The sequence below is a fragment of the Chenopodium quinoa genome, unplaced genomic scaffold (assembly GCF_001683475.1).
Source record: "Chenopodium quinoa cultivar QQ74 unplaced genomic scaffold, ASM168347v1, whole genome shotgun sequence".
NCBI lineage: Eukaryota > Viridiplantae > Streptophyta > Magnoliopsida > Caryophyllales > Amaranthaceae > Chenopodium > Chenopodium quinoa.
This window is the reverse complement of record NW_018744367.1, coordinates 6347847-6419935: the sequence shown is the minus strand read 5'-3', so window position 1 is coordinate 6419935 and position 72089 is coordinate 6347847. Positions and strand designations below refer to the sequence as shown.

At 38.0% G+C, this 72089-nt stretch overlaps 3 protein-coding genes and 1 pseudogene across 3 annotated transcripts; 3 read left to right on the top strand and 1 right to left on the bottom strand.

The window, feature by feature from the left end:
• The first annotated feature begins 19551 nt into the window (after positions 1–19551).
• LOC110696784 lies at positions 19552–20846 on the top strand (annotated as a pseudogene).
• A 1339-nt stretch (positions 20847–22185) lies between these two features.
• LOC110696718 lies at positions 22186–23478 on the top strand. Its single transcript, XM_021874071.1, has one exon. The coding sequence runs from the start codon at positions 22186–22188 to the stop codon at positions 23476–23478; it is 1293 nt and encodes a 430-aa protein (XP_021729763.1).
• A 2942-nt stretch (positions 23479–26420) lies between these two features.
• LOC110696717 lies at positions 26421–27591 on the top strand. The gene is made up of 2 exons (XM_021874070.1): positions 26421–26709; positions 26813–27591. The coding sequence occupies exons 1-2, from the start codon at positions 26421–26423 to the stop codon at positions 27589–27591; spliced, it is 1068 nt and encodes a 355-aa protein (XP_021729762.1).
• Positions 27592–35193: 7602 nt separating this feature from the next.
• LOC110696609 (GPN-loop GTPase 2-like) lies at positions 35194–50115 on the bottom strand. Its single transcript, XM_021873948.1, has 10 exons — positions 49722–50115; positions 48577–48621; positions 48388–48467; positions 43527–43601; positions 43307–43410; positions 43062–43218; positions 42889–42976; positions 37630–37702; positions 37410–37540; positions 35194–35546 (listed from the first exon to the last, which is right to left on the bottom strand). The coding sequence occupies exons 1-10, from the start codon at positions 49811–49813 to the stop codon at positions 35483–35485; spliced, it is 909 nt and encodes a 302-aa protein (XP_021729640.1). The 5' UTR covers positions 49814–50115; the 3' UTR covers positions 35194–35482.
• Positions 50116–72089: the final 21974 nt, after the last annotated feature.

Below are 72089 nucleotides of genomic sequence, written 5' to 3'. Positions count from 1 at the left end.
GAGGGACTTTAGTGTGGGGACTCCCTTGTCCTTCTCCCCCACTATAATATATAAATAACGATAAATTGGGGTAACATCGAGCTAACACAATAATCACGTTTAAAACTTATTAATAATCATAGTTATAATTTTCAACATATAGCAATAACTAGGAAATAATAATAATAATAATAATAATAATAATAATAATAATAATAATAAAAAGCGACTAATAGCATGTACACACTTACATGACAAAATATGCGAATCCGATAATATCATTTTGGGCTAACACGTGCGCTGCGCCTGCGTTTGCTCAACTAGTTTATCTAAAATTCACTAAGTGTCATACCGCATTTAAAATTTAGAAATGATAATGAGGTTGACCAAATAATGCGGATAGCGTCGCCTGACTTCCTAGTTTAAATAATTGGAATTCCATCAATTTGTTGATTCTTGACCAAGTTAATCATGCATCATCGCATACTTTATTGCCCAATTTTTATACCTTTAGATGTTGAAATTTGAAACAGCGTAACCTGCATTCATTACCTCTCTCTTCTAAGGGCAAGAACCTGAAGATGTTGAATTATACAACCAACTTTGTATTTTGTTAAAAAACTTGTCTTAATATGTGACATCAACTTCATTAGATATATTTATCAACACATGATTTTGGTCATTAATAATTTTAAGTGTCTATTAATTATAGGAAAATGCTATATATAGCCCTTATGGCTACATATAAGCATTAAATTTATATTAAAAAATAGTATAAACTTAAGAAATCATAATAATATAAACGCTAATTACACTGACTTGCGCGTGTTTTGTCATGATTTCCTAATTTTATACAATTTTCAAGAGTGTATTTAATGTTTATAGCATTAACCTTAATTATAATTATAAAAATTCATTAAATGATAAAGTTACATTTATTGTAACTTTTGAATACACCATCCATTGGAAACTGATTTTGACATACCCTAAATTGATATTGACACACCTCCATGTGAGAAGAGCATAAAAAACCGTGCTATCAAATAGGGTGTGCCAAAATTAATATATGGTGTGCCAAAATCATTTCCCTTTTTAAGTGACACATTTTTCTTGTACATTCGTATTTTAGTGACACACTTCTTTTTTTTTTTTTTCTTTTTTTGGAACCCTACACAGTTTTTTTTATGCAATATTGTAATAGAAAATTCTTTAGGTGCGTATTATTACAAGTTTTCAAAAAAAAAAAAAACAGATTTAGTTAAACTATATATTTGTAAACTAAATAACTAGACGAATTTAATAAGATCTCACATGAGACATAACCATGTTTTAATGTACTCCATATTAATTTATCTTTAAATTATTCCTTTTACAATTAAGTAAGGCCTTCACTTCATATAAAAATTATTGTGTAATTATATATAATTTCCTCCATTTCCCACTCCATTTGGTTACTAAAGTTAATTAATTAACCAATATGTCATGTTATAGATGTACATTTATACAACAATGAGGACGTTTTCCCAAACTAAGCTAATTTTGGGAAATATTCACCAAAATGGTTGTGTGGCAAAAGTATTTACCAAACTAAGCTTCCAGGCTAAAACGCTGTCTCGGTCAGCGTTTTATGCCTGGTTTTTTTTTAAAAAAAAATTGAACTTAAAAACGTTGTCCTAGACAGTGTTTTTAAGTGTTGACTTTTTTTTAAGTTTCTTTGTTATTTCAGAAATTGTAAATATTTTAAAAATATAAAAGACATAAAGCGCTTGTTGTACCTAAAACGCTGTCACAGACAACGTCTTATGTTCAACATAAAACGCTATCTGGGACAGCGTTTCTCTGCTGGTCTGCAATACACCAGCAGATTCAGCCTTTTGCCACTTTCTTCTACCCCCACCCACCACCCCCTGCCATGATTTAGCCACCACAGTCCACCACCACCCACACCACCAACCCCCACCGTCGACCACCATCTTCCACCACTTTTGACCTCCAACAACACTTCAACCACCTCCACCACCAACCCCAACCATTCAACAACCGTCGATAACCACCCACCACAACCAACAACACTAAAACCACCATGAACAACCATATTAGCCACCACAGGCCATCCTTTCTTCCCCATTTTTGACTATGGATTCCACATGTCTGTTGTTTAATATACATTAGCCCAAAATGATCTATTTTGACTGACATAAATCCGATTTGGATAAATAAGCAAACAAAACTTCAAAACACAAACAGATTCATTCAACCAGCATGTCTTATATTTAATAATGCAATCGTTATATACAGCATTCCAGGAAATGTTTGTGTAGAACAAAAAAATGATACAATACTATCACTACTCATCAATTTGGTCTAACCCTTCCCTAGCCTCACTATCGTCCCTTCGTCTTGGACGACGCCGACTGTAATGGTGAATGGGTTCCGGGGCGGTGGGGGAGTGAGCTGGCTGGACGATGCGTCCTCTTGGGTTCTGATGGGGGCAGAATTGTGGAAGATGTACTCCTCTACCTCTGTGTGCGACGTAGGATCACCTCCACCGCTACTCTGGCCGGGGTCGAACCGCGAATGGACGGAGTGACCATCATCATTGTCCCGTTGTTGGATGAGATAACCGTGACCATGTCTGTGTAAGGAAGTCACGGACATATCTCGCATCCGCTCGACCTGGGCTCTGGTGGGTCCGTCTGTAAGGGCGAGGGACAATGCATCATACATCGCCACCATATCCGTTGCCTGCAGTAATCATCGATCAGTCAGTTACATGATATTAAAAAAATTAAAAAATGAGGATGATAAGTAGAGTAAAAGAAACTCAAATATCCGCTAATGACGTCATGTGCTGGGTGGTAATGTGTGGAAGGTGGTGTGTAGCTGGGGTTGATGAAACGGCGTGTGATAAGCTTGTACCACACCATGTACGGATCGTCATGATCCATAATGCCCTGTATGGGATAACCCTGAACGACATGACCCAACCGCTGCTCCCATAGCTGAAGATACTGCCAATGCTCCAGTGCCCAGTTTGTCTCCGTCTTTCCCTGACGGTCAATGCCGTGAAGGCGCACGACAGTGTCACAATGCTGGGGAATAGGCTGGTGTAGTCCGAACTGTCGCATGATGCGGTCAGGTAGGTGACTCTCCACAACCTCGAAACAGATCAGGAGGGAGGGAGGGAACACTTATATAATAATTAGAGCAATTAGCTTAGGAAGAAGCTTACTATTAAAATGATAAACCACTTTAGCTAATTACATTTTCTTAAGCTAATTTATCTACATTGTAAATTTAAATAAAATAATTTCTAGACATCAAACAAATTACTTTAAATGAAAGAGGGAATAGATAAGGCTTTTACATTATTTTCAACCTTTTTAAAAATGGGAGTTTATTGTGTTTATGACTAGATATGCTTTTACTTTTCAACTTGATTAATTTGTGATATGTAAATTAAAAAATGATTTAATATTTACATTCATACAAAAGTAGTGTGTCACATACATATACTGCGGATACCCCATTAGAGGGACTTTAGTGTGGGGACTCCCTTGTCCTTCTCCCCCACTATAATATATAAATAACGATAAATTGGGGTAACATCGAGCTAACACAATAATCACGTTTAAAACTTATTAATAATCATAGTTATAATTTTCAACATATAGCAATAACTAGGAAATAATAATAATAATAATAATAATAATAATAATAATAATAATAATAATAAAAAGCGACTAATAGCATGTACACACTTACATGACAAAATATGCGAATCCGATAATATCATTTTGGGCTAACACGTGCGCTGCGCCTGCGTTTGCTCAACTAGTTTATCTAAAATTCACTAAGTGTCATACCGCATTTAAAATTTAGAAATGATAATGAGGTTGACCAAATAATGCGGATAGCGTCGCCTGACTTCCTAGTTTAAATAATTGGAATTTCATCAATTTGTTGATTCTTGACCAAGTTAATCATGCATCATCGCATACTTTATTGCCCAATTTTTATACCTTTAGATGTTGAAATTTGAAACAGCGTAACCTGCATTCATTACCTCTCTCTTCTAAGGGCAAGAACCTGAAGATGTTGAATTATACAACCAACTTTGTATTTTGTTAAAAAACTTGTCTTAATATGTGACATCAACTTCATTAGATATATTTATCAACACATGATTTTGGTCATTAATAATTTTAAGTGTCTATTAATTATAGGAAAATGCTATATATAGCCCTTATGGCTACATATAAGCATTAAATTTATATTAAAAAATAGTATAAACTTAAGAAATCATAATAATATAAACGCTAATTACACTGACTTGCGCGTGTTTTGTCATGATTTCCTAATTTTATACAATTTTCAAGAGTGTATTTAATGTTTATAGCATTAACCTTAATTATAATTATAAAAATTCATTAAATGATAAAGTTACATTTATTGTAACTTTTGAATACACCATCCATTGGAAACTGATTTTGACATACCCTAAATTGATATTGACACACCTCCATGTGAGAAGAGCATAAAAAACCGTGCTATCAAATAGGGTGTGCCAAAATTAATATATGGTGTGCCAAAATCATTTCCCTTTTTAAGTGACACATTTTTCTTGTACATTCGTATTTTAGTGACACACTTCTTTTTTTTTTTTTTCTTTTTTTGGAACCCTACACAGTTTTTTTTATGCAATATTGTAATAGAAAATTCTTTAGGTGCGTATTATTACAAGTTTTCAAAAAAAAAAAAAAACAGATTTAGTTAAACTATATATTTGTAAACTAAATAACTAGACGAATTTAATAAGATCTCACATGAGACATAACCATGTTTTAATGTACTCCATATTAATTTATCTTTAAATTATTCCTTTTACAATTAAGTAAGGCCTTCACTTCATATAAAAATTATTGTGTAATTATATATAATTTCCTCCATTTCCCACTCCATTTGGTTACTAAAGTTAATTAATTAACCAATATGTCATGTTATAGATGTACATTTATACAACAATGAGGACGTTTTCCCAAACTAAGCTAATTTTGGGAAATATTCACCAAAATGGTTGTGTGGCAAAAGTATTTACCAAACTAAGCTTCCAGGCTAAAACGCTGTCTCGGTCAGCGTTTTATGCCTGGTTTTTTTTAAAAAAAAATTGAACTTAAAAACGTTGTCCTAGACAGTGTTTTTAAGTGTTGACTTTTTTTTAAGTTTCTTTGTTATTTCAGAAATTGTAAATATTTTAAAAATATAAAAGACATAAAGCGCTTGTTGTACCTAAAACGCTGTCACAGACAACGTCTTATGTTCAACATAAAACGCTATCTGGGACAGCGTTTCTCTGCTGGTCTGCAATACACCAGCAGATTCAGCCTTTTGCCACTTTCTTCTACCCCCACCCACCACCCCCTGCCATGATTTAGCCACCACAGTCCACCACCACCCACACCACCAACCCCCACCGTCGACCACCATCTTCCACCACTTTTGACCTCCAACAACACTTCAACCACCTCCACCACCAACCCCAACCATTCAACAACCGTCGATAACCACCCACCACAACCAACAACACTAAAACCACCATGAACAACCATATTAGCCACCACAGGCCATCCTTTCTTCCCCATTTTTGACTATGGATTCCACATGTCTGTTGTTTAATATACATTAGCCCAAAATGATCTATTTTGACTGACATAAATCCGATTTGGATAAATAAGCAAACAAAACTTCAAAACACAAACAGATTCATTCAACCAGCATGTCTTATATTTAATAATGCAATCGTTATATACAGCATTCCAGGAAATGTTTGTGTAGAACAAAAAAATGATACAATACTATCACTACTCATCAATTTGGTCTAACCCTTCCCTAGCCTCACTATCGTCCCTTCGTCTTGGACGACGCCGACTGTAATGGTGAATGGGTTCCGGGGCGGTGGGGGAGTGAGCTGGCTGGACGATGCGTCCTCTTGGGTTCTGATGGGGGCAGAATTGTGGAAGATGTACTCCTCTACCTCTGTGTGCGACGTAGGATCACCTCCACCGCTACTCTGGCCGGGGTCGAACCGCGAATGGACGGAGTGACCATCATCATTGTCCCGTTGTTGGATGAGATAACCGTGACCATGTCTGTGTAAGGAAGTCACGGACATATCTCGCATCCGCTCGACCTGGGCTCTGGTGGGTCCGTCTGTAAGGGCGAGGGACAATGCATCATACATCGCCACCATATCCGTTGCCTGCAGTAATCATCGATCAGTCAGTTACATGATATTAAAAAAATTAAAAAATGAGGATGATAAGTAGAGTAAAAGAAACTCAAATATCCGCTAATGACGTCATGTGCTGGGTGGTAATGTGTGGAAGGTGGTGTGTAGCTGGGGTTGATGAAACGGCGTGTGATAAGCTTGTACCACACCATGTACGGATCGTCATGATCCATAATGCCCTGTATGGGATAACCCTGAACGACATGACCCAACCGCTGCTCCCATAGCTGAAGATACTGCCAATGCTCCAGTGCCCAGTTTGTCTCCGTCTTTCCCTGACGGTCAATGCCGTGAAGGCGCACGACAGTGTCACAATGCTGGGGAATAGGCTGGTGTAGTCCGAACTGTCGCATGATGCGGTCAGGTAGGTGACTCTCCACAACCTCGAAACAGATCAGGGGGACCCTGACACGCCACTCTCCCTGATGCTCCAGTAGATGTGCAGGCATGACATCTACCAACTCCGGTACATACAGATCCCATGTGATCTGCAATAACACATCCTAAATAAGTTAGTCCACAATCAGTATACACAGTACATAAATGATTACAAATGTCCTCAGAGTTTGTACCTGGTTCTTAGTGAGTCGATCAAGGGCGTCTCGGTAGTATGGGAGACCCGTCGCCGCATGTGCCTGTGTGAGTCTGGGGACCATCCACCTGTGGCAACAAATTTGGTATGTATGTTTGCAAAATGAAACCGTATATGGGAAAAAACTGACAATTGTTACCAACCTGCAACCGTAAGCCTCATCAGCTGCAGGGCGAGGCGGAGCGACGTACGGCTCATACTGGTCATCTTGGTCCTACTGCCCCGGACGATGTACATCAGGCCTACCTGGTTTTCCTAGGTGGATGTGCTCCCAAGCCCATAGCTTCAATAGCAAAACACAAACCTATGTTAAATATGACATTAGTCATTGCATAATTCGCCTGTGATAATATACGTTGTATACCTGAAGCACACTTTAACCCCATGACCAGTATCACACCTCATTTTACGGTTCAGTTCAACAGTCATTGGGTTTGAGCCAATACAACTGTGAACCTCATTCATCAGATCACTCACAGTCATGTTCGGTTCAAGTGTTATAAGTTCCATATTCCCTCCACTGTACTAAACATTTGATCCATTACACAAAATTTCACCTTCCCACCGACATAACAACGCTACATTTTGTCCAATCATATTCTACATAACCAAAACACATATTAACATAATTGAAATTTATAGCGAGGTCAAAAAAGTTGCCCACAAACTAGGCATTAACTCTTAGTTTAGGATACAACACAAAACGATTACTAACATACTACTATTTTAAACAATAAACTAATATGAAATGGTAGATAAATTATTAATAATGAAATAACCGTCTTCTTACCAATAATCTATAATTATCAACAATTATATTTCATATAATACCATCACTAATTTTAACTATTCACAAATAAGTACCACATTACAATCAACAATTTGATGAACAATTTCATCAACAATGTACCACATTACTATCAACAATTTCAACAATTTCATAAATAATTTCATCAACAATTTCAACTATTTCAACAGTTTCATGAACAATTTCATCAACAAAGTACTACATTGCCATACAAAATTATCAAAATTTTTCCACATTTTCATGAATAATTAAAAAGAATCTTATACAATCTTAACAACTAATAGCAATTGTCAACATTACAATAGTTTGAACTTAGGGTTTACCAGGATTTTGAGTGGGTGAGTGAGGGAAATAGGGACAGCAGCAACACCGTCTTGCAGCAGCAACAACGGCGTCCGGTAGCAGAAAATGTGGGTGAGTGAGGGAAATAGGGACAGCTGCGGCGCTTTGAGGCCGGTGGTTCACCGTGGTTGGGCAGCGACGTTTCTACGAAGGAGTGAGAGTGAGTGAGAGTGAGAATGAGAGTGAGAACAGAACCTGCGAACACAAAAATAAAAAAACGAAGGAGACACTGACTAAGACAGCGTTTCATTTAAAGGAATAAAAACAACCAAAAACACTGTCTTAGTCAGCGTTTATGAAAGGAATGTTGTCCTTCCAACAAGTGTATTCTTCCGATAGAGGATTCAGAATTATTACGGAGCTAATTCTTCAGTAAGGTCAAGTGATTGGAATGCCTAGGTGGAGGCCGCTTCCGATCAGTAATATCAATGTACAATTGATGTTACAACTTAATCTTAACTGAACCCTTCGGGTTGAACCCAATCGAATCACCGATCCGAGACGAAAAAATAATCCGAAAGGATTTAATGAGTCAGCAGAGTTTTACGAATACAGACGTCGAATATCGAGCCTAGGGCGTCGAGACCGAGCGTCGCAAAATCACAAAGCGACAAGTATGCACATAGCCCTAGCACCGCACTGGCCTAGCCATGTGGATGCTAGGCTAGTTCAAGCTATCATGCACCTAGCATGGCTAGGCGCAAGCCTAAGCACAGTAGGTGTGCTAGGCGCACCATCACAGCCCATACAACATCCTTAGGCGCACCATGCGTGCCCTAGGATGGCTGGGCACCATCGCAGCCCTGGCAGCATCTCTAGGCGCACCATGCGTGCCCTAGGATGGCCGGGTGCCGTCGTGGCCTAGCACAATGTTGGGCGCATGGCAAGACCACACGCACCAAGCACAGCTAGTGCTAGGCACTGGCGCATGCGTGGTGCTTGGCCAAGGCTTGTGCATTTGTAGTGCATGGTGCATGGTCGTGGCTGGTGCGTGTGGCTGTGCGAGTGTATGCGAGAGAGAGATGCGAGGCATAGCACCTGCGCCAGCATGCACCAACGCATGGCACTGGCACGCACCAGCGCAAGCACGCATCACCAGCACTGCCCAGCAGCAGCACGCACTGGCTGGCTGGTTGGGTGCAGGGCAGCAAGGCGGTGTTAGCTGGCAGCCCTAGCTGGCACGCTAGCTGGCAGCTAGCTAGCCCTCCTTGACACGGTTTTGTGCATAGAGTTTGGGGACCAAATCAAGGCCTTGGGGAACAAGGCAATGGTCCCCCCTAAGCCTTGGTCATCACTTGGCTTTCTCTATTATTGTGCCATGTGTCGATATGTGATTGAATTGATTAATCATTTAATTTTGGAATTAAATAATTATCAGTTTACCAACTCTCACACATTGATGGGAGATTGGAAATCAAGGGATCATTTCCCTATAAATACCAAGCTTGGGTATTTGGGAATGAACAACCTTGAGTGGAATTAAAAAGGCAACTCTAAGTAAGAGTAAACCTTTGATTCGTAAAACTCATAGTTATTTTGTCCGGGTCTTGACTAACCTTCAAGACTTAGGACGCTCCGGTCGGGTCGAGGGTACTATCCGTCGGAGATCTCGTGTTTTCGGGATTTTGAAGTAAGAGCTCTTTGGGAGCGAAGCACGCGTCAAAGGTATAATTCTTGTTCTTAATCTTGTTTGATTAAGTTTAATATGCTTGTTAATTGTTTTAATTAAGGGGCGGGTCTTGGCGGGTTTCCTTCCGCGTAGTGTCGGGTCACTACGAAACTCTACAGCGGTTTCGGAGCCACGCTCCTTTTAATTTTTGCAATTATTTTTTAATTAAGGTGTTTTAAAAGAATTTAATTTTCTGGTTCATGTTCTTCTAATGGGATTAGATGCTCGTTTTAATTAATTTTAAAACTCGATTTTATTTTCGATTTGGTTGTTGAACCCAGATTTTGGCTCAAAAATAGTGATTTTTGGGTGGAATCGACATTCTGTAACAGATTCAATTCTTTTAGGGATGTCCAGAAGCCAAATTCAAACCAGAAACCCAATTTTTCTGGGGTTTTTCGTTTTTCAACGAAAATTTTAATTCTTTTTTTGCCTTGATTAATGCAAGAAGTACAAGGTTAGATTAAATGCACATTTGAATCACTAATCTACTGGTTTTAAAATATCCTTGAGCATAATAATGGAGTTTTTATTAGTGCTTAAGTTGATATACCAATTTTTTCACAAAGACTTGTTTTTCACAAATTTTGCAAATAAATTGCAATAAAGTGTGAAAACTTGTTGTGATCTTATAATTTTAAGTTCCCAAATAATGTTAAAGTTCTAATCTTTAAAGGTTTAAATGATTGGAAACCTAACCCTAAATTCCATGTTGAACAAAGTTTGGATTTTTTCATTTTGGTTGATTAAAATCCATCAAGTTCAATTACTTGTGAGTAAAATTTGATTAATCTTCATATTGGAAGATGTAATCTTGGTATTTTACACAAGTATGCAAGTTGGAAAATTTTATCATTGGATGGTTAATTTATTTTTTCAACTCCCATTTGTCAAATCCATTATTAATTTGCATATTGGCAAGATTAATTTTGGACATAGCTCATTTTATTTTAAGCATAAAGTTAGACCTAATTTTGTTCAAAATTGAAATTTTGGATAATTTAGGCTTGTGCACCAATAAAATAAATTTAATTTAAGTAGGACTTAATTTTATTTTCTTTTATTTTATTTTTCCTCAAATTGATTCTAAAATGTAATTTAGAATTAATTTATGCCACACATAAATCGGAATCAAAATCCCGAGAAATGCACGCAAATCGATGCAAAACCGCAAGCGTCACCAAGGCTAGCCGGGCTGCCTGTGGTGCGCATATGGCTGTGCATCGCTGGTGCGTGGCTGTGTGGCGAGGAGGTGTCTGCTGTGTAGTGCGTGGGCCTTAGGCTGCTGGTGCGCTTGTGCTGCTGCTGGGCAGCGCGGCAGCAAGCCTCAGCCAGCCAGCCCACTGCTGCCTATGCCAGCAAGCTGCTAGCATGCGTAGCATGTTTCTGGTGCTAGCTAGCAAGGCAGGCTATGCTAGGCACACTTGCTAGCTGCCAGCACCAGGCACCATGGCGCAGGGCCATGGGCTGCCTAGCAGCCATGGTGCGCACCCTCAAAGGTTTTTGTGGGACGTTTTGCTTAAGTTTGAGTTATGTTTTTGCGATATTTTTTGCCGTTTTAATAATTTTAAATAATAATTTTAACGAGGCTAAAAACCTCGATTTTCGATTTTGCAAAATTTTGACAAATTATGGGTTATGCTGACTTAATTAATCGGATTAACTAAGTACGGATGCGGAATTTAGTGGGAGCTTAATTAAGTGCGTTAGCATTTTGCGTTAAGAAATAATGGATTAAACAACTTTGACTAGTTTTAATTAGGCGCGTTAATTGGATTAACCACCTAAGTTAGTTGCTAGTTTTGCGTGTTTAATCATGTATTTCGTAAAATTGCATGGGCCATTCACAAATAGTGAATGGGTGAATGGAAGATTGTTTTCAAAACAGGTCTTTGAAAATGGCAACTAGTGGGGCCCGACTAGGATAGAAAATACGGACTGCGTTCCGTTATGTATTTTTGTAAATCTAAATACGGTCTGTGAACCGTTAAGTATTTTTGTACTATTATATTAATCTTAGTCGTTCTAGCTAGCTTCTTTTATTTCATTTTGGCCAAGATGTCTTAAGACGACGTTTCGGCGAAGACGAGCCAAGATGAAGACCCATGGAAATTGAAGATTTCAAGGGGTCATGCTAGTTGCCAAATGCATCTATTTTATGCCTTATATATTGTTGTTATATATGATTGCTAGATGCATGTCTAGGATTTCTATTATGTTGCGACGATTAGTTAAGTTCACTTAAATCAACCAACATAGAAACCCTAGGTCCCTTAATAATATTGAGCTAAAACTTGCCGTTCCAAGAGCAACACTTACCGAACTAATGCGACGACAAAGCGAGGCATCACTACTTCCCTAGGAACGTAAGGTATACTAGGTATACAAGTTGTCTTGGTTAAGCTCAACGATATCAGTAAGGAGTCCTTAGATGTCGTGGCAAAAGAGATAAAATGTCAAGAATGCATTAGATGCGACATTTATCAAACCGAGAGTAGCTTGGAGCTATTAGAGATTAAGACAAGCCAAAGCATGCTTAACCATTTCTTGATCTTTGGGATCCCGGAATCATTTTATTCTCGCCCATAAGGGACAATTTTTAAATGCGTGGATAAAATGCTCAATAAGATTGAATATAAGCATGAACGTTTTAAATTTCAACTTATTGATGTATGAATGGTTTTTCACTTCAAATTCTTTCAATTGTAGAATCATGTCTGCAAGTAACTCAAACAACAACCAAATGTGCCCGGAACTCCCCGAAAAGTTGGCCTTTCCCTTAAACTTGGTCAACTTTAAGGAATGGGAGGAGGAACTCAGGAGAACTCTCTGGAATTGTTCCTTGGAGTATACTCTTGATACTCCCATTTCAAGCTTCTTTGCCAAAGGGATCATGACCGACGAGGCTCATGAAGAATGGTCTTCCAATTGTAAAAGGGCCTCACGACTCATGGAAAATTCCATCCCGGAAGATTGGAAGGAAACTCTTTCCTCCTACCTTCCGGACATGTTCCTCAAACCACTTGAGGATGTTGTCAATGTAAGAGTCACCAAGAGTGACAATGGCAACTTTGATGGACTCGTGTTTGACTTGACTAGGTCACTCTCAAACATGAGGATAAAGCCACCAAACATGGGATGTCTTGCTAAGGAAAGGCGACGGCTTTGGACCAAGGTCTACAATGCCAAATTGAGACCCGACATGCCCCTCCGACCTCATGTGCTTGGTATGACTAGGCTCTTCAAACACATGCAACTTCTCGGAATCTCGATAGATGATGAGATGGCGGGGCATATTATGTTTGCTTCACTCCACTCGGGCTATGATGCACTTAGAGTGCATATCGCTGCAGGAAAGGAGACAGACTCCCTAAAGGAGGTGGTGCAACTTCTTAGCCAAGCCACCGCCTATGGAATGACCAAAAGGCCCTTGAGAGCTAAGAAGAAGGAGTTCAAGAAGGTCAAGGCAAAGATGAGATGTTTCCATTGTGGCATGCAAGGCCACTACAAGAGAGAATGCATGCTCTTCAAGGAAGAGAGGATCACTCCGACTACCTCAGGTATCTTCCTTAACACTTGTGAATTAAGCTTATCATAGGTATTAGATACCAAGTATGACTCACTTAATGTTGCCTTTTCAGGGACCAAGTGAGAAGCTTATCAAGTGTTGGTGCATGGACAAGAAGACGACGAAGATGGGTTTTCGGTCGTGCTTGCATGCACTATTTTGTCTATGACATGTAATTAAAATAATTCCAGTTTTTCATCATGCCTTTGAACATACTATGATCCACGGTGTTGGACACCTAGGAATTTTGGATGTAAGACTTTGACAATAGTTGTTTCAAGCTTGTCTTACAAATTTATGTTCAATTAAATTGCATGTTTTTACATATGATTAGACAAAAGTTGATACCACTAGCTAAGACTGTCGAGTCGAATCAAACCTACTTGTGGCATTGTCATCTTGGCCACATTAACATCAAGCGCATCAAGAAACTTCTTCAAGAATTTCAGAAAGAAGTTGAATAAATCTGAATCCTTTGAGAAATTCAAAGAATTTCAGAAAGAAGTTGAAAATCAACTTGGCAAGAAAATCAAAGCACTTCGATTGGATCGAGGTGGCGAATATTTGAACCATGAATTCGACGATCACTTGAAAGAAAATGGCATTCTTTCAGAGTTGACACCTCCCGGAACTCCTCAATGGAACGGAGGAATCAAACCTTGTTAGACATGGTTCGATCAATGATGGGCCTTAGTGAACTCCCTATCTCTTTCTAGGGACATGCGCTACAAACTGCAGCACTAACACTGAATAAAGCTCCGTCAAAAGCTGTTGAAAAGACTCAATATGAATTATGGACTAAGAAACCTCCTAGGTTGTCTTTTCTCAAGATTTGGGGATGCGAAGCATATGTCAAGCGATTAATTTCGGACAAACTTCACCCTAAATCGGATAAGTGTTTCTTTGTGGGATATCCAAAAGAAACCAAAGGGTATTACTTCTACAATAAATCCGAGAACAAAGTATTTGTTGCTCGTGATGGTGTCTTTTTGAAAAAAGATCACCTTTCCAAAATGACAAGTGGGAGGAAAATCGAACTCGACGAAGTTCGAGAGGACGAGCAACAATGTCAACCTGACAAAACTGACAATCTAGATACTTTGGAAGCATCTAAGAAGATTGGTCAGAATCAAACAGACAATGAAAATGCTCAACCGATTACCCTTCGTAGGTCGCAACGGCAAAGATCTCAACCAGACAAATACCTCGGTATAGTCTTAACCGATGATCAGGACATCCTAATCATGGATGGTGATGAGCCGGCGACATAAAAGCAAGCTATGACGATTCCCGAATCTGCAAAATGGTAAGAGGCCATGAAATCTGAGATGGACTCCATGTCTGAAAATCAAGTCTGGGACTTGGTGAATTTGCCCAAGGGTTATACACCCATTTGTTGCAAATGGATCTTCAAAGTGAAGACAGACAAGGATGGAAATGTATCAATATACAAAGCTAGACTGGTGGCAAGAGGTTATAGACAAGTCCACGGGATTGACTATGATGAAACTTTTTCACCAGTTGCAATGCTAAAATCCGTCCGGATCATCCTAGCGATTGATGCATATTACGATTATGAAATATGGCAAATGGATGTCAAAACCGCCTTCCTTAATGGGATTTTGGAAGAAACTGTGTATATGACACAGCCAGAAGGGTTTTTCGATCCAGGAAACGCTGGAAAGGTTTGCAAGCTGAAGAAGTCCATTTATGGACTAAAGCAAGCCAGCAGAAGTTGGAATCTGCGATTTGATGAAGCCATTGGCAAGTTTGGTTTTATCAAGAATCCAGATGAATCTTGTGTATACAAGAAGGTCAGTGGGAGTGATATTGCGTTCCTAGTCCTGTATGTCGATGACATACTTCTCATTGGAAACAACACAAAATTGCTGGAGTCCGTTAAGGGCTGGTTGGGAAAGTGCTTTTCAATGAAGGACTTAGGAGAGGCACAGTACATATTAGGCATCAAGATCTACAGGGATAGATCTAAGAGGATGATTGGATTAAGCTAGAGTACTTACATTGATAAGGTACTAGCTCGATTCCACATGGAGAATGCCAAAAGAGGGCATTTACCCATGTCCCATGGCGTAACTCTCAGCAAGAAACAGTGTCCACAGACACCTGTCAAGCGAGAAAGAATGAATTAGATCCTATATGCTTCGCTAATCGGATCGATCATGTATGCCATGATATGTACAAGGCCAGATGTATCGTATGCCCTGAATGCAATGAGTCGATACCAATCGAACCCAGGAGAGGCGCATTGGACTGCGGCCAAGAACATCCTTAAGTACCTGAAAAGGAACAAGGATAAATTCCTGGTGTATGGAGGCCACAAAGAACTGGTTGTTGGAGGTTACACCGACGCTAGCTTCCAAACTGACAGAGACGACTTCAAGTCACAGTCGGGGTACATATTCTGTCAGTCTGGAAGAGTGCCAAGCAGGGCACCACTGAAGACTTTACAACTGAAGCCGAGTACTTGGCCGCTTCAAAAGCTGCCAAGGAAGCTGTTTGGATTCGCAAGTTCATTAGCGAACTTGGTGTTGTACCCTTAATCAAGGGGCCGATAGACCTCTATTGTGATAACAATGGAGCTATCGCTCAGGCCAGGGAGCCAAGAGAGCACCAGAAGGTCAAACACGTACAAAGGCGATTTCACATGATAAGGGAATGGAAATCCGAAGGTGAAATCAGAATTTGTAAGATTGGCACAGATGATAATGTAGCCGATCCTTTGACTAAACCGCTGCCTCAAGTGAAATACAAGCACATTGAGGCGATGGGAATTAAGCATGTTGGAGACTGGCTTTGAAATTCCCCGTACATGTGTTTTAATTAAATAGGATATTTAATGTAAGACGCTGTATTAAAACCATTCATTAATGGAGTAATTAATTTTGTGCAAAGTTATCATTCACTCCATTACTATTTAATTGTGGTTTAGAATTAAATAATGAGTCCATTCGATTTACGGAAATATTCAAAACAGGGTATCAAGACCATGTCTTGGATAAAGAAACACTTGTTAAGTGAACATTGAATATTTAAATCGAAAATTATCCCTAATCGAGGTCATCTAACGGATGGACGATTGATGACCGCCATAGATTGGTGTGTAGTATGATTTACAGTACCGTTTCTTGTGCTGCGAGGACGTGACGGTCATAAATCATTTGCACAGGTACAGTTTGGAACTGTACTGGATAAGACCTATGAGAGTACTTTAAGAAATTTTAAATTTTGTCATAAGTACATTTCTCATTATGACTATCGGAACTTGTTTCCTCCGACCATGAGTATTGTGAAGTTTTCTTGTTTGAGTACTAGACTCTTTGATGTTTCCTAACGTCTGCCGTAACTGGGGATCATAACGGGAACACTCAGGAGACTATGTCCTCTTAGTAAGAGAAACTTACAATACAAGACTGGGATTGTCCCCCTACTAACAATAGGGAAAATGTTTTGTTGTTTACAAGGCCGCTCGAAGAGCGAGACTGTGAAAATGCATGGCCGTGCTCAGATCGATTTTAGAAATCATCTGCTTATTGACAGTCGAACTCGGAGATCGAGAAACACTTCTGAACGTATTAAGGATGACAAAGAATCTTACCTTATAGTTCACGAATAAACATTAAGTGACATAGGAAATGGGCTATACACTATAAGCACACTTGTCCGGAAGGACAAGTGGGAAATTGAAAGGAATGGTGTCCTTCCAACAAGTGTATTCTTCCAATAGAGGGTTCAGAATTATTACGGAGCTAATTCTTCAGTAAGGTCAAGTGATCGGAATGCCTAGGTGGAGGCCGCTTTCGATCAGTAATATCAATGTACAATTTATGTTACAGCTTAATCTTAACTGAACCCTTCGGGTCGAACCCAATCGAATCACCGATCCGAGACGACGAATTAATCCGAAAGGATTTAATGAGTCAGCAGAGTTTTACGAATACAGACGTCGGATATCGAGCCTAGGGCGTCGAGACCGAGCGTCGTAAAATCACAAAGCGACAAGTATGAACATAGCCCTAGCACCGCACTGGCCTAGGCTTGTGGATGCTAGGCTAGTTCAAGCTAGCATGCACCTAGCATGGCTAGGGGCAAGCCTAAGCACACTAGTTGTGCTAGGCGCACCATCACAGCCCATCGCAGCCCATACAACATCCTTAGGCGCACCATGCGTGCCCTAGGATGGCTGGGCACCATAGCAGCCCAGACAACATCTCTAGGCGCACCATGCGTGCCCTAGGATGGTCGGGTGCCGTCGCATCCCTAGCATAATGCTGGGCGCATGGCAGGACCACACGCACCAAGCACAGCTAGTGCTAGGCACTGGCGCATGCGTGGTGCTTGGCCGAGGCTTGTGCATTTATAGTGCATGGTGCATGGCCAAGGCTGGTGCGTGTGGCTGTGCGAGTGTATGCGAGGGAGAGCTACCAAGCAAGCAACGTCAAGCCAAGCATGCGTGGCTTGCTAGCAGCACGCATGCTAGGCATTGCATGCGAGAGGGGTTGCATGCGTGGCTTGCATGGTGTGCGAGATTGATGCGTATGGCTGGCCATGCTAGCAATGGTGCGAGAGAGAGATGCGAGGCATAGCACCAGCGCCAGCACGTACCAGCGCATGGCACTGGCACGCACCAGCGCCAGCACAGCCCAGCAGCAACACGCACTGGCTGGCTGGCTGGGTGCAGGGCAGCAAGGCGGTGCTAGCTGGCAGCCCTAGCTGGCACGCTAGCTGGCAGCCAGCTAGCCCTCCTTGACCCGGTTTTGTGCATAGAGTGTGGGGACCAAATCAAGGCCTTGGGGATCAAGGCAATGGTCCCCCCTAAGCCTTGGTCCTCACTTGGCTTTCTCTATTATTGTGCCATGTGTCGATTTGTGATTGAATTGATTAATCATTTAATTTTGGAATTAAATAATTATCATTTTTACCAACTCTCCCACATTGATGGGAGATTGGAAATCCAGGGATCATTGCCCTATAAATACCAAGCTTGGGTATTTGGGAATGAACAACCTTGAGTGGAATTAAAAAGGCAACTCTAAGTAAGAGTAAACCTTTGATTCGTAAAACTCATAGTTATTTTGTCCGGGTCTTGACTAACCTTTAAGACTTAGGACGCTCGGGTCGGGTCGAGGGTACGATCCGTCAGAGATCTCGTGTTTTCGGGATTTTGAAGTAAGAGCTCTTTGGGAGCGAAGCACGCGTCAAAGGTATAATTCTTGTTCTTAATCTTGTTTGATTAAGTTTAATATGCTTGTTAATTGTTTTAATTAAGGGGCGGGTCTTGGTGGGTTTTCTTCCGCGTAGTGTCAGGTCACTACGAAACCCTACAGTTTATGTGTGTTTTTGTTTTTTTTTTTGTTTTTTTTTTTTTTGTAACTTTTATAAAAACTCACAATTTCAAAACATCCAACTTTTATGTTGAACATAAGACGCTGTCTGAGACAGTGTTTTAGGTACAACAAACTTTGTACATAAAACGCTGTCCTAGACAGCGTTTTATGTCTTTTATATATTTAAAATCCTTACAATTTCTGAAATAACAAAGAAACTTAAAAAAAAAGTCAACACTTAAAAACGCTGTCCCAAAGTTGATTTTTTAAAAAAAAAAAATCCAGGCATAAAACGCTGACCGAGACAACGTTTTAGCCTGAAAACTTAGTTTGGTAAATACTTTTACCACGCAACCATTTTGGTGAATATTTCCCAAAATTAGCTTAGTTTGAGAAAACGTCCCAACAATGAAATATATGCTCTTATTACATTAACCTTTTCTCATATTTGATCTTTTTAAAGAGCTCACAATGAACAGCTTGTTACATTTGTTGTACACACTATAACCACCTTGACATGATTTGATATACAATAAAATAATACCCTAAAAAATGATATGTAATTATATTTCATAAAAGTCTCTCCTTCTAAGAAGTGCAGTAAGAATTAAACATCACAAACAATGTATAATGTATTATCTGTGTCACATGCATGATGATATAAGTTTCTAGACTTGTTCCTCAAGAAAGTCAATGAACATACAATCTCAATCAATACAATATATGTAGAGTAGAAGTTTCTATTTGGAGTTCATCCATTTCAAAGTTCATGTTATTTGACTATTATTTCCTTCCAATCCTCATCCAACCGCACTCAATTAATTTAATAGCCTCATTTTTTTGTTTAAATACCAAAAAGCCTATTTTCTTTTTGCCCTTCTCATAAAACCAACCAAAATTCTCTGTTTTATTATTATTATTATTATTATTATTATTATTATTATTATTATTATTATTACTTCATCAAATTTACAACTCCTGTACTATTTCCTCAAAAAAATGGTGAGTGGCTTCATTTGCGGTACTCATAGTTTCCCGCGTGAAGAAGATGAATATGAACGACAAACTCGAAGCGCGGATTCTTCACCAAGGCGATCAAGATCCAAGAGCAGCAGCAACAAGAACCCGTATTCGAGCCGAGGGCTGGACAAGTTTTCAGCTCTTCTAGCAGAAATTGAAGAAAAAAGACAGCAAATCTACTCACAGGTTGAACCTGATGAGATTTCCCTAGTTCGTTTCTCCTACTCGGGCGATCACGATTTTAAGCCCATTGTAGTCAAGGCTAAGCATAAGGCTTCTCCTGATCTAGTAGTCGAACAACCAAAATCTGATTCTGATTTAAAGACATCAACTCTAAGGAAGCTGCAATCCTCAAAATCAATGAATGCTAGAGAAGAAAATAAGGCTGAAAATGAGATTAACAAGAAGAAAAAGAAAATGGGATGTGGCAAAAAAAATAAGGATTGAACAATGGAAAGAGCCCAAGTTGATATTACTAATGGTTGTTATATTAATCTTGGTGTTCTTGGTATTATTTGGTAGATCTTTTGCAATTATGTGCACCTCAATTGGATGGTATGTTATTCCTACCATGTCAAAAACTTCTGTTTCTCCAACCAACTCGAAAGTTTCGAAGAAAGACTACACGATTCGAAGGCTAAGTCATAAAAAACTTATGACAAATGAAGGCACAAAGTCCTTTAACAAGACATCTAATGGAAGAACTTAACATCGAAATCGGCATTTGAAGGGTTCTTACATTTGACTAATTCTAGTCTAATTCTAATCATGGCTGCTTTTAGTTGTACATTTTGTTAGTGATGTTCATATTGTTTGATTATCTTGATTTTCTTTCTTAATTTAATATATGTTGAGTTTAGAAAGCTGAACTCTTTTTGGGATATGAATCTCTGTATTTTTCTGTAAATTACTTGCAGAATATAAGGATAGAGGATGAACTGAGGGTTGAGGGCATGCTTGGATTGGGGGAGATGTATTACTAGGGTAGTAAAAGTCAAACTAAGCAAAATGAAAGTGAATATATGGAAGGAGGAGATAGCGATGGTATGATTGTAAGGAAAATTATGTATTGATGGTGTAATATGAGGTGAAGAAAGAGGAACTAATACCCTCATTTTAGGGGTAATAGTTATACTAGGAGGAGGGTGGATAACTATTGCCCTCATTATGAGGATAATAATTCCTCCATCTCGCTCTTTTCCTTGTGGTATAACTACTTTTTTTCATTTGTAAACACATTGTCTCCTACAACAAACCTTTAGCTACTTATGTTTTTTCAAGTTTGACTTTTATTACCCCTTAATATATTACCCCCAATCCAAGCATGCCCTGAAGAAGACTCTGTTTTATGTTCTCTTGTTATTTTGATATCACTGATTCTTGTTAACGTGTTGTATATACCTTTCAAATATGGAGGCTGATGTAAATTACTTCCTCCTTTTTTTTTAAATCTCTTTTAAATGCACCGGTTTGACTTTTGCATTATTCACATACCATATTTAACGTAATTTATTTGCTATTATAAAATAAATAAATATTACGGAGTATTATATAATATATCATTAGATTCATCATAGTGTCTACTTTCATAATATAATTTTAGTACAATTTTTACTAATAGACAATTAAAGATACTAATGGTTAAAGGTATATTTTAGCAAATATATTGGTCAAATTGATGCATTTAAAACAAAATAGAGGAAGTATATCAATATGTAATAGGCCTAATCCAAAGTTTTGGACTTTTATATATTCTAGTGAGGAGATCTCGACATTTTACAGGCTCTCTTCTCTTTAAGTTGATTGTAATAAGAGTAGTTTTTATTAAGTATTAATAACACTCTGTAACATAGTACTAAATTTAAGCATGTGGGATCCATAGAAAAAATATCAAATAATATAATACATTACTTGTATAGGATAAGTTCATGTTCACTTTACCTTATCTTTGTTGGACTAAAATTATTTTTGTTGAAGTGATACTCAATTGAAATTGTTTTTGCTAAACTAAAATTACTTTTAGTAATAAGGGTGTATTCTATTCACCTGATTTTTACTTATCTAAACTTCTCTGAAATTAATTAACTAAACTTATCTAAACTAAATTGAACTTATTAAACCTTACAAAAACTTATTTTAGCTATACTTTGAACTTGAGTACCTCTTATCAAAACTTATTTTTCCCGAACTGAACTTATTTGAACTTAACTAAACTCATCCAAATTTATTAAACCTAAATAAGTGAAAATGAGGTGAATAGAGCATGCCCTAATTCTCTATTATATTTCTTATATGAAATCATTTTTGTTGAGCTGAAATTACTTTTTATTGAATATTATTTTTTAAAACCTTTTATTTTTTAATCGACTAAAAAATACAGTATCACGAATGGATCTCGTTTTGAATTACTTTTCAAAACGAAATTGTGAAGACTAAATAGTCTTTAGTGAAAGTCTCGCAGCGGTTCCTTAGTTTTCTAGGGTTTCATCGTCGAGTGTTTTATCTTGCTCGTCAAGTCTTGTCCTCTTTGTGGGGATCGTGTTGATAATCATTGGTTTCTGGCTTTCGAGAGTATGACTGAGGAATTAACGAGACGGTGGGAGAAATTACGGATCACAAATGATGAGGAGGATGTTGCAATTTTGGAGAAGAATGAAGTGGATCGCTCGGTAGACAATATTGACCTCTCATTAGTTGGGAAAGTATTGTCAATCAGACCATACAACTTTGAGGCTATGCAGAACACCCTGAAGAAGGTATGGTCGTTATCTAGAGGAGTAATATTTAGAAAGATTGAGAACAACCTTTTCATCATTCAATTTTTTCATTGGAAGGATAGGGAGAAAATTCTGAACGGAGAACCATGGATATTTGATAACAATGTTGTTATATTGAAGGAGACTAATGGGGCAGAACAACCCGAGTCGATTGATATGAGATTATGCCCTTTCTGGATTAGATTATATAATTTACCACTTGATTGTCGATCGAATCGAGATGTTAAAACTATTGCAGAGAAAGTGGGATACGTTCTGGAGGTGGAAGATGATTTGCTCGGGTGGGATAGATCAAGAAGGGCGAGGATCCTACTGGATACCACGAAACCTATACGGAGGATTCAAAAGATCCGAAACAAAGAGGGTATAGACACATATGTTCAATTTAAATATGAACGTCTACCGAATCTCTGTTTCTCGTGTGGTATTCTTGGTCACACTGAGAAGGACTGCCCTAATGAGGAGGGAGATGAAGAGGGGGAGGGGAAACAATGGGGTATGTGGCTAAGAGCATCTCCACGGAAGGGTCTATCACAAAAAAAGGAAGAGATGGACAGGTTGCATGGTGGTAGAAACCTGGTATTCACCCATAAGCCCAATATGGGAAATCATAGGGAGGAAGGGGGTAAGATTGTGCAAAGTGGCAAGGGTAAGGAAAGAGAGGCTCAGGTGGTGGTACTTAATGATGAAAAGTACAACAACCAAGGTGATAATAGATTGACACCCTTAATATCCAAGCACAAAAACCCTGTAAAGGGGCAAGATGAGGGGGAAGAAGAATTAGAATGCAATCCCACTCAAGATGCAACCGATACAGAGAGGCCCCAACTAGGTATGCATCCGAAAGGTGATGAAACTGTGCAAACTGCGGATATGGGTATTAAGAAAAGAGGATGGCAAAGAATTGACAAAATGCACATGGGTTACACAGGTGAGATAAGAAAAAAAGGGGCAAGTGGAAAGAGTGAGGCAGGGAACAAGAGGTCTATGTGGGATAATGACAAGGATGGGGAGTTGGTAATGCAGGTGGAGGGGGAAAAGAGAAGAAAGAAGGAGGGCGATGGTGTAACCGGGGACGGTAATATCTAAGTAGAGGTGAATGGTGAAACCCATTCCCTCGAACAACAATGAAACTTCTGAGCTGGAATGTCTTCGGGGCTGGCAACCCGAAGACAAGTAGTACCCTTCGGGATATATGCTGGAGGGAGACGCCAAATGTGGTGTTCCTAATGGAAACCAAGGTAAATGCTAGCATTATGGAGAGAATTAAGCATCGTTGTGGTCTTGAGCATGGGATTAATATTAGCAGTAGGGGGCGAGCAGGAGGTCTTTGTATTTGGTGGCATGACATTAATGCTTCAATGGTGTCTTATTCAGACCATCATTGTGCTCTGGATATTTGTGATGTTGAGGGCGTTCCGCTTTGAAGGGCGTGTGGTATTTATGGGTGGCCGGAAGCTGAAAATAAATACAAGACATGGGAGTTGATGAGGAAATTAAAGGGGGAGTGTACTATTCCGTGCCTATTTTTTGGCGATTTTAATGAGATCACTAACTCTTTAGAGAAGGAAGGTGGCATAAGGAGGAGAGAGTGTCTAATGCTGAATTTTCGTGAAGCCATCGAAGACTGTAATTTAAGAGATATGGGCTTCAAAGGTTGTGCTTACACCTAGCAGCGTGGGAGAACCATGGAGACTGTCATCCGTGAACGTCTCGATAGATTTCTGGGAGATGAGGCATGGTGCCATCTGTTTACTCAAGCTGAGGTTCAACATTTGGTGAGGATATCGTCTGACCACGCGCCTATAATGATGAACACAGCTACTGTTTTTGATCGAGGGAAGAGAAGCAAGCCATACCGTTTTGAAGCCTGGTGGTTATCAAGCTCTGAGTGTGAAGAGGTGGTAGATAGGGCATGGAAGGGTAATGCTGTGGCTATGCCTCATGAAAAAGTGACTTTGTGTGCGAGCTCTCTTACATCATGGGCACAGAAGAAGTTTGGGGATATAAAAAAGAAACTGAAGGACCGGGAGAAGGAACTAAAAGAAGCCCAAGGGGAGGTTCTGGATGGCCGTGTACTTGAGAAATGTGAGAAACTCGTAGAGGAAATTACTGAGTTAAGGAGGCTGGAGGAATCGTATTGGTACTCAAGAGCTCGAGCAAACGAAATGAAAGATGGTGATAAAAACACAGCTTACTTTCACCGAAAAGCAAGTTACAGACGTGTCCGGAATCGGATTGATGGTATTTATGATTCTGAGGGTGCTTGGAGAGAAGATGAGGAAGGGATTAAAAGCACTGTTGTAAAGTATTTTGAGAACCTCTTTCAATCTGGAAACCCATCGGACATTGATGAGACTATCCAATGTGTATCTCCCCTGGTAACAGCAGAAATGAATGAGATCCTGGATGTTGTTCCTACTACAGAGGAGGTGAGGCTAGCTTTGTTTCAAATGCATCCCAATAAAGCTCCGGGACCTGACGGTATGCATGCATTATTTTTTCAAAAATTTTGGCATGTTGTTGGACATGACATTGTTTGTATGGTTAAGTATTGGTGGGAGGGGAGATTTGATATTTCTGTGTTAAATAAAACATGCATATTACTAATCCCGAATTGTTATGAACCGAAGCAAATGAAAGATTTTAGACCTATTAGTTGTTGCAATGTCTTATACAAAATCATATCGAAAACTCTAGCTAATAGGCTAAAACCTTTCCTGAACAACATTATTTCTGCAAACCAAAGTGCTTTTATACCAGGGCGTCTCATTACAGATAATGCCACCATAGCTTTTGAAATCTTTCATGCTATGAAGAGAGGTGGGGAGGGGAGACGCGGAAACCTGGCCCTGAAGTTGGATATGAGCAAAGCCTATGATAGAGTGGAATGGCGGTTTTTGGAGAAAGTAATGAGGAAAATGGGTTTTTCTGATGGGTGGTGTAAAAGAGTGTTGGACTGTATCTCTACGGTGTCTTTCTCCTTCAAGTTACACAATGAAGTCTATGGCTCTGTCAATCCTTCAAGGGGATTGAGACAAGGTGACCCCATATCCCCGTATCTATTCTTACTATGTGCTGATGTCTTTTCTTGCTTGTTATTAAAGGCTGCCAGGAATAAATCAATACATGGGGCGAAAGTTTGCAGGGCTGCTCCCAGAATTTCTCATTAGTTCTTTGCGGATGACAGTATCCTGTTTACGAGAGCTACTTTACAGGAATGCTCTGAAATTACTGATATTATCAGGAAGTATGAACGAGCATCGGGCCAAAATGTTAATCTAGATAAAACTGAAGTTGCGTTTAGTAAACAGGTGCCGGCCGATAGAAGAAATACTATTGTTGATATGCTGGGAGTTAAGGAAATTGATAAACACGAAAAATATTTAGGGTTACCCACAATTATCGGGAAGACAAAGAAAGCTATCTTTGGGGGAATCTGTGACAGAATACGCAAAAAGCTAAGCTGCTGAAAGGATAAACTTCTTTCGAAGCCAGGAAAAGAGGTACTCCTAAAAGCGGTGATTCAGACTATGCCTACGTATATAATGAGTTTGTTCAGGATTCCTGATAGCATCATTGAGGAAATCCATAAGCTGATGAGTAGATTTTGGTTGGGTTCCTCGAAAGCAAAGCGTAAATTTCACTGGCAGTCTTAGGATAAATTATGTGTTCCTAAAGGCATTGGTGGGATGGGTTTTCGTGATCTGAAGAACTTTAACCAAGCACTTCTCACAAAACAGTGCTGGCGCTTGCTCACCAACCCAGAGTCTCTGGTTCATGCTGTACTCAAGGCCCGATATTTTAAACGGTCTGGGGTGCTAGGTGCGTGCAGGGGTTATGATCCAAGCTACCTGTGGAGAAGCTGGTGGGGGGCTAAAGGTGTTCTCCGAGATGGCTTGGGGTGGAAGATTGGTAATGGCAGGGGGGTAAGGGTCTAGAAGGACCCTTGGCTGTTTCGTGAAGGGGTCAGGGTGGATCCACAAGGGGGAAATCTGATTGCAAATGAAGAGCAGACCGCGACAGAATTAATGAGTGATGTTCCTGGACTATGGAATGAGCAGCTTGTTAGAGATGTTCTAGGGGTCGATGCGGACTTAACTCTTGCACAGCCTTTGCCACTTATGAATGAAGAGGACAAAGCATATTGGAGGTTCACAAAGAATGGGCAGTTTACTGTTAGATCTTGCTATTGGATGTTAAGGGTGGGTGGTCTTTCTAGCAACATTACAGAAAATATTTGGAAATCGGTATGGGCCTTAAATGCTCCCCCAAAACTCAAGCATTTTATATGGAATAGCTTTGAAGGGCAATATGGCTGTAAAGTTGAGACTGTATCAACGTCACATTGTTACGAACAGCAGCTGTAACATATGTGGATCACCTGAAGAGTCAATCATACACGCCCTGTTCTCTTGTACAGCTGCAACAGCGATTTGGAGTAAGAGCAAATTTGAAGATCTAATTGTTGAGGCCCCTACATCTTCCTTTATTGATCGATGGCAATGGTTAAAGAATAAGGTTTCTAAGGAAACTCTAATCTTAATGGCAGCCTTAATGTGGGCGGCATGGCGATGTAGAAATACTAAAGTGTTCGAAAACTTTGAACCTGATGCAGTACAATTGGCGATGGGTTACTGCACTTATGTGGCTGATTATAAGGGATATTCTGGGCGAGTATACGAAAGGGCAGCAAGTTCATTACAGAAACATGCTACTAAATGGAAGTGTCCTGATATGGGGTGTGTGAAAATTAATGTGGATGCACATCTTGGTGAACAGAATCGGGCAGCATTAGGAGTGGTATGCAGAAACCATACTGGCCAGCTGACCTCTACGGCTACGAAGAGTGTACCTTTATCTTCCCCTGAATGTGTTGAGGCCCAAGCTGTAAGGTATGCTCTCTTGCTTGCTCAAAGGTTTGGATACAAGGATATTTGGGTGGAACCTGATGCGCAAAGTGTGATAAAATCGATTGAGTCTTTGGCTAGGGGTAGAGCGCCTATCTTTTCTATTTACAGGGATATCAACATACTAAAATCCTCCTTTGATAAATGTTTTTTCTCTCATGTGAAAAGGGTGGGTAACACAGTGGCTCATTTGGTAGCTAGAAGTGAGGTGGGTAATGCTCCGGAAGTAGTTCGTTTTTCCCCTTTCCCACAAAGTATTGTAACTCTTGCGACTTTGGATTTATCTTCTTAATATATGATGCTATACTTTTGTTTCAAAAAAAAAAATTAGTCTTTAGTGAGAGAAGCCGTGCAAGAGAATGAAAATAGGAAAGCAGAAAATGACGACTGAAAAGATTGATTGCATATCATAAGCAGCCCATTATTTATACTCCTAGGACTCAATCCCAAGGATAATTTGCCTACTTACCTACTACGTACAAATTACAAAGCAAAATACAGAATTACAGAAAAACAAATAGCAAGAACTACAGGACAAAAAAAACTATCAGGAAAATAAGTAGATAATTATCCTAATCCTGGACTTATCCTTCATCACTTCCCCTTAAAATAGGAATGGTGTGAAGTTATTTCTAGTTTGGGAAATAAACACTACTTCTGATTAATGGTCATAGGCTTCGTGAAGATGTCAGCAGGTTGGTTGTGTGATAGTACATATTAAGGCATAATCTCCCCTGCTATGACCTTATCTCTCACAAAATGGCACTCTAGTTCAACATGCTTCGTTCTTTCATGGCGAACTGGATTCGCAGCAATGGACAATGCAGCTTTGTTGTCAACTTTCAGCACATTTGGGCCAAATTTGTTCAAGCCTAGATCTTTGAGTAATTGCTTGATCCAAGTGACTTCACAAGTTGCTAGAGCCATGACTCTATATTCTGCTTCAGTAGATGATTTAGCAACAACATGTTGCTTTTTGGACTTCCAAGACACCGGTGATGATCTCAGCATGATACAAAACCCTATGGTTGATCTTTTGGTGATTGGACACCCACCCCAATCACTATCAGCGTAAACAGTCAAAATGGCCTCAGATTCATATGGTAGTAAATTTTCCTATTCCAGAGCCAGTTTCAAGTATCTCAAAATTCATTTTGTTGCTTGCATGTGGACCGATGTGGGTTGTTGCATGAATTGGCTTAGAGAGTTTAATGCATAAGTGATATCAGGTCTAGTGAGATCTAGATAGATGAGTCTCCCAATGAGTCTTTGATACTCAGTCACATTGGATATTGTTACTCTATTGATGTAAGTAAGCTTCAAGTGAGGATCCATGGGAATTTTTACGAGCTTTGCCTTTTGCATCCCAAATTCCTTTATCAGGTCCTAAGTGTACTTCTTTTGAGACAAAAAGAATCCTTGTTCAATTCTATCTACTTCCAAGCTAAGGAAGTATCTCACATCTCCCAAATCTTTCATATAAAACTGAGATGACATGTATTGCTTGATTTCACTAAGCAAAGACATGTCATTTCCAACAAGCATGAGATCATCAACATACACTAAAACCACTGCAAATGACTGATCTTGTTGTTTCACAAAGAGTGAATAGTCAGTTTTGGACTGAGAAAAACCAAACCGTACCAGTGCTGTGGTAAATTTCGAGAACCATTGTCTGGGAACTTGTTTTTTACCATATAAAGATTTCTTGAGTTTGCACACTAGTTAAGACTTAGGAGTGTTCTGAACTTGCTGATTGGCTTTAATTCTGCTCTGCCACCCTGAGTATCCTGTAGACATAGTCATGTATACATCCTCCTCTAAGTCTCCATGAAGGAAGGCATTCTTAACATCTATTTGCCATACCAACTAGTTCTCCATTGCAGCAACTGCTAAGAGTGATCTTACAGTGCTCATTTTTGCCACTAGAGCAAATGTCTCTTTATAATCTATCCCATGTTTCTGTCTACAACCCAGCACCACTACTTTGGCTTTGTACCTCTCAACTGACCCATCTAGATTCAGTTTGGTTTTATAAAGCCATTTACTGCTAATGGCTCTTTTTGCAGGTGGAAGTTGAGTTATTTCCCATGTTTCATTCTTTTCTAGTGTTGCTATCTCGTCATTCATTGCTACCACCCATTTTTCTTCTTTAACAGCATCTTTATAGCATATTGGATCTTCTTGACCAGATACTTGTGAGAGAAATGAACCAAATTGAGGGTGAACTACAGCAGATATAGAATTAGCAACACATGTTGCTTGAGCTATTTTGTTGCCAAGTTCATAGTCTAGTCCAGCTTGGTGGTTTTCTTACTCTACTGGATCTTCTCACTTCAGGTTGTTGAACTAGATTTTCTTCTTCTTGATGCATTGTAATTTTTGGTTTAGTCACCATCTGATCTTGCATTGGCATTTCTTTAAAAATTTCTTCATCACTCTGTTCTTGATTGTCAAGTTCTCCCGGATCAGCATCATTATGTTCTTTTTGCACATCCTTCTCTAAAGAGATATCATCCATTGGCATCTTTAAGCTTGCAAGTGCCCTGTACTCTTGAGTTGAGTTCATCCTGTGATAAGGGAATACTCTCTCGAAGAATTTTACATCTCTCGAGACAAACTATTTGTGAGAGATTAGATTCAAGAGTCTGCAGCCCTTCTGATTTTGAGAATAACTAAGAAACACACAAGGCAGTCCTCTCGGGGCAAAATTATTTTTGCTTAGAGAAGGATTATATGCAACTACAAGACAACCAAACACCTTCATATATGAGTAGTCTGGTTTATTGCCAAACATTTTCTCATAAGGTGAAACATTTTCATTCACAGAATTTGGCAACCTGTTAATAATGTAGGTTGCTGTGAGAACACAGTCAACCCAAAATTGTAAGGGTTAACCTACTTCAAATCTCAAGGCTCTTGCCATTTCTAGAACATTTTTGTGCTTTCTCTCAACTTTACCATTCTGTTGAGGTCTACCAACACATGAGGTTTGATAAATAATTCCCAAGTCTCCAAAATATTCCCTGCATTTAACATCATTAAATTCTAGAGCATTGTCAGATCTCATTATCTTAACAGTGGCTTCAAATTGAGTTTTTGCAAACTAAATGAAGTTTCTGATGGCACTATATCCATCAGATTTCAATCTCAACAACTGCACCCAAGTTGTTTTAGAGTGGTCATCGATCCACTAGAGGGAGAAAGTACTTGTAATTTCCCCTGGCACACACTCTATATGGACCCCAAATACCAATATGAATCAATTCAAACAACTTTTGAGCATGAATTTACTTGAAGAAAAGGGTAATTTAATGAATCTTTCCATAGGACAAGTCAGATACACAGAGTTATCAGTCATATCAACTTTATTTACACAACCAGTTTTGATAATTTTCTCCATAGGAGCATGACCTAGCCTAATGTGCCATAGGCTGCACATATATCTAGACTAGATCTATTACAAACTAGTCTTTGCTTATTCTTCAACTCCTCCTTTTCTTCCTCTTTTCTTCTCCTTTCTTCGAGATAGAACAGTCCATTAGCAGCTTTTCCAACCGCTCTAGCTTTCTGGATTGCAAGGTCCTGAATAACACACATTTCAGGATAAAATTTCACTTTACAGGCATTATCTTTCACTAGCTTCCCAACAGACAACAAGTTATGTTTTAACTTCGGGACACACAACACATTGTTCAATTTCAATCCATTGCTCAAGCATATATTTCCAGTACAGGTTATACTTGCAGTCCATCCTGTTGGCAGGTTAATTTTCGCCTTACTACTAGCAGGTTTACATGCATCTAGCCATTTTTTATCAACTATCATGTGATGGGTGGCTCCTGAATCAATTATCCATCTATTTTCATTATTGAAAGCATTGTAACAAGTTATCATACCTTTAAAGTTAGAATATATCTCTTCCTTTGTGTCATATCCAGATGATAAGTAGGTGAGGGTTAGGTCGTTGACTAACCTCCTAATATCAAACAACATTTATAAATTCCTAACTAACCACTAAGCAAGCATAGAGGCAAGTTCGGAATCGAACCACAAGGACTAAGTGTGTTAATTTGGGCTAATTAAACTAGTAGGAAGGAAGTGAGGTAGAGAGAGGAACAACTAAAACACTACATTAAGTAATCAATAAAATACCAGGGAAAGGGGAATCCAATTACATTAATGAATGCAACAACAAATTGCAATTAGATGATCATGATCTCGATTAGGAACAATCAACATACTCAACTCACTCCCGCGCAATTAAGCATGCTAATTATCGTACTAAGCTAATTCAGTCCTGTGCAACTAGCCTAGCATAGGTATGGAAGAATCTAAACTCCCAATCAACTCACTTCCGCACAATTGATTGAAAGAAAAATTAGAAACCTAGAATCAATTAGCTAAAAGACTCTAAGCAATGCAAACATCATCCACACACAATAACCAAGAATCAATTGCATACAATCACAATCAATCATTCAATTCATCAACATAACATTCATCCATTTCCCTAGAACGAAATCTAAGCAATCATAATGAAGAAAAACATGAAAAACAAGGTAAAACAAGAATTAAAGCAAGAATCAAACAAGTAATCTAATTACCTACTCTAATCAACAAAGAATTAAGCAAAAACAAGAATTAAAGAAAGCAATAAAGGTGAGAGAGAGAAAATGTGTAAAAATCTGCCCAAAAGTCCCCTCACAAAATAGGGTCGACCCCTATATAAAGTACAAAAAGAAAAAGGAGAAAAATCGGAAATTGGGAGCGAAAAAAACCCAGAAGACCACGCCCGCGGTGGTCTTGCCGCACCCGCGGTGAACTGGAGAGAGCCCTCTCTTAGGGCGCGGCCAGCCATCTACAGGAATGAAGAAAAAAACTGGTAAACAAATTATGCCGCGCCACGGTGGATCATGCAGCGTCACGGTAGGTCTGTCGCACCACGGCAAGGACCACCGTGCCACGATTCATGCTGCTTGCTCTTGCTTGGTTTCAGTGCTGTGCGGAGGGTTGCTTGGGCACCGGTTCTAGCCTTAAGCGCTGCAAATGCTCTGCTTCTTAACTTCTTTTTGGCTTCAAGGCTTCTTCTATTGAATTTTTCGGCCTTCTCTTGAGCCATCAACATTGAGAAACGTGCCAAGTACCTAGACAAATAGACCAACAGAGAAAAGAGTGAAAGATCACATAGAAAAGCACGCAAATCAAGCTAGAAACCGAGCAACAAGCACATTATTCACTACTAAGGCCTTAAAACATAAACTAAGACTTTATTAACTAAAACAAGACTAAAAGGATTAGAAATAACCAAGATAGACCCAAATAAACCTAAAACTAAGGGAGAAAACCACCCTAAAATATGTCATAAATGACACTTATCACCAGATTTGTTTGCTTTCGATGTCAATGGAACCAGCTTCAGCAATTTTTCCAGTTGTTCAGCAGTAATTGCTACCGACTCTTAAGCACGAGCATTAACGACAACTTTCTGCCCAGCACTTCCCTTTTGCTTGTTCCACTTAGGTTTTCACCAGTTTCACCTCTTCCTTGCTTCTTGTACTGAGGATGCCAACTGGGATAACCTATCACCCTCCAGCAATTGGTAGCAGTGTGTCTCTTTCTTCCACATACAGTGCAACCTAGAGCTTGATTTTCCTGCTCCCTTCCATACAGAGCAATAGGCTCCCCCTTAAGGTTGCCATGGTTGCCTTCACTCAGAGTTGTTCTATGAGATTCTTCTTGCTGAAGAGCTGCACAAGCTGTCTCAACACTTGGTAGAGGACTTTGCATCAGTATTTAGCTTCTCTAAGCAGCATATCTAGTGTCCAAGCCATTGAGAAATTGCAAAAGGTGCTGCTCTTTCCTCTGCTGGTTCAATGCATTCACAAATGCATGGATTTCTGCAGGGTCATGCTTGTGATAGGTGGTACACGTTCAGTCCTTCTATTTCAGCCCACAAAGACTTGATTTTGGTGTAATACTCACTAATGGATTCACCATTTTGTTTGATGTCATAGATATCCTTGTCCAGCTTGTATTTTCTTGCACCGTTGGTTTGCAAGAATCTTACTTCAAGTTGCTTCCATACCTCTGTAGCAGTTTTGAGAAACATCACTGATCTCCTGATAGTATCAGTTATATTATATTACATGTCAACCATGCTATCACCATCTGTTGCATGTATCCCATTGATTTGCTTTTACATCATCAATGTCATCCTTCTTGACAAATCCCAGCTTTCTCTTAGAAGCTAGGTTGATCTCCATAGATCTCCTCCACTCCCTATAGTTTCTATCAGACAAATAAGTAGATAATTATCCTAATCTTAGACTCATCCTTCATCAAATTGATGATGTAAATAGAATTACAACATATTTAGTCAAATTTATAATTGATTTTATACTTATGAAAGAATGAAAGTTCATCAAAATTAAAACTCTAGAATAACTATATATCATAAATAGACTTTATTTTGAACAACTCCTTAAAATTTATTTTATGATTTAATAACAAATTTATAAAAATATCTTTTGAAATAGCCACACACAAGACGTGCTAAATTTATCTTATACATGTGAAATATTAGAAATTTATCGAAAATGAAACTCTAAAATAACTTTTGGCCGGGTTTAGTGAAAAGTTGATTGTGTTATCTGATTTTGATTAGTTGATTGTATTATTTGATTTCGCTACTTATTTTATTAGCTAATTGTATAAAATAGTTGATTGCTTAAAGTTGTTTGAATATGTCAAATGATCAATAAGCTAATTGTTGGGGTAGGTAGTTTACGTTTGCGGATTTTAAATTAAATGGGGTATAAGTATCATATTACCATAAGATATTGAATAAGCTAATTGAAAAAACTCCTAAAATAAGCTTTTTGAAAAAGTGCATAATTAGTGGAATAAGCTTTTTACCAAACATCTTAAATTAGCTTATTTAATAGTCAATAAGCCAATGTTAGTTAAATAAGCAAATTTTATGCTAATAAGCAATTTACCAAACGTGATGTGACACTTGACAAAAAATTACAATTGTGTTGATGTTTCATGATCTATATAATCGCACAACTTTATATTCCGTATATAATTAAGAAAAAATATCTTGAATTTAGTCAACGGTCTTTTTCCTTGTGAAATTTATTATGTAGAAAAAGTGTCCATCATCTAGAACTACAGAGATTAAGAGTTGACTCACAGTCGAGTAAACCAACATTGGTGTTTTTATCACAAAGATAATCCATTAATCTACATCAACCTGTCAAGGTCCCCGTACATTTTAATCCAACGAGTACATCCTTCCGCCCCATAAGATAGTGCTAATTTTCATTTGCACTTTCTTCCAGTCATACTTTGGTTATTAATATATTTAATTTTGCAATAATAAAAATTTATAAAATGTTAATATTATGAAACTACACCATGAGTCAAATCTAACAATATGTCACTAATTGTTTTTAGCATATACAACATATTTAATAAGAAATGTTTATCAAACCTTTTAACATTTGAATCAAAAAATAAAAATGAGCACTATAATATGAAACAAAGAGTAATAATTTTATACGGAGTACTTTGTACATTCAAGTGGTCATTTTCATATGCTGATGTCAAATGTCATAGTCAATTTCTGTATTGCCCACCATTCTAGCATTAGATGCAGCCTATGCATAAGCATCTCAGATAGATTAACAATCAAATTTGATGTGCTGCTGAAATTTTGGGTTTCAGTTGAAACTCCTGCATACCAATATTGATTGTGTGATATCGCAAACAGGAACACCTTGTACTTTCATGTTGTACTCTGTATTACCTTAAATTATCGTCAAACACTAGTTTCGGTTGAACTCCTACATACCAATACTGATTGTCTGAGATCACAAACAGGAACACCTTGTAATTTCATGTTGTACTCTGTATTACCTTAAATTATCGTCAAACACTTCTAACCTAAGTGTACAAGAATTCTTTGCTGAACCAAATGTGCCAACTAAAGGCAAAATGCCTCTACTCTAACACATAGAAAATTTACTGTGCATCACAAACATATACAAATGGTACATCATGTTCATAGCCTTGCAATATATTTCTCTACCGTCTGGTTCTAGCAATAAAGAACCAATTTGCCACTCACAGTACACTCAGTAATTTCAGTAGCTGATTTGCTGAAACAGCAAAGCTCCCTACGCATTGGAGTCATTATCAGGTTCATCATCCTTCATGTATTTCTCTTGTACTGCTGCTACTGTGGAATACTTTGTTAAGTAAAACTAAACAGCATGAAAGTATTTGATGATTCGCAGAAACCTTGGAGGCATCACCGCCACATATTTGTGATGCATCAACAAAAGGGGATAAAAACATAATCCCTTCTTATAAAAATGCAAATGTAGATGATGATGCCAACAGCAATGACGAAGACAAACACAATAATGTTTATGATGACACATTATAAAAGAGCCCTTCGAAAACAACTGCCTCATTTAGTCACCACAGACTTTCTCAGCACTACATATCTAATTCCTAGGAGTATCAAAAAAGTTTGACAAACATACTACTTTCTGTTTGAGTGGTAATAAGAGAGAGAAAAATAAAGTTGCATGTGATGAGGAGAGAGATAGAAATGACAAAAAAGGAAAGAAAACATTTGTTGTAAATAATTTGTAGTATTCATTTACGATAAATGTTGCAAATAAATTGAAACGGAGGTAGTACTATATTTATATATAGGAATAGGATCATGTGAAAACAAGTGTTATGCTGAAAATTGAAAATGTAGTCTATACAGGGGTATTGTATACAATTAAGACATTGATAGTTTAGAGAGGGGTGCTGTATACAACAATAGAAGTATAGAAAGTCTTAAAGGGATACCGTTGATACTTATACTGGTATTGTATATGATTAAAGGGATATTATAAGTAATTATTGTCAATCTGTTGGTGTCTGTGTTCTTGCCTGATTACTACCTAGATCATGCCACTCTACCTTGTCAAATTCCTAGTTATCAAATATAATCACAAGATTGGGTTGCAAGAATTGTTTAAAATTCTTAGTTTTTAGCATTGTATGTTGTTTCATCAGCCTCTCAATCAAGAACACAATTTTCCTCAATGAATCTGGGTAATCTAAGTTGAATAATACAATGTAACTTCCAATTTAGAAAACAAGAGCTCAAGCAATTACATATATACTAGCTGGATGACATTAATTCAAGAATTCTGAACTGATGCTTATCAATTGAAGAGAATACAAACTTTTTTAATAAGAAATTCATCACGGAATCAATAACAAAAGCATCAGAAATGTAGGTGACCAAATATGGGGGGATTTGAGGATGGATTGAAGAGAGAATGAGACGTGAGTAATAAATTAAGGAATGTAAAAGGCTAATTTGGGTAAGAGTTTTGTGATTTGGGAGAGAAGATAGAAAATAGAGGGGAGAGGAGAGAGAGCCAGAGAGCTGACACCATTGATGAACACTAAAGGGAGCAAATTCGATAAACAGAAGTTATTAAGTAAAAGGTGATAAATAGCAGAGGAGCAAATGAAAGAGAAATGTGATAGATTCAGGCCAAGCACAACCAAATTGAGCAGTAATATAGAGAAGAAAGATTGAGGCTTTAATTACTAAATCAACGGTTTACAGAATCGATAGGTTTAGCCTATCAAGCTCTATAGTGATTTGAGGTCACAACTCTCCAAACAGTGACTTGAGGTCACAACTCTCAAGGATTCACTCCCAAATTCTGCCTACCTTTTTCTTTCCCCCCTCTCTCTATCTATACTAGGGCTAAAGCCTATTAACCAAATAGTACTAGACTACCCCTATTGCCTCTCAGGATAGTTTATTACAAGAAAGTAGTTGGCATGAAAGGGGACCAAATGAAATGTAAAAGGGAAACAATAATGAGGGATTAGACGGTGTAGATCTTCTGTTTTAAGTTTTCACCATATACCTTGTTTTCAGCGGATCCCTTCCATATGTATATATATAGATGTGAAACGGGAACCAAAGAAATGATAACAAGGGATATTTGACAAACTGTAATTTCCACAAATAATTAGTAATTTATAACAAAGATACCAGGAAGGGGTAAAAAAGGATATCTGTAATAATCCCAATCAACTTGGCGAACTGCAAGTTTGCTGAACTCCACTGCACTTCCATCTATACCAGCAAAGATGTACCCATTGGTCTTGTCGATCAATTTCACAAGGTTTCCAACACTTTCCTTGTCCTGAAGAAGTCAGAAGCAGTGAAAACATATCATATACTGAAGCAAAATACAGCAATGAATCCAAGAAGCATATGGAAATGACAGCATGCCTGTATGTCCAAAGTTGTGAAATTCACAAGGCTAAATTCTTCAACAACCTCACATAGTTCCTTTGTGAGCTTCCTGCAGTATGTTTGCAAATAGGTAGTTAGGAATTTGAGGGGAAAAAAAGGTCTGCTTTACCAGACAAGGACAAAGTTCTAGCTATTCTTTGTACCTTCATTATTAAACAAGGATCTTATATTTTTCATGAGATAAGAGAAGAATATAATAACAGCTGAAAAAGGATAACAAACCACCAGGACAAACAGTCCAATAGGAAAAACAAAAAAATTACAGATTTACCCAATATCTTTGATGCATTTCAAATAAGTAACTCTTAAATCCCCCCACCCCCACCCGCCACCTTCCTCCATAATGACACTAAATAATTGGCTTTGTCCCACAGCAGCTCATGAACAAAACACAAGGATTTTTTGTTTCAACTACACAGCATTAATTGCCAAAAAAGCATTCTGCCACAGCAACTGATGTGGATTCTAACCCCTTGTTTAGTCAAGATTTTAGAAAACCCACAATCTTGAAATAAAGATCCAATCTTGAAGGATTTCTTTAAGATTGAATAAAACGAACCGATATTTCTTCTCACAAGATCAATCCTGAAACTTATGATTCGAATTCCCAAATTAATTAACCCACTCCTGGACGCTAATTATTTTGAGATTAAACTCTTAGCCTACTCCTAGACACTAAGTGTTTAATGTTCTAATCTTCAACCAACTCCTTGAATTGAAAACTAGCAAAACGTTTAAGCAAAAAGCTAAGCAATGAATTTTTATTCAACTGAATTTTTGTGTATTTGTTATATGTCCTACAAGGCCACGAAAATTCCCTAATTATAGACTAAAAACTAACTAATTCTAAGTCTAGTAGAACTAGGACAAGCCCCTAACCTTTAGCTCCAAGTAACCTAAATAGAATAGGAAAACTAGTTCTACTTAGATTAGGAAACTAGTAGTAAGACTAGTTTAACTTAGTCTATAATTCCTAAAACAAATCCTAATCAACTAAGGAAACTTATTAAGCTAAAATAACAGAAATTAAAAGGAATCCTAAGTGCTTAAACCAAGAAAAACCTTTCAAGTGTAAGGTAAAAACTTGCAAGCAAAACTCTAGAAAAAAAACTAAGGATGGAAAATCATCCTTTTCGTGTCGCCGCCACCACACCACCTCACACGCCACCAATAGTGACACGCGCCACACCACTGTGTAGCTGGACTCAGTCTGGTGCCGGAGGACAGGCGCGTGGGCCCCATCTTGGCACGTGGCAACCGTAATCCTCGCCGGAAGTGAACTGCTCCATTTCTTCTTCTTTGCAATTCATGCTTCCTTCTTTCCCTATTGAGCTAGTGGACCTTTCCTTGTTTATTTCTTTGTTTGGGCAGCCCATAATGAAGCTATTTGGACCTTCTAAAAATGTCTTGGACCCTTCAAAATAATTAGCCTCTTGATTCACATCAGCAACTTTTCCTTTCCTTTACCAAACCCCATAAAATGACGGCCAATCTAGACTTTTTAAGGCAAAACCCAAGATTCTTCATGCAAACCAAAAAACTTCCTCCAAACGTAATTTGTCGCTTCACAAAGAAGAAGATGTGAACAAGCACTATTAGCTAGGCAAAGCATACAGGTGTGAAATAACCCCAGCCTACCCCTTTGGCACATGTCATTAGAGTAAATCCTACTCAATGTCATCGTCAACACAAAAGCCATCTTGCAAGTAAAGTTTCCTACTTGAAAGATTCTGAAATTAAGTAGGTCGACTCGAGCAACAAAGAAAAGATTTACAAGTAAAAGACTCAAATAATCCCTGTCCACACCCTAGAATCCCTCAACTGCAGTTGAAGACTCCAAAACTTGGCCGAAGAAGAGAACCCCTCTAACATAGTAATGATCTCCAAACATGTAAATCCTAGGAATTATCGCATAAACCCCAAACACAGGTGCATTTACGAAGTGAAGACAAATAGAATATTTTGAGAACAAATAAAAGTTCTCCTTTCAAAAATATCTTCCAGAGACATATGCGACATCCATCCCCTATCTTGTACCTCACTAAAGGGGAGAAAAAGTAAACACAAGAAATTGCACTGTTTTCTAAAGATCTTTGAGTGTGAAAGTAGATTAACATAACTTATTTATGGTTGATTGCAGGAGGATTGATTCTAAAGGAACTCAGATGGTATGAAACAATACAAGTTCCTCTTCCAGCAAAGAATCCCTGCTTACAGATTGAGAAAACTAGGAAATGAGGTTTACTAATTTGCTAAGTTTAAATTAACATCTTGTTTCCTTTCCAATCTTTATATTATGATACTAAAAGCTACCCAACTCCCACAACCAAAGTAAAACATAAGACGAGGGAAGACCTTGACTTGTTATAGGTCAATCTGGCCAGGTCTGAGGCGCAAAGACAAAGGAAAATGGTATTCTATAACCTTAAGTAAGCAGATGGGAATATGTAAGATAAAGATACCAACATTTCTTAACATGCAGGGTTATAGGTAGAATCATTGTTGGAAATAAGAATTGTTGGTATTCCTAGTCAAACAATATTTGTTTTAGACATCATAAATATTATGTCTTTCTCAGCTTCTCGGGTGATGGACATCATTGCAGTCTGGATCCATATGATATGCCTGAAAAAGTTCAATCAAATAGTAGTATGTCTTCAATAATGCTTGAGAAGGGAGTCTGAGCCACTTCATGACTGTTAAGTGTTACTTGTAATCACTATGTCATGTGGCCAGTATGACCCTTTCACAAATATAGCTACAGGAAGAGCTTGAGATACTAGATAGCAAAAATCCGCCTGGATATAATGGTACATTGAAGAACTTCTGATATATATAAAAGGGTCTATTTTCAATCATTTAGGAGCTATATATATTAAAAAGGGAGTGTTTTGGATCTGATTCGATGTCTCAGATAAACAACTTACTTTTGTAATACTTGAGCTTTGGTGACAAATACTTCCCTATTTTTTTTTTTTTTTTTTGGAAGAGGGGGGGGGGGGTGGAGACTGGAGACCTTGCCTTGTTTAACATATGGGATCTCTCTATTACAAGCTGCAAGGAAGCAAAAGAGGTCCACATATGAACATGATTACAAGGAGGATGGACGGAGATATTAGTTTTAAGGGGAAACTTAGAATCTAGGAGGACATACTTGCCCATGTTAGAAACATTAGCAATATGTAAGAAGAAGCTAAGATTACAACAAGAGGGATGGACGGGGATATGAAGCATTTCACTATGATCAAGGGTTGTATCATGGACTACCTTTAAGCACCCAACTATTAGTGTCGTCACAAAAGAGCCCAATACTATTCAGGTGGGTATCCAATAACATTGCTCTCTATTACAATGTGAGAGGTATCAATCAAAAACTAAATTTGAGTTAGAATATATAGTTAAAGTCAAAGAAACCTGAGCACCAAAAAACATCAACGGAACAAGGATGCATCAGGCTCAAGAATAAGTATACAGAAATGGCCTGTTAGTAGGTATTATTGTGGCTTGTTGATAGGTAGTACCGTTGCCTGTTGGTTAGTACTCCCTCCGTCCCTATATTTTTACCCCATTGCAAAAATTTGGGTCAAACATTCAAATATTTTAACACAAAATACCATTAATCTATAAGAAATAATATAGTCATGTGGGATCTTGTTGGATTCATCTCATTGTACATTTAATTAAGACTCCCTCCGTATTTTATTACTTGCTCCATTTCTCCAGACACGGAGTTTTAACAAGAATAATAGAAAGTATAATTTCATGATGAAAGTCGAATTGGTTGAAGATTAATAAAAAATCTAAAAAAAAAAAAGTATAAGTAAAAATATGATATAAGGAGACCACTAGTAGGGAGAAAAATAGTAAAATATTGTTAAAAGATTCCAAAAATGGAAATGGAGTAAGTAATAACATACGGCCGCAAAAGAAAAGTGGAGCAAGTAATAAAATACAGAGGGAGTATCTCATTTTCATAATTTTTATAAGATAAAATGTTTTAGGATGCGTCTTGGAGACCGTTAAAAGTCAAATGGGGCAAAATATTAAGGACAAAAGGAGTAAAATCATGGTAAAAATGACTGTATAGAGAATTTATTTATATGTAATTTCAAAGGGCAAGCCTCATGCTAATGTCCATGGTAATTGAACTTCATCTTAAAACATGTGTTTCTTCATTGATTGCCATTATTAGTTTATATGTGGTATAACTGGTATTGAGTGTTGATGAAAATCATTGAAGAAACGCAAATGTTTGTGGGTGCACAAGCTCTACAATGGTCACTAGAGGTGGCAATTGAGTCATTTGGATCGGGTTTGGGTTGGATTAATTCAGGTCGGGTCATTTTTTTGTACGACTCATTCTGGTCAATTCTAGGTGTATCAATATGCTTATTTTAATTATCTAATCATTATTAGAAACATTGATTATCAAGTCAGATCAAGTATGAGCCAGGACTCGGGTCGGGTATTTCAGGTAATAGGGGATGGCTATATATTGTCAGGTTTAACGATGTGGTCACAAACATGGGGTTAATGGTCACTTGGTCACTAACATGAGACTTCTCTTACAAATTTACATAGGTTACTTAAAATTTTAAAAAGCATGTCAGATTGGAGTGAAATTGATCAACAATTAAAGTAAATTGAGTAAAAGCATAAAGCAAATTCTAGCCATATGGGTGTGTAGCAAAAAGAAATAAAAATTTTAGACCTCCCTAATAATTTGGAGATTGCACATTGGTCTCACTATGATTTTCTTGCATTGACAAATATTTATAAACAAATTAAATACAATTTTTTAAAAATTTTTGTTTTAAAAAAGTCCAAAAAAAATCAACACCACTTTCTAAGCAAAAAAAAAAAAAAAAAAAAAAAATTCCTCTGTTTCTCAATTGATGCATCCTTTGTATATGGCACACAAACCAATAAATGGGAGAGAGTGGAGTAATTGACAAAATTGTCCATGTGCTAACCTTTAAGGGCTCTAAGTATTAAAGGTAGAGTATGGTCTCCACCTAAAGTTGAGGGTAAATTAGTAATTTTGCAAATATAATTTACTAAAAAAGAGAATTGATGCATCTATTATGAAACATCCCAAAAAGTAATAAGATGCATCAATTGAGACACGGAGGAAGTATAAAGTAAAAGATAAGTTAAAAAAAGCACCTTGATCACATTTCTAAAGTGTTTGGTCACTTTGACAATGAAAATTCACAAAGGATAGCTTAAGTGCACCTGTATTTGGCAGCACGAGGATCTTGATCAAGGCAATACTGCAAATATGATAAATCTTGTGCATCAGTGTAGAAATCCAGGTTAAAAGCTGCAATAAGGCAAAAGGCAAGTAAGAAACAAGCAAATTCTAACAGTAAGTTAGCCAATTATAAGAGTAGAGTCCCAAGAAATACCTAATTTCCCGTAGCTTTCAATAAGATCAATTTTAGAGAAAACATTTACATGAGGAAGTTCCATATGAAGCATGGTTGATAATGATAGCAGTAATGCACTGATATACTTCCCTGCATCACTGCAGAGATGGGCATCAACCAAATGCACAGCAGTCAGCTGCATAAGATTTACGAAAAGTAAGCTTCTTATAATCAACCAAAAAGAAAAGAAGAGAGAGTAAACTTTAAGGAAGCTAGTAGTGTACCCTAAGATTCAATTTCTTCACTAATTTCAATATAACACTCTTTGCACTTGAATGCAGGAAAAATAGCTCAACTTGGCCAGGAAAATCAAAGAGCAGATAGTGATCTGCAAGGTAATAATAAACATTATAAGCACTAAAGCAATTGCTAATGTCAATATACAGATAGATGTGGAAAAAAGAAAAACCTTGACAACGCAAATAGAAAGGTAAAGTATAAAACCTTTAAGAAGTGGCTTCAATTTGGACTCCAGCCAATCAACATTCTTCTCCAAGTAATCCATACAATACACTAGACCTACAAAATGAATGGAACTGCTGATGAAGACAACTTTAAAAAAAAAAAAAAAAAAAAGAACTTCAAAATATTTATACAGGTCAACGACTTTACATATTAGATACTAAGCACATTCAAGAAAGGGATTAAAATCTGAAGTATATGTCATGGGAAGTCATTTCTCTCAAGCAATTTTTAGAAAAAATCTTAACAAGTTTGGTTCATACCATGTTTTGTGGGAAAATCTATTTTCCTTAAATTTCCTCTTCTCCATTTTAGCTTTTCTCAACAAACTATCCAGGCTAACAATTCCAATGAAACTCCACTTCCTACATTAAAATGTTGTCATTTGGCAAACAAACAAGCACTAAGATTCAACAATTAAAAAAAAGGAATAAAGGGAGGGAGCATATGTCAAATGGCAGCATCCATGCATAAAAAGCAAAAATGCGCACTAAGGCGATAGGGTTCCTATTGAGCCTGACCAATACGCCTCATTGAAGTGTGCCTCAGGTGCACCTCAGGGGTGTTTTGTGTGCCTTCATGGCACCACAGGTGTGCACCTCGGGTGTGCCTCAAGTGCACCTCTTTGAATGCACTTCGCCTATCTCAAAAAAGCCTCTTCTAATGCACTTTGCCTAGCTCAAAAAAGTAATGTACCCCTTTCACCTAGTGCCTCAGAAGTAATGTAGCCCTTTCACCTAGTGCCTCAGAGCCAAGGCGCTTTTTTATACAGTCAGTAATATATTGAATATCCACAAGAAAAGTCTTTGAGTTCAACTTATAACATCTTGCGATGGTTAACCTTCTCTCCCTTACAAGAAAAGACCCTGTTGTAAACCTTCATAGCTCTAGACACAAGGCCTCAAAATGTCAATATCCTTGATCTCAAGAAAGCTTTCTCCTTCTCTTCCTAACAAGAAAAGACCCTATTGTAAACCTTCATAGCTCTAGACACAATGCCTCAAATTGTCAATATCCTTGATCTTCCTTCTTTAAGAAAGCTTGGGTCTTGGAAAGTAGAAATAGTTTAAGTATAGTTAAACGAAAATTTTCAACCACAAACATAAACCCTGGAGGAACTCTGAGAATTATGCCCTTAACTTTAGAACTTAGCTTTAAAAACGCTCAAGGCATAAGAAGACCACATAGCCATGAGGCCCAAGAGGCATAGTGCAAATTGGAGCTGTGAGCAACAAGCACATGAGCTGCACAACTTTAAAATTAATAATTCTTACAATATACTTTAATGTGACAAGATCTCAGTAAGAGAAAAAGTCAGGCATATTTGATACAGATTATATGAAAGTTATGTAAAAGAATACAGAAAAAAAAAAAACAAAAAAACAAAAAAAAACAAAAGGAAAAAAAGAATAGAGAAATAAATAACAGCTATGCAAAAGAATAAAGATATGGCAACCAAGACCCACCAACAGAGAGCAAGATGAAGCACTTCAGCTAGTGAAACCGCATATCAGCAAAAAAAAAAAAAAAAAAAAAGAAGGGAAATTAGTCAGTGTACCCCTGAGGTTTTAAAAATTGCACTGTATACCCCTGAAAACTTTATAATGCACTAGGGGTGAGCAAAGACCTAGGGTACCCAGTACCGGACCCAGAACCGGTTCAGACCCGGAACTGGTCTCACCGGTTCCGGGACCGGGTCCGAAAATTCGGACCCGGTTGGAACCGGTTCCAAAACCGGGTCCTGGAAATTTGGACCCGATACCCGGTGAGTACCCGGTTGTTTAATGTGTTTAATTTTTTTCTTTTCTTTTTTTTTAAAAAAGTTCTTAATTTCTTAAGTTATTTCCCTCTAACCCTTTTCCTCCACTCTAACCTCTTCTGCCACTCTCTTTCTCTCTCCTCCCTTTTCTCTTCCTCCAAATCTATCACATTGCCGTTAACCTCTTCCGTCGCCAATTTCTCTCTCCTATCCTCACCGTCAAACTACTTCACCATCTCCTCCACGCCATCAATCTGATTTCTCCATAAAAGAGGCTTCTAAGCTTTTAACGAAGATGAATCACGCTTTCCTCTCGATTTTCCTATTTTATGTCTCTTCTCTAACTCTTTATATAGTCGATTAATTTTTTAATTTTGATTAACAACAGTAGTCAGATTCTAGGGTTTATGTTTTCGAATTGAAATCATCATGAAACAATTGATTTGTTGTAATTGCTGGGAATTTTCGAATCAAGGTAAGTTGTTCTAATCCTGTAGTTTCGAACTAGGATGTTTACTTATTTGGGATTTTTTCTATCATAATCTAAATAATTTCATTAGTTTTTGTTTTCCTTGAATTTAGAAGTGCTTTGGATGCTGAATCTGAGAGAATTGTGCAGGAAGCATTAGATAGAATAATGACTAACATTTTTAAGGAAGGTAATGCTGCAATTTGATTGTTATACACTAATGTTTTTGATAGATTAATCCCTCTAATATTTTGCAAGCAAGGCCAATGAGGGTGGTGGTGGATTGGTGGGTGTTGGTAGTGGACTGGTGGTAGTGTTTAATTTATTAAACATCCCCACTTTCTTTTTCTTATTCTTAATAATATCTTTAATCTAAGGATGAAGATTGAAGATCCGGGTACCCGGTCTTGGAACCGGTTCCGGGACCAGTTCCGAAATTCCTTGACCCGCTTCAACCGGTTCCGGGACCAGGTCCAAGATCTGGATACCTGGTACAACCGGTTCCGGGACCCGATCCTATGAACTCAACCGGGTACCCGGTTCCGCTCACCCCTATAATGCACCGTGTACCTTTGAGGGTAACCAAATACCCTTAGTTAGATTGAGACCCCCTAAGCATCAAATTTTATTAAATTATTACAGTGTAATGCTACTATAATGCTAAACCATTTAATTATTAAGTAAACTTAATTAGTAAATCAAATTCTAACACCCAAAAGTTTAGGATTTAGAATGTTTGATGGAGTTCAAATTTTGATGTAATTTATGCTTTTAGGCGGTTTTACTCCATAAATATAAAGTACTAAAAGGGAGTCAGTGTGTGGGCATGATTTTAGTTTGATAAGTCAATGATATGTGCATTTGCTAGATGATAAGGGTATTTGGTGCATTTTTTTTACAAACCTTAGAGGTACACGGTGCATTTAAAAGTTTTCAGGGGTACACGGTGCATTTTTTAAAACCTCGATGGTACATGGAACAATTTCCAAAAAAACAAAAAAAGATAAAATTGATTCCTTAAACAAATATTCTCCAACGGTAACAAGAGAGAGGGCGTTGAATCTAAACAGAAGATATAGAGGGTAAAGAGACCACGAAAGACATTAAAAAATGGTTGACGAAGAAAAAATGTCTCACAATGGCCACCAAGGTGAAGGACAACAAGAATCACCTCTGTAGAAACTCTCTCTCTTAAACCAAACGATGAGGAAACACCCATATCAACACAAGATGTGATTCGTGAATTAGGGTCCATATTGTTGGGGATTTAGGGCAAAACCTAATCCCTCCATCCCTAAAAGATTGCCCCACATACCAAAAAATGATGTTTCTAACAGATTTCCCCATACTTAATTTGGTTAAATTTCCCACTTGCTCTCTCTATCTATCCCCTCATCAATATGTGTGCCAAACCATATGCACAAATGTTCTTTGTGATCTTCAAAAAAGAGAATTTTGGGTTTAGGGACGGAAGGAGTAATACAAAGTGGAAAAGGATGTACAAATCAGCAAGTATGGTGCAAATTGTTAGACAAATAATTAAATACGGAAAATGCAACATCATTCACGTGGAAAATCCACTCACTCAACCAATTATTGGAACCAACTCCATATTATTACTACTTCGAGCTACAATTCTCTCTTTGAAATACATCTAATTTTCGCAAAAAAATCTCCATCTTAGGACCACTTCCCAGTTTTTAAGCCAACAACTTATTCTCTCACAAGACACAACTGTCTTAAGACTGTTTTCCCACTTCCTAGGCTGAATCCACACCCCCTTATGTGGTAGCCAAGTTGGCATTACAACCCTTATTCTGAAGACCACATACAGTTTCAATTTTATTTCTGGTGTACATAAAACGATGACCAGAAAGTAACATCTAATCTAACAAGGAATTTCCCTGTATGGATATTCCTAGTTCTACTAGAGAACTAGGATAATATTGCAATAAAAATAAAAAAATAAATAAAAAAAACACTATTTTTTAATCCTACTCCAACAGTCCAACACTAATAAATACAAACTATTTAATTAAGAAATTTATGTTAGTTACTAATTAGTTATCCAGTGTATATATGACAAACTGTCAACAAAGTAGCCGAAAGTTGTCAAATGTGTTTCTTGCAGAATACTTTTACTAGCCTTGTACATAGCCACAAAAGACTACTCTTATGTGGCCTTGTACATGTACCACCAGCATGCTACATGTACCACCGAAAGTTGTCAATGCATGGTGATATGCTGCCAAGTGCTAATACCCAGCAGATCCACAAGGCCCATCTTTGCTTCAGCCCCAACTCTGCATTGTTAAATGCCTACAGAGCCAAAATTCCCTTCTTCAATTTAGATTGTTTTTCTTTCTCCGCTCACCCCTTTATTAATTAAAATAATCCAAGGTGCAAGGCGACTAATGCTTAATAAATCAACAAGCAACATGAAAAATAAAAGCAGTGATGGATCACCCTGCTTTAAGTCCATCATTAACCTACTCCGTAGAAATTAAAAATGATATCCATGTAGCTAGAACATTCCTAGCTCATTCGATACAAAATATTCAACATAGACTTCATAAAATATACCAGAAAATAGATCAAATAAGAAGGAAGCTGACCTCCATTGGGCCCCAGTGAATGCTCATTCATCACATCACTAAGTTTGACCAATTCCTCAATATTAACAGCACAGTCATAACTTAACCTCATGTTAAGAAAATCAATGACAACCAAAAGAATACAACAAAGATTACTTCCATAATAAAAGAAAATATAAATATTGAACGGTCATATATCAAAGAGGATACGGCAATGCATCATTTGCAGGGTCCAAATTGATTATAGCAACCTTCCTGCATTTGTAAACAGCAAAATTTCATTTTTATAAGCATCTAAGAACCAGAATGGCCATAGCCAAACAGTTGTCCAAAGCTCGTAAATAATAGACATAAACCAAGCTAATAACTCCAAAGAAAAGAAGAGAGAGCAAACTTGAAAAAAATGCAAATGATGGTAAAACATTAGGGCTAGGCCGATTGCCATACCAAAAGTTGTTAGGCACTAGACTAGTAGTAACATTTGATTGGGTAATATCAAATTGATCTATTATATGAGTGAAAATTGCCATTAAATTATGTAGATAGGAATAATGTTCGAAGATTTGATCATGAGGCTTCCACATGTGTCCCAACAACAAAGTAATGCAATGATGGTTTCATGATGCAACAGAAATAGAGATTGTCAAGCACCAATTGCAAGTACAAGTTGCAGTTCACATTATAACCCCAAGATGAAAATTTCAAATCTCACTGATTAAATAATGAGATAATGTACCTCTTCAAATTATAATACAATTCATATATAAATAATATTGTGAAGTATGATTGCTGATTTCATGCTTCATCCAATGTCACCAATTTCAATTCCAACTCAACAGAAGTATCAAATAGCTTAAGAAGAATCCGTAAACGCTAAACGGGCATAACCTTTCAAATTCATATGCCAGTACAACCTGAACCAGCCTCACCCCCATCCCGCCCAAGAGCGTAACTTAATTAACTAGTAGATTGAGTATTATAAGTACAAGATACTATAGCATTACAATATAGACAACAAAATTAGTAATTACAAGTACATACATAATCCTAGCTAAATCCCCTCATTAAACAAATAGTTCTCAAAATAAAGTTTGATTCTTCAAGTAACATTAGGCAAATTTCGACATACTTGGCATCATCATTCATGCAACATTTCTCAGTAATATCATATCAATATTCTTTTAAAAAAAAATTGCTACATAACAAATTTACAGAAGCAAAAAGAAGAAATGATACTCAAAATACACAAGATAATCGGGAAAAAAAATACATATTTGAATGATTATAAATTTGTTAACCCAATAAATGAGATTAACATAAGAACAAAAGAATAAGGAAGAGAAAAATGGGAATACCGTCCAATTTGAGGAAAAAATTGAGACATGCCATTGCAATAGGTAGTTTTTCCGGATCCTGGCGGTCCGATTACCAGTTGCCCGAATACCATGCTTATTGGTTATTGAATTATACCAATTACTTTGAAAAAAAAGAGGAGAATTGAAAGTGGTTAGTATGATAGAAGAGAAGAAAAGCGAAGCAGCAACAAAACCCTTTTAATGGAAGCCCGCCGAAATATGACTGAGAGAGAGAGATTGAGAAAACGGCAAAAAATGGGGCATTCCGAGAATCGAACTCTGGACCTCTCTACCCTCGTATAAGGAAGAGTGAGTAAATATTTGTATACAACTAGTATTTTTCTTATATTTTCACTTTATACCGCTACTATCTTTGTGCTTTTAATGTCGGCAAATTTTCTCATTTTAGAGAGCACCCCCATTTATCTCCTATATTAACAAATCAAAGGTATCTCATGGCATTGTTGCAAATAAGTCATGAAATCTGAATTAAAAAATAATAAAGGTTGTAAAAGCAAACTGCAAAAGTCTGCCACATGAGCTTTGATAAAAGTAATGTTTATTGTATAGGATTTGACGACGTTGGGTTAATTTAACCAAGGGTTAGAATATATACTTTCACTATTTCTCGATTCCCGTAAAAACACTAGAAAGGAGAGAGAAATCAAGAACCTCTACAGTGGCGGTGTGAAATATTAACATACAGATCAGATACCCAATATTAGAAATTGGCAACATAATCCATTAATCACCTGAAATACGGTAGAATGCAATTAAAGATTTCTTCAATTTCAATTCATGGCCATCTCCACATCCCTTAAAGTAATTCAAAGCACCATATATCATTCTTATCTTTTTTTATCATTCTTATCAATAAAACTTCAGACAATTTGTTGTAAATTCACTAATTCTTTAATATGATGGAATGATAATCATTCAAACCAACAGCAATGGATCATTCAAATTTAGATTTCTTCAATTTCAATTTAGCACTATACATCACAATTTTCCTATTACGCAATTTCTTAACATCAATTACCCTAGCACTTCTCGGTGTTAACGACGCAGCAACATTAACAATAAAATTCAGATACCATCTTAGAGAGTTTATTCTTCTAAAAACGTTTCCCTCTGCACTTCGCCTATCATCCTGAAAGGTTGAATGTGGGATTTCTAAAAACGATTACCAGGTCCCTCACTTCGCGTTTTGAGATGTTGAAGGAGGTTGAAGCCAGTTAGAGGGGTTTGAGAATGGATATGTGTTAACCCAGGTTACCAGGAGTCAATAAGCGTCTGTTTATTCGGTAGGTGGGCTAAAGTTTACTTTCCAAATTTACCCCTGCTTTTGCAACACAAAATTCCGAAACTAGGTCTAGATAAACACTTCAAGTTTATCTAGGAGATAAACTTGAATTTTCTCATTTAATAAGAATAATCCAACATTTCTCAAAATAGTTTAGCCTTTTGACTAAGTCTAAATGATTTTTAATTTACTACTTATTTCTCATATTGAGCCTATTTAATGTTGGGGAAATTGGTTTACCGGGTCACAAAAATTGAACGAAAATGGACAAATTTAACACTTTGAAGCGTGAACAAAATCAGTTTCCCAAAGTAATATTTCGACCCTATTATACACACCGGGTATCACGAAATTACAAGGAGATACAACGAAGAAAATCACAACAGTGTGTAGTATGTTTGTGATCTAAAGTAATCAAAACTTTGATAATTATGATGATGTGTTAATCCTAAAAAATCAAATTTTTCACTTTTGTTTGACCTTCTTGATTTTGGCTGATATGAAAGGTTTTAGAGTCAATAAAAGGTCTCTGGGCTAAACTGGTTCAAGCATAAAAGGAACTGGGCCGATGTTACATAAAGGCCCAATACATAGAGGCTGGTTTAGGAGGCTATTGGATGATTTAAATTTTTGAAGAAGTGTTGGCGCCAAGAAGCATAATCGTACAACAGTTATGGGAGTCAGCCAAAACCGCTCCATTCCGCCTATAAACAAAAGTGCAAGGATCAAAGGAAGACGTCAACAAAATCAATCAACAACAAGCATTTCATTTCTTTTAAGCTTTCTTCTTAGCTTCGTAGTTTCCCTTGGCTTAGTAGCCATGCGATACTGTAGTTTGTCACGTAGCATGTATTAAAGATCGTTCGTCTTTTCCAATTGTATGATCATGGAGGTAACCTCTCCTTCAACTTGTATAATTGCAGACCTGACTCTATCCTTTAATTAATGGAATGCTTTTGTATCTTTCGTCATATGTTTATTTACTCGTTTCTTTGAGCAATCTAACTTGTTTTACTTCTTTTGGGAAATCTTCCTTATTGTTTGTTTTTACGTTAGCAAGGTTATCAATCTTTGAAACCGGTAACTCGAGGGGCAACCCCCTTATACTCTAGAACAAGATAGAGTATTTAACTTGTTGGTAAAGAACAATTTTACCTCAATAAGTATTTTGGCGACCATAGTGGGTGAACACTAAACCAAATCCATGTAACTTTGTTAATTTGGAAGTTTTTCCCATGGCTCCTAAGCGTTCAGCGCGTAAAGGAAACACTCAGGAAGATGTTAATTCATCTTAACACAATCTTGAAACTATTTTAGGGGATCAACTAGATCTAGAAAATCAACTGCCAATCAAACATATGGCACATTCTTTCGAACCATTTGAGCTTCACACATAGAGGCAAGATGAATAGGTTTTAGAAGGAGTAGAAGGCCAGTCTCCTACCAGACACTTACTCAATATAATTTACACTAAATAAGTGGATATTGTGAAGAGTCTGATGGAAGATCTACAAAAAAACAACAGAGAGCAGTTTGATAACTACTATCGTGTCATGGTGGAAGAAACTGCTAGAGTGGTAACGGTCGAGTTGAGAAACTTGGACTCAATTACCCAACAAGCGGTTACAAGACAGGTAGATAGAGTTATTCTAGATATTAATGATACTCTAAACGCGACTAACGTGGCATTATCAAAGAGTGTAGTGACCGAAGTAGTTACAAGACTTGAACCTTTAGTGGAGAAACATAACCAACTTAATGAGAAGTTGATGAATGTTCTAATTGTAGGGATTTAGGTACTATATTGCGGAATTTCACTAATCATATTCGTTCGCACCTAAACAAGATCTACAAGCATAACACATGAAGAATCACATAATTCATACCTTTGACGCGTGTTTTCCACGATGTGATTAACTATCAATTAGGGAGAGAATAGAGGTCTAAGCGTTGTTCCTCTACTAAGTCCACGGGATTCGAATGAGTTGTCCACCAATGCTATATTGGTCGGATGAAGGAGGAATGCACCACAATCACCACCTTTGTGGACAACCGACCACCACGAACCACCACCACCGTGCACACCACCGGCACAAGGAGGAGAGAGAGAGACATGTGAGAGGGAGTATGAGAGGGGTTGGTTTGTGTTTGCTAATTAGGGATTGATCAAAAGATCACTGAATATTTTGTTCAACCCTAGGCACCTAGTATATTTATAATCATATTATAATTAGACTAGGAAGCAAAGCCCAAACCCTCCAATACTATCCACATAGCCGACCACCTAGAGTGAGAAGGCCTATCATGGGCCTCTTCCTCTTATGCTCAATCTAGCCCCTTTGTGTGACCTTATAGGATCCATTCGATTGGGCTTTGGGCTATTTTACTAGTCCAAAGATCGTAAGTACCTCTAGCTATGATAAAACGACGACTCAAAAGAACAAACTTAATTATCTCCATAATTTGATCCATTATATATCTAGTAATTGCACTTGATGAAGATATAAAACCTTCAATCTGCCATTTGTCTGAGACAAGTGTGCAGTATTCAAATTCCTTTAGTCAATATGTGTCAATTTGATAATATGATTGCATCACATGTCGAGATCATATTAATCTACAAATCATTTCTTGAAACCTGAGTTAGAATTGCAAAACAAATGATTACTATGTAATCCATTTGTGCACGACCATGCATTTTCTCAATTCTTCCCTCTTCAAGAGGCAATGACACATTTGCTAATTAAATAGGTAGACTCAATCCAATCTTGAGGAAACTAAAGCTCCCACTCAACTTTTGAAGTAACTAGGAAAAACCTTTTATAGTCCCCTTTTACGGCATGATGTTTGGGTGTACCGCAATTAAAACAATCATCGAATGAAATCAGTGTTCCACTCATGTCAAAGGATTCCACTAATATATCCGAAATTTCTATACTTGAACTTCAAAGTAGGTTAATAGTTCGATCATGCATCATTCATGCATATCCATGATTGACCGAGCATCTCTATGCCCCTATAGCCCATGAAACTGCGCTATCCAATCAATCTTACATGCCAGTCCATTCATTGAAATCATTTATGTCCAATTTAATGATTTCAAACTAGGAAATTAAAATAATTTATGAATTCAGTTTGCCTGTGGGGTTTCATTCACCAAATCACTTTTTTGATGATCCCAACAATTCATAATTATTTTGAACATTTTATTTACTACTTTGTTTCAATTTAAACATAGGGAAACATGACTGATGATTTTGCAATTGTGACTCCCTAGCACACAATCAAAACCATTCACCATCATGTTCATTTCAAATGAGCCTTCTGTGTCTGTAGGCTATTGAAATAGTTTAGTTAATACAATTCATGAGACATTCTCATAACACATCAATTTTGCAACTTCTAAATTTTATAATAATATTCATCTCCATGCAATAGGAATTTAGGAATTTCTAAATTGTATTCCAATGTTACATTGGTTTTCAATTGAAATCTATCACCACATGTTTTTAAAACATGTGAATCAAATAGACGAGTATAGTCCATGACACACATGATATATCCTTTGCAAAATGTACAAGGAGTATCACTCATCCCTTAAGTTCATCAGCCTTTCTCAAAGCATTGAATCTTGTTAAGCAATGTGCCATGTTACATGGGTTTGAAACTCCTTTCAATATAATGTTGAACCTCATAAGAATCTTATCAATATAAGTTTCTCAATAAAGCTTAAACATCCTTCGAGACCTATCTCTATAGATCTTGAATCCCAAATGTATTCATCTTTCCCTTCAAGGATTTTCATACAAAATACATTAGCCATCACTTGATCCTTCAAGCATGGAATAATCGTTTTTGTACTTAGACCAAGAAGACTTTATAGCTCCCACTAAACATCTTGTATACACAAGACCTTCATTTATGAGGATATTAACTGATTTGATTAACTCATTAAATTGAAGATTCTAACTCTATGATGCTTACTTTGATCCATAAATGGATCTATTATGCATCCTTAGGATTATTGGATTTTCAAAACCATTTTGATTGTATCACATACAAATCTTCTTTCATGAACCATTTCAAGAAAGTGTTTTTGAAATCCACCTACCAAATCTCATAAGTTATAAATCACTAAAAATACTTTAATAGATTTTAGCAACATGACTAATGTAAAGGTTTCATGAATCACATTCATATTATGAATTAGTTGAATCCTTTAATAACTAGTCTTTGCTTAACTAGAAAACACTTTTCTTCCTTGTCCGCTTTGCTTACAATGGGTCTTACCCAATTTGGCAAATTAATCAAGTGTCACACACTTGCCTACAAACTTAGAATCTATTTTAGATTTCCATGGTTTTTAAACCACTTGGAGTCATAACTTGTCAAATCATCTTTATTACCTGCATAATCATAATGTTCTAAAATCAATATTTTAGAACTCTTAGTCAATATGAAATCATATTTCTTTGGCTAAGTTTTAGATATGCTTGTCATCATTGTGTATCTTTATGCAACAATTGAAACTTATACAACAAATTTGTTTAATTTTCAATGAGAAACGACAATGGAGGGTGTGCACTTAGAATGTTCTACCTTCGACACATGGTTATTATTCCCATTACACTTTAATGAGACCACGTGTTGTCATTTGTGACATGAGGTGAATCCTGCTCATACTGTTGCTTTTATTCGAGTATTTCTTGAATTAACTTTTCTTGAACTCCTTCAAGGCTCTCGAACTCTTCTGAGACTCATATACTCCCACTTGCCTTCTTAAAGAGACACATTAGCATGGGGTGAACCAATCATGGTTTGAACCATGTTTGTTGTTTCTTTTCTCGAACTCTTTCGAGATTTACACTACTCCCACTTAACCTTTTGGAAACGACATCTTTTCTAGAAGGGCATCTACTTGAGCAACAAACATTTTGTGCTAAGTATGACTTGTGTAGTAGTACCCCATGCTCTGTATAGGAATCGAACGTGCATTAAACGATTTAATACAACTTTTATTCCTTGCTTTGTAGAAAGACTTTATAAGAATTTTTCTTATCCATATCACATATGAAGCCTTTGCTACATTTTGGATTTGACATATGTAGTTTTGTTTAGTATTGTAGCTCATCTTAAAAGTATATCCCTTGAATAATGGTTGGAAGATAGGGTATTTTCATCCATTATCAGAATATCTCATATAGATTGATAGCTCCTTTCATAAATACTTCACAAGGTTTTCTTTCGGAATTTGTTGTAAAACAATTTCACAATTATTGGATGGTCATCAAGGTCTTGGCTCAAATTCTCATTATTACAATCATGTCACAATACTTTGAATATATTGCCAAGTAAATGTCTTGACTCAAATTTTCACCATTACAATCATATTGTAATGTAATTATTATCTTGTCAAGTTGATTTAAACTTCATATTTGATCTTTTGAACTTTACAAAACTTTCACACTTATGCTTCAATTAAGCACAAGTGATTATATCACAAATGAAGTTTCATTATTGTTCATCTCTAGCCATTGAACCTTTGATTTTCGTACATCGATATATATTCGACCTTAAGTTCACGTCATCATTTCTCTAAACGATAGTTTGCCAATTTTCAAATTTAGAATGATGTTTACATATATCAATAGATTCATAATCTAATGATAATGGAAGTCCATCCCTTTGGATCTTCCGTACGCAATGTTCATTTTTTATTTGAATTAATTGACATTTTAGAGACAATTTAAATATATAGAAATGGTTTATCTATATCTACCATATAGACCTTTTAACCTATTTAGCTATTCAAAACACACTTTGATTCAAATAAGCATAGAATAACATTTACTCCATGTTTTGACTCTTCAATGCTTAGTAATTATTAACATTGATTGGTGTTTTGATAATGGCAAGAATAAATAATATTTATTTAATTCTAGCCAATTACTAAGTAAGGTGAAAAAGTAAGCTTCTAATTGTAAAGTTGCAACTTGTTGCTTCTAACACTAGTAGAAAATATGAAATTCGGTTCAAAACCGGCTTTTCGCACCAGTTTTGAACCGGCCTACATTTGAGGGGTGCAAAAACTTGATGTTATTCGCACCGATTCAAAACTGGTGGTAATAACTAGCATTTGCACCGGTTAACCGGTGCACATAAAGATTATTAGCACTGGTTAATCGGTGCCCATAATGCCCTAAAAAAACTTATTTTATTTTATTTTATTAATTTTTTTATGCATTTTTTTCACTTATAATGTAGGAGACACTTATATATATATATATATACATTATATACATAAAACACATAAATATTCATGAATAACTAGTAATTTTACACTTTAAAGGAATGAAAAAACTACAGTATCAATATTTTCTTCTAGGGACTAGGATACTTCTATTAACATGATAGGAGGAGGCAGTAAGAGCAAAATGAAAGCAGTAGCAGCATTAAAGATAGAAGCAGACAGTAGCATCAACATGGAAGGAGCAGCAACATCAACATAGAAGTAGAAGTAGTAACATGGAAGCAACATCATCAACAACATGGAAGCAGTAGTAGCAGCAACATGGAAGCAGCGGCAGCAACAATGTCCGTCTCATATTTCGACACAAATGGCCTTAATAAGCTCTTATACACATAAGAAGTTCCCTGCATCATATATACCACATTTTTATCAGTTACACTCAAACAACATAAACATGCAATCACAGCAGCACATAACCGAACAATACAGCCTTGAGATACCATACATTTTTTTTATTATGTTCATGTTAAGAAAATCATAATATCACATATGGAACCAGTCATTCATAACTTCTTGTCAAAGATACACATATAATCACTATTAAATGACAATTATCCCAATTTCCACCTTCCAAATCAAATCTCGAAGACAAAAAATTAACCTTGAAATATAGAACACCAAATCATGACTGATAAATACACAATCAACTAATTCATCCAAGCCCACAACTAATTCATTCAAGCACACAACATGAATAATCACTTAGATTATAGAAGTGAAAAGCATCCAAGCAATCAACAAAATGATGATTATAACTTAAACATAAAAAAAAAAAACAAAACCTCAAAATTCATTACTTCATATAATCATAGCTGCCAATTCATATCAAATTCACTATAAACAAAATAAAAACACAAGAAACTTACTTGCAACTATTCAACCTTAGAGCATTTCCCCGATACTTCAAACGAAAAACCAAACAGAGTAATATCAACTGCAGCAGCTAAAACCTTGCCAGGCCAGCTACAGCAGCAACCTCGTCAAGGCAGCAGTAGCTGGAACCTTGCCAGGCCAGCTGCAGCAGCAGCCTCGACAGAACCGTAGTAGCTACAACCATTTGAAGATGGAAAGATTTTGTGATGCTTGTACTTACCCCTAAACAGAAACTCTTAAGGTTGAGATTATTGAAGGATACGATGCATCACAATGTTTTTTTAGTGATGTTCCAAGTAAACAAAAATATCATGCACAAAGAATCAACAATGTAGAAATAAAAAATAAAGGAAGATAGAGAGAAATTATGCTTTGATCATGGGATAATAGGTCGTGTCTACTATCCTAAATCAAATCAAGAATTTATGTTCCTCACCTAACTCTATCAAGTTTACACTAGATAGTGGCAAGCTAGGGTCGAACCATAAGGAAACGAGGTATTGCACAATCAAAGTGAAATAAAGAATCTATTGCAAGTAACAAGGGGTATTTTGGTTTGTTTTTGCGAATATCTAAGATTAAACTATCTACCAAGAAAGGATTTAAAACAAGAAAAAGAAGGAGTTACACTAGGATCACTAAAATAAAGATAAAAAATAAGATTTTAATGGAAATATGATCAAAAACACTAGGGAGAAAGGGTTCCAATCATGATATACTAAGACAACTATGATAATCATCATGGATTCATGCCAAGGAGTACAAACCCTACTCAAAATGATTCATTCTCATGCAATCACTCAAAGCAAGTCAATGAATTTGATAAAACCTAAACTAGATCATTCTCATGCATCTAATCTAGAACTCAAATATTGGGGCTAGAGGTGCATAACAATAGCTCCAAGCATAATAAGCACAAAATCATCAACTCAAGGCATAACCAAATCAATCATCAATATAAACTCAATCAATCATGATTTTCACCCCCTTCCCTAGCTAGAAATCTAAGCTAGAGAAAGAAAGATAGCCATATCAACTACACTAAACATGTATTCAATCCCAACAAAACCAAACATGATTCAAAACCAAAGAAAAAGCAATGAAATAAGTAAAAGCAAGGAACTTTATGGAAATAAACACTATAAAGAGCAATAAAACCAAACAAAGATAAGGGATAAAGAGATTACTACTATTAAACTTGAAAGATTTAGCAAACATGGACTAGTTGTATTGAAAAGATGAAAGCTTGAAGAAAACTTGAAAATATCTTGATTGTCAACAATGGAAACTTGAAGTTTAAACTACTTTCTCTCTCTAAAATGTTAATGTTCTCTCTCTACAATGTTTTTCAATGGAATAGTGAATGAAAGTCAAAAGTTGTCATGAAAATTTCAAGCTAAAGACTATATATAGTTTCTTGACAAAATAAAGAAAATGGGTGAGGGAGAGGCCTCTCCTGCAAGGCTGCCGCGCCCTCTCTGTTGTGGGTACGAAGTTGGGAAAACCAAGCTCGCTACGCCCGCGGCCTTTAGCTACTGTGCTCGCGGCCACCAGGGCCGCGTCCTCTCCAAGTTATCTCCCAGCCATCTCTAGAACCTGGGTGTTCAGCTCAGGACCTCCTGTCCGCACCCGCGGCAATAGCACCCGCGCTTGTGGCAATAACACTCCTGTCCGAGCCCGCGGCTTGCTTTGGCAGCGCGCCCTCTCCCTTTTGCATCTCCTCTTCTTGGAACAAGCCACTCTAGCAACTTCAACTTCGCTTAGCAATTCCAATTCCGCCCGCGAGTGCTAGGAGCTATTAAAGCAAACAAATAAAGGGTAAAAAGAAAAAGGAAAAAAAAACATGAGAAAGAACAAAAGTAACTAAAACAAAGGTAAAAACGGTAAAAAGAGGTACAAACAAGTGACAAATAAGGGGAATTCACTAGTAAAAAAGGGTGAAATGGTGGCGTAAACGCCACTCATCAAAATCCCCTACACTTGCCTCTTGATTGTCCTCAAGCAAAACTAAGAAAAGAAAGACAAAGCAAACACTACAGAGAGAAACACAACATGGCAAGGCTTAGAAAAGCAAATCAAGTTTTAGGGTGGACGTATGCTCTATTCGGACTCAAAAGGATAGACAAGCGCCAAAGAATACTAGCCTTTCTCAATTACATGATGTAAACACTCCCTAAGATGCCAATGGTTGCAATAGTCAAGCCTAAGCTAAGCATAGAGAACTAGAGATTCATTCTCTGCCCTAGTCCCGTCCAAAACGGTCCGCGTGCTCCCCACTAGCTTCAAATCATCCCCCTAGCTAGCTCCTTATGATTCCACGAAGGAACCAGAAGAAGATTCATTTTGAGGAGGTATAAGGTCATCCCCGACATCTCAACTATGCATGCTCTCTCCATAGGGTTAAAAACCATCTCCCTCCACCGGTTTTTGACCACGCCCCTCTAAAGTCTAAGGTTCTTTACTAGGGTTGTAATGACTTGGCTAAAGGTAAAGGTAGGGAGATCATTTGAAATAGTGGTGGTAAATCCTAAATGAAGCAAGAGAGTGGCCAACTCTCATAATAAAAACTCAAGAAACGACCAAAACTCAAACAAACAACTATCATTTCGATTTCATTACATTACCACCCTTATTCAAGGGAAAGGAACTTCAAGGCTCTCATATTTTTTTTTTTTTTTTTTGAAACTTCATTTGATCTTCTTACATTACATCTTTCTTTTCAAACTTTTCTTGCATGTTCATATTCAAGCTCAACTTTCAACTCTATGCTTAAAACCAATTCTCGACATATTTCTTGCTCATTTTCTTTATGGTCACAACATTACCCTCACATACTAAATGCTTCACTAACTAAAAGGGTTGGTAAAACATAGGTCGTTTTCCTCCCCTATAAATGAAAATGAGAAAAGGTGCCCTTTTCCTCCCCTAAAAGTGCTAGGTCACGATCTCGAGAGCTAGAAATCAACACAAGTATTAAGACACGCATAGTCGAGGATCCTAAAATGCCGCACAACAAAGTGATGAAGGCTTGAACAAAATAAACCTCACAAGGGATGAAAAAGGTAAGAAAATGCCAACTAAAGGGCTTTAAATCCACTACAGGGAGCAACTCCATCTTACTACTTCCCATGAACTAAGGGTTCAAACGTCCTCAAAAGTTCTTAACCTTGCTACCTTAGCTAAGATTCGTCTAATTCAACCAAAGGCATTCTCAAACCGTGCATCCCATCATGAAGTTAAGAAGAAACAAGCATTCTAAGGCGCATCATCAAGGAAATAGAGTCCAATTGTACAAGCAAATTCCAAAACACATTCATATCATCTTTCCATAATCATGTTTGTCACACAAAAATGAAAACTAAACAAGAGAAGGAGGAAGAAATAAAAAAGGTCGCAAATGAGGCATATAAATCCAAATAAATCCCAATCGACATACAATGATCGTTCGGTATCAACAGCAACGATCCCAGGTTCCTTAGATACAAATACAAACAACCTCAAACCATTCAACTTATTCCTATACTAATCCTAAACTAAGCACGCCAAAAGAAAGAAAAGAGAAAGTAAAGGAAAGATCTCACCCATGTGTCTCTTGAAGAATAACAAAGCAACCTTACGATTTACATGGCTCAAAAAGTTGCTTCCAATTTTCTTCAAAGCTACAAAAGAGAGAGATAAAAGCAAAACAAACACTATACAAAGAAAAATGTTAGAAAGAAAAAGAAAGAAATATCTATCAACTCAAAATTTTGGGCAAAACCCACTACCCAAACGCAACTCATTCTCAAATCATCATCATCAAGACATCATTGACCAACAACAAACAAAAACAATGGTACCAAAAAGCTTATCAACAACACTCAACAACAAGACCCAAACACAAATCCCCTTATCGTTCCCATGAGTCCTTGGTGCCTTCCCCCACACTAACCCAAAAACACTTCCTTTTGACTCAAACACCTCCCCACATTAGATAAGAGCATCGTCCCTGATGCTTCACATGTAAATGAAATGAAAGGGAGGGACCAAAGAGGGAAGGAAAAACAAATAGACCGAGGGGGAAACTATTGGCCACTAGGGCCGGCACCACCGTCATCCGCATTCCAACTATAATATGAAAAGCCCGAAGGGGGGCCATGGGGATCCCAACCTCCGTGTAACTGGGAGGCCACCCATAATGACCTTTGAAAAGTTCTAGTTGGGATGCGGATAACTGGTCAAATGGCTCGGGTTGAGCTAGAGGAAAAGGGTGAGAGGGATCAACGTAGGGGTAGTTAGGGTTACCCCGATAATCACTCCCACCCGAAACCCGGTAGTCATAATGACCGGACTCATCGGGAAAGTCAAGCCTTGGCACATTGGGGTTCGAGGGACCCTGCCAGTAAGGGTACGTAGGTTGGTTGTCACCCCCCAAGATGGCACAGACCCTTGTTGGGCCGGTACATATGGATAGTTAACCGGGGGAGTGACATCCCCCTCTACGTACGCTAGCATCGTAAAGGGCATTGGTTTGAAAAAAATGGTGTTGTTGGGAGGCGACCATACCTTGCATGTTGAGTTGCATGCTCTCCATTTGGGCCCGCATCGCCGCCATCTCTTGATGGTAGTCAAATTGTTGTTGATTTTGTTGTTGTTGTTGTTGTTGTCTACGTCTTCCATGTTGATGATATTGTTGTTGTTGTTGTTGTTGTTGTTGTTTTTGCTGCTAAATCGGAGGAACTCCTCCACCTCATTATCATCATCATCTTCATGACCCTCGCCAATCTGCATTCTCGCAACTGGGAGGACACCTGAATCTTTTCCCACCCACCACGGGTGATTAACTCCCTCCCTAGTAAAAGAAGTGAACTCTGGTTTGGGGAGAGACAATGATGCTCATGGGAGACAAGCAAGCTCCAAGTCCTTCCTCTATCCTCCATGTCCCCACTAAACTTCATCGTCTTCAATTGGTCAATGTCTAACCAAATGTCACTTCCATCACTTCTTCCAATGGGGGTGCAAGAACACAACTTGTCCATATCACCTAACCTTTCAGCCAACCTTGTGACCACCCCGCCACAATAAATTTTCCCCTTCTTTGTCCCCGAGAGAATTCCTTCAATGCACTTGATGAAAAGAAAACCAAAATTCACTCTACGCCCCAATTCCGACTTTGTAGCTAGCCACAAAATTCGGGTCTCTTCAGCGGTGATCTTTCCCAAGTCGTGCTTGTTGAAAACCATGTACCCAAGTATTCGGTGAAGAAGTCTTATAGCGGGGTGCATGATTTGACAAGCCAATGAATATTTGGCATTGAAGCCATCCATCCTCGAGATGCATTTCCACCACTCAAGGGGGTTATAATCATGAAGGGATTCATGCTCAGGGAAGAACATGTCGGCATTAGGGTTGAGGTCGAGGAGTTAGTTAAATTGGCGGAGGTTTACAGTTTCTTTTTTTATTGAAGAGTTGGAAAGAGATGGTGAGGTGCCTTTCTCCTGCGGCGTGGCATTCAAAAGAGGCTAGAAACTCAAGAGTAGGCTCTTTATATGTTCGGTAAGCACTTTCCACAAAAGAGCCTAGCCTTAGATTGTTGAATAGGAACCAACAATCGTCATCGATGCCAAGCTTGGTTGTAGTAGGTTGGTGGTAGTTTTTGGTGGGTCTAAACTTGCAATTTCGCAAGTTGTCATAGATGGATTTGTGGTTTTTGTTGTGGAATTTGAGAGGTGGCAAAGGTGGTGGTGGTTGTTCATCGTTTTGGGGGTTTAGGGAGGTAGAACTTTGGGGTTCCTTCCCACTCTTCTCTTCTTTGACCCAAACACCATTTTGACAACAACCAAGCTCAATCAAACACAACTTAAATCACAAGAATAATCCACCCAATTCAACAAGCCTTCACAATTACCACACTTTGAACTTCACTCAACAACACCAAACAATCAATAATACTCTCCAACAATCAACAATATCAGCAAATAATCAACAAACAACCAAGCTACGAAGACAATACAGCATGAATTGGCATTCAATCATCCAAAATCCCCAAACAACATCACAAGAACAACAATGTTTCTCATCAAAGAAATTGCTTCAAATTTAAATTGTAACTAAAGAAAGAGTGAAATATACCAACATAGAATGATCATACTCCACTCCCACTAGCCCTTTTGAAGAAGAAATTTGAGCTACCTTTAAGATATCAACAATGGAGAAACAAGAGAATCTGCGAGGAAACACCCCGTAGCAAGCCTTGAATGGTAAAATTTCCGAATTTTTGATGAGGAAACCGAAGGAGAGTGAAGAAATTTGATGATTTTATGATGAATTTGTGATGAAAATTGATGAATTTGTGAGGTTGAAGGTTAGGGTTTGAAGGGGATGAAGTTAGAGAGAGAATGAAGAAGGAAGAAATAAAAAATTAGCGGAAATAAGTTGGGCTAGCTGACGAATAGGAAACTGATATTTTGTAGACTCGCAGTGCCGCGCCCGCGAGTGACCCTGTCCGCCCCCTCGGGTATAAATGCCGCGCCCACGGCACATAGACCACGCCCTCTCCTGGGGCGCGGCGAGGCGTCTCCAGAAAGTTGAGGGTTGGCCTCCTTTCTCTGTCCGCGCCCGCGGGTCCTCCTGTTCGCGCCCGCGGGTATCTTTGCCACGCCCACGGGTCTCTGGAGAAGGCTCTCCTTTATGCGCATTTCCTTTTAGCTCTTGAAACATGAGATTCGACCCTTTCTTCTTTCATAACTCCATCTTGGCTCTTTAAAAGGACTCCCTTGAGGTGAAAACACCCTCAAACCTTAATCCACAAAAGCATTGCCCAAAAATTCAAGTACCTACAAAATAACGACTGAAGACCATAAGAGAAAAACGCTTAAAAGAGATCAATCAAAATCGACCAAATAAAGGAAATAAAGAAACAAAAGAGTTGAAATCTCGGGTTGCCTCCCGAGAAGAGCCTCTTTACAAGGTCACTAGCTTGACCATGAGAAATTATCATCCAGAGGGTGGCTTAAGATCTATCGGATTAAGCCTCATGCATTCAATCAAACCAACTTCATCCTTGCAAAAGTAGTGCTTCAAACGATGACCATTAACCATGAACTTGTTGTCACCCGCCTCTAACTCAAAAGACCCATAAGGAGTAACCTTGAAATCACGGAAGGCCCCGACCATTTGGATTTGAGCTTCCCGGGAAACAAACGAAGCCTAGAGTTGAACAACAACACCTTGTCCCCAACCTTGAAGCTCTTGTTCCTTATATGTTGGTCGTGCCATTTCTTGTTTTTCTCCTTGTATAGCCTTGAGTTCTCGTAGACATCACATCAAACCTCCTCAAGTTCATTGAGCTTGAGCAATCTCTTCTCACCGGCCAACGACATACCCATGTTAAGCTCCTTGATTGCCCACCAAGCTTTATACTCCAACTCAACCGGCAAATGACAAGCCTTCCAATAGACCAACTGATATGGGGTTGTACCAATTGGAGTCTTTGTACGCCGTCCGCAAGGCCCAAAGTGTGTCGTCAAGCTTGAGGGACCAATCCTTCCTAGACTTGTTCACCATCCTTTCAAGAAGATTCTTGATCTCTCTATTTGACACCTCCACTTGCCCTTGAGTTTGAGGATGATAAGGTAGACCAACTTTGTGATGAACTCCATACCTCTTGAGAAGATCCTCGAATTACTTCTTGGTGAAATGAGAACTTGCATCACTAATTAGCACCTTGGGAACCCCAAACCGCGGAAATATGATTTCCTTAAGAAGTTTAAGCACAACCTTATGATTATTGGTAAGGGAGGGTATAGCTTCAATCCACTTAGTCACATAGTCTACCGCTACCAAGATGTATAAATTCCCACATGAAGAGACGAAAGGCCCCATAAAGTCGACACCCCAAACATCAAAAGGCTCAACCTCCAAAATGTTTTGTTGAGGCATTTCATCTCTTTTGGTTTTGCCACCACTTCTTTGGCACTTGTCGCATCTTGAAACAAGCTTTTGAGCATCCTTATGCATTGTCGGCCACCATAGGAGAGTTTGAGAAATCTTTTCCGTTGTCTTATCAACTTCCCCATGTCCTCCACATGGGAATGAGTGGAAATGCTCAAGAACTCCTTTAATTTCATGGTCCGGAACACATTTCTGATAAAGGCCATCTCCACATCGTTTAAACAAATAGGGGTCATTCCAAAAGTACCTCCTCACTTCCTTGAAAAACCTCTTCTTTTGTTGTGAAGAGAACTCCGGGGGAATGACTCCGCAAGAAAGATAATTGGCTATATCCGCATACCACGGGCTAGATGTTGAAGTCATAGCCATGAGAGTTTCAAATCCTACTTCTTCATTGATTGGTACATCCTCCTTATTCTCAAAAAGAAGCCTAGACAAATGATCCGCCACATAGTTCTCTGCTCCCTTTTTATCTCTCATCTCCATGTCAAATTCTTGAAGCGAAAGAACCCAACGGATGAGGCGTGGCTTTACTTCCTTCCTAGTCATAAGATAGCGAACCGCTATGTGATCCGTGTACACAATCACTTTGGAACAAATAATATAGTACCTAAACTTGTCCATGGCAAACACAACCGCAAGCATTTCCTTCTCCGTCGTTGTGTAATTATTTTGAGCTTCATCAAGTGTTCTACTTTCATAGTAGATGACAAGAGACCTTCCTTCTTTCTTTTTCCCAAGCACCGCACCTACTGCAAAATCACTCGCATCGCACATTAGCTCAAAAGGCAAGCTCCTATCCGGATCTTGCGCAATGGGAGAGGAAATGAGAGCTTCCTAGAGCTTTTGAAATGCCTCAAGACAAGCCTCATTAAAGTTAAACACAACATCTTTCTTGAGTAATTCGGTCAAAGGTTTAGCGATTGATGAATTTGTTTTGATAAACCTCCGGTAAAAGCCGGCATGCCCTAGAAAAGCTCTCACTCCCGTAATGGAAGTAGGAGGGGGCAACTTTGCAATCACCGAAACTTTGGCCGAATCAACCTCAATGCCCTTCTTTGACACTTTATGGCTTAGAACAATACCCTCCTCAACCATAAAGTGACATTTCTCCCAATTTAAAACCAAACTTGTATCTTGAAACCTTTTCAAAACTTTTTCAAGATTATAAAGGCAAGTTTCAAAAGACGAGCCACCAACACTAAAATCGTCCATAAAAACTTCAATCTCATTTTCAAGCATTTTTGAAAAAATGGAAGTCATGCATTGTTGGAATGTTGAAGGAGCATTGCATAACCCGAATGGCATTCTTCGGTACGCAAATGTTCCATATAGACATGTGAAAGTAGTTTTCTCTTGGTCATTTGGGTGGATAGGGATTTGGAAAAATCCGGAATATCCGTCCAAGAAACAAAAGAAATCATGGTGAGAGAGTATCTCCAACATTTGGTCCATGAAGGGGAGAGGAAAATGGTCTTTCTTCGTATTTTTGTTCAACCTACTATAATCAATACACATTCTCCACCTAATCACCGTCCGGGTGGAGATTTCCTCTCCTCCTTCTCCCTTGACGATGGTCATTCCACCTTTCTTTGGAACCACGTGAACCGGGCTAACCCACTTTCTTTCAGAGATAGCATAAATTATGCCCGATTCACGCAATTTCAAGATTTCCTTCTTGACAACCTCTTGGAGGTTGGAGTTCAACCTCCTTTGAGGCTCAATCGAGGTGGATTGATCATCCTCAAGATGAATACGATGCATGCACAAAAAGGGGCTAATACCCTTGATATCATCAATGCTATACCCTATCACATTTCTATATTTTCTCAACACAACAAGCAATTTTTCCAAATCAAGACCATCAAGGGTAGCATTGACAATAATAGGGTATTCCCCTTCGAATCCAAGATAAGCATATTTCAAAGAGGGGGGAAGGGGCTTTAGTTCTACCTTGGGAGGAGGCTTGGAAATCTCCTCCATTTTCTCCTCTAGTTCAAGCTCTTCTTTATCTTCTTGTTGTTCATGGTCTTCCTCCATTTCAATTTCTTCCATGGCCATGACAAACTCTTTTGCTTCTTGAGAGTGATACTCTTCCTTGCATGTAAGAGCTTCAACCATTGGATCTTGAGGCTTCATCATAACCCTTCCCAAGCGATCTAAATCCTCATTCACAACATCAACCCTATAGCATTTTTCAACCATGGGGGTCTTGAGCAACTTAGAGAACTCAAACACAATCTTTTCATCGGCAACCTCACATGTAATGGTGTGTTCTTGCAATTGATCACCGCCCCCAAAGTCTTAAGAGCTTCACAACCCAAAATCAAAGGAGTATCAACATCTTCTTTCATATCCATCACTACAAAATCACAAGGCAAATAAATATGCCCAACTTGAATAGGAACATCTTCAAGCTCACCACAAGGTAACTTCACTGAACGGTCGGCCAATTGGATAGTCTTCTTTGTAGGGATCATTTCAATGTTAAGATTTTGAGCAATGGATTGAGGAATCAAACTAACACTTGCTCCAAGATCGGCTAAAGCGCCCCTAGCTTCCATGTTCCCAATCTTTACTGGAAAAGTGAAACTTCCCGGATCTTTTTGCTTCTTGGGCATCTTATGTTGAAAAAGTGCACTCACTTGATGGGGAAGAGTGATGAGCTCATCATTGAGCTTCCTCTTGTTGGTGAAAATCCTTGAGGAACTTGGAGTATGAAGGCATTTGTGTGACAACTTCGATGAAAAGGAGGTTGATGTGCAAATTCTTCATCACACTAAGGAACTTTGCAAACTTGTCATTTAACATCCTCTCCGCAAGTTGACTGGGAAATGGAACTGGCCCATCAAGATTCCTAGCTTCACTAGGAGTCAAAGTTGTATTTTCATCTTTAAGCTTCTTCTTCTCCATACTTCTTTCTTTCTCAACAACCTTCTCTTCCTCAACTTCCTTGTCTTCACCCACACTCTCTTCTGCTTCCTTCTTTTCCTCAATATCCCCCTCCTTATGACCCTCATAGGATGTGCCCGATCTCAATGTGATTTTATTGTAAGGGTCGGGTTTCATGATGTTCGAAGGGTTAGTTTGTGATTGTTCGGATAGAGTAGAAGGTGAGTTGAAAGGGACTCTCTTGGCCAATTGAGCTAGTTGTGAATCAACCATCTTGTTATGAGCCTTGACCTCTTGCATTTGTTGATTCATGGCTTGAAGTTGTTGAACAATTTGAGTTTGTGTAGAATCGGGTTGAGATGCTTGCTCTTGGCTCCTTTGAGACGCTTGATTTTGATTGTTGTATTGGTTTTGATTATTGTGTTGGTTGTTTCTTGGGTAGTTTCCTCTTGGGTTTTGGGTTTAAAATGGAGGTGGGTTTTGGTATTGAGGGTTGGAGTTGTATGATTGTTGATCTTGTTGATTCCATTGTTGAGGTTTGTGAGCAAATCCGGGTGGTGGTTGCCTCCAAGCTACTCCACCGCCACTTCCCCTATATCCATCTTGCCTTGTGTTGTATGCCTCCACATGCTCGGGGCTCAAACCTCCACAATAAGATGTATCGTGGTTTGTTCCACCACAATTTTGACAAGAGAAAGAATTGACTTGAGAGGAGCTTGCCCCACTATTGACACTCGTATTCAACTTTGCAAGCCCTTTTGTCAAAAGCTCAATTTGATGTTGCAATTGATCAACCTTCTCCAATTCATACTTTCTACCCTTCTTTGGTGCATTCCTCCTTCTACCACCCGAAGAGTATTTTTTCACTACCTCTTCAATTGTTGTTTCAACTTGATTTTGGGGGACTTTAATCAATTATTGGCCCGCCCCCGCATCCAAGTTAGCTCTAGACATAGGTTCCAATCCATCATAGAAGAATCGCATGAGCAAGCTTTGATTGTATTCATGGTGAGGACATGCTTGTACCAACTCTTTGAATCTTTCCCAAGCTTCACTAAGACTCTCATCCGCTTCTTTCTCAAATGATGCAATCTTCCTTCTCATTTCGGTGGTCTTTTCTTCGGAAATGAACCTCTTCAAGAATTCCTTGACTATCTCTCTCCATGTTGTAAGAGAATTTGGCTTAACTTGTTTGAGCCACTTCTTTGCCCTACCCAAAAGAGATTATCAAAATAAGTGCATACGGATGTATTCTTGAGAAACTTGATTGGTTTGAATCATGGCACAAAGCTCAAGGAATCTATCAAGGTGCCCAATAGGATCTTCACTTAGAGAACCCGAAAATTGTTCCGCTTGTACCATTCTAGTGTATTGAGGATGAATGGTAAAATTTGTTTCCGTGACGGGTAGAAAAATCCCTCCCGTGAGCTCATAATCCTCGGGATTCCCAAACTCACGAAACAAAACATCATCTTCTTGTCCCGCCATTTCCTCGCTTTGAGAATTTGAAGACCAAGAATCACTCTCACTATTAACAATAGCACCAAGACCTCGCCCCTCTTCTTGATAAAGTCTACGGATTTGTCTCAAAGTGCAGTCGATCTCGTGGTCAATGTAATGTGTAGGTGGTCCTTGAGATCTCCTTAGCATCCACCAAAGCTAAGCAAACAATTAGCAATGATTAGAAAGAGATTAAAGGAACAAAATAAAAAGCAACAAATCCAATAATAACACAATAAGAGTGCAAAACTAGCCGTTTCCCTGGCAACGACGCCAAAAATTTGATTGCGGGACAATAGGTCGTGTCTACTATCCTAAATCAAATCAAAAATTTATATTCCTAACCTAACTCTATCAAGTTTACACTAGATAATGGCAAGTTAGGGTCGAACCACAAGGAAATGGGGTATTGCACAATCAAAGTGAAATAAAGAATCTATTGCAAGTATCAAGGGGTATTTTGGTTTGTTTTTGCGAATATCTAAGATTAAATTATATACCAAGAAAGGATTTAAAACAAGAAAAATAAGGAATTAAACTAGGATCACTAAAATAAAGATGAAAGATAAGAATTTAATGGGAATATGATAAAAAACACTAGGGATAGGGAGTTCCAATCATGATCTACTAAGACAACTATGATAATCATCATGGATTCATGCCAAGGAGTACAAACCCTACTCAAAATGATTCATTCTCATGAAATCACTCAAAGCAAGTCAATGAAATCGATCAAACCTAAACTAGATCAATCTCATGAATCTAATCTAGAACTCAAATATTGGGGCTAGAGGTGCACAACAATAGCTCCAAGCATAATAAGCACAAAATCTTCAACTCAAGGCAAAACCCAATCAATCATCAATATAAACTCAATCAATCATGATTTTCACCCCCTTCCCTAGCTAGAAATCTAAGCTACAGAAAGGAAGATAGCCGTATCAACTACACTAAACATGTATTTAATTCCAACAAAACCAAACATGATTCAAAACCAAAGAAAATGCGATGAAATAAGTAAAAGCAAGGAATTTTATGGAAATAAACACTATTAAGAGCAATAAAACCAAACAAATATAAGGGATAAAGAGATTAATACTATTAAACTTGAAGGATTAAGAAAACATGGACTATTTGTATTGAAAAGATGAAAGCTTGAAGAAAACTTGAAAATATCTTGATTATCAACAATGGAAACTTGAATTTTAAGCTACTTTATCTCTCTAAAATGTTGATGTTCTCTCTCTACAATGTTTTTCAATGGAATAGTGAATGATAGCCAAAAGTTGTCATGAAAATTTCAAGCTAAAGACTATATATAGTTTCTTGACAAAACAAAGAAAATGGGTGAGGGATAGGCCTCTCCCGCAAGGCTGCCGCGCCCTCTCTACTGTGGGTAGGAAGTTGGGAAAACCCAGCCCGCCGCGCCTGCGGCCTTGACTGCCGCGCACGCGGCCTTTAGCTACCGCGCCCGCGACCCTTTGGGCCGCGTCCTGTCCAAGCCATCTCCAGAACCTGGGTGTTCAGCTCAGGACCTCCTGTCTTCGCCCGCGGCTTG

What these genes read in the sequence shown, in the direction of transcription:
- LOC110696718 (XM_021874071.1), top strand. Translation starts at nt 22,186, where the DNA reads ATGACTGAGGAATTAACGAGACGGTGGGAGAAATTACGGATCACAAAT.
- LOC110696717 (XM_021874070.1), top strand. Translation starts at nt 26,421, where the DNA reads ATGAGTGATGTTCCTGGACTATGGAATGAGCAGCTTGTTAGAGATGTT. An exon ending in CTTTGAAGGGCAATATGGCT is followed by an intron (nt 26,710 to 26,812) that starts GTAAAGTTGAGA and finishes TCTCTTGTACAG; the next exon opens with CTGCAACAGCGATTTGGAGT.
- LOC110696609 (XM_021873948.1), bottom strand. Translation starts at nt 49,813, where the DNA reads ATGGTATTCGGGCAACTGGTAATCGGACCGCCAGGATCCGGAAAAACT. An exon ending in TTCACTGGGGCCCAATGGAG is followed by an intron (nt 43,602 to 48,387) that starts GTCAGCTTCCTT and finishes TTCATTTTGTAG; the next exon opens with GTCTAGTGTATTGTATGGAT. An exon ending in GTTGATTGGGATTATTACAG is followed by an intron (nt 35,547 to 37,409) that starts ATATCCTTTTTT and finishes AAAGTATTCCAC; the next exon opens with AGTAGCAGCAGTACAAGAGA.